Genomic DNA, 72089 nt, shown 5'->3' on the forward strand with positions numbered 1-72089 from the left:
TCTTTGTCTCCCCCTCTTCTTCCACTCACACAGGGATCCCTATACTGTGGTATAAAGGATCTCCATTATTATTATTATTTTTCTGTGCCTTCTTCTTTGTCATATGAGCAGGAGCAAGGATAAGAGCATTCTTGTGGAAGCAGATCCAGAACCTGAGAGGACTCTGAAGAAAAAATTAAGAGAAGCTAAAATACAACAATCCAGAGATAACCTTTCAGAAATTTTCGAACAGGCAGAGGAGATGGCAGCCGAAAATAATAATAATGTAAGGAAGATGCTTGGTGACTTTACTGCACCTAATTCCAATTTACATGGAAGAAGCATCTCCATTCCTGCCATTGGAGCAAACAACTTTGAGCTGAAACCTCAATTAGTTTCTCTGATGCAGCAGAACTGCAAGTTTCATGGACTTCCATCTGAAGATCCTTTTCAGTTCTTAACTGAATTCTTGTAGATATGTGATACTGTTAAGACTAATGGAGTAGATCCTGAAGTCTACAGGCTCATGCTTTTCCCTTTTGCTGTAAGAGACAGAGCTAGATTATGGTTGGATTCTCAACCCAAAGACAGCCTGAACTCTTGGGATAAGCTGGTCACGGCTTTCTTAGCCAAGTACTTTCCTCCTCAAAAGCTGAGCAAGCTTAGAGCTGATGTTCAAACCTTCAGACAGAAAGAAGGTGAATCTCTCTATGAAGCTTGGGAAAGATACAAACAGTTGACCAAAAAGTGTCCTTCTGACATGCTTTCAGAATGGACCATCCTGGATATATTCTATGATGGTTTATCTGAGCTATCAAAGATGTCACTGGACACTTCTGCAGGTGGATCCATTCACCTAAAGAAAACGCCTGCAGAAGCTCAAGAACTCATTGACATGGTTGCTAATAACCAGTTCATGTACACTTCTGAAAGGAATCCTGTGAATAATGGGACGCCTATGAAGAAGGGAGTTCTTGAAGTTGATACTCTGAATGCCATATTGGCTCAGAATAAAATATTGACTCAGCAAGTCAATATGATTTCTCAGAGTCTGCATGGAATGCAAGCTGCATCCAACAGTACTCAAGAGGCATCTTCTGAAGAAGAAGCCTATGATCCTGAGAACCCTGCAATAGCAGAGGTGAATTACTTAGGTGAACCTTATGGAAACACCTATAACTCAACATGGAGAAATCATCCAAATTTCTCATGGAAGGATCAAAAGCCTCAACAAGGCTTTAATAATGGTGGAAGAAACAGGTTTAGCAATAGCAAACCTTTTCCATCATCAACTCAGCAACAGACAGAGAACTCTGAACAAAATGCTTCTAATTTAGCAAATCTAGTCTCTGATCTATCTAAGGCCACTGTAAATTTCATGAATGAAACAAGATCTTCCATTAGAAATCTGGAAGCACAAGTGGGCCAGCTGAGTAAAAGGATCACTGAAATCCCTCCTAGTACTCTCCCAAGCAATACAGAAGAGAACCCAAAAGGAGAGTGCAAGGCCATTGACATAAGCGCCATGGCCGAACCTCTGAGGAGAGGAGAGGACGTGAATCCCAAGGAGGAAGACCTCCAGGGACGTCCAGTGATCAATAAGGAGCTTCCCTCTGGGGAACCAAAGGACTCTGAGGCTCATCTAGAGACCATAGAGATTCCATTGAACCTCCTTATGCCCTTCATGAGCTCTGATGAGTATTCCTCTTCTGAAGAGAATGAGGATGTTACTGAAGAGCAAACTACCAAGTTTCTTGGTGCAATCATGAAGCTGAATGCCAAATTATTTGGCATTGATGCTTGGGAAGTTGAACCTCCCTTGTTCATCAATGAACTAAGTGATCTGGATCAACTGACATTGCCTCAGAAGAGACAGGATCCTGGAAAGTTCATAATCCCTTGTACCATAGGCACCATGATCTTTAAGGCTTTGTGTGACCTTGGTTCAGGGATAAACCTCATGCCCCTCTCTGTAATAGAGAAACTGGGAATCTATGGGGTGCAAGCTACTAAAATCTCACTAGAGATGGCAGACAGCTCAAGAAAACAGGCTTATGGACAAGTAGAAGATGTATTAGTAAAGGTTGAGGGCCTTTACATACCTACTGATTTCATAGTCCTGGATACTGGAAAGGAAGAGGATGAATCCATCATCCTAGGAAGACCTTTCCTGGCCACTGCAAGAGCTGTGATTGATGTTGACAGAGGTGAAATAGTCCTTCAATGGAATGAGGACTCCCTTGTGTTTAAAACTCAAGGATCTCCCTCTGCAACCATGAAGAGGAAGCATGAAAAGCTTCTCTCAAAGCAGAGTCAACCAGAGCCCCCACAGTCAAACTCTAAGTTTGGTCTTGGGAGGCCACAACCAAACTCTAAGTTTGGTGTTGAACTCCCATATCCAAACTCTAAGTTTGGTGTTGGAGAGTCTCAACAAAGCTCTGCACATCTGTGAGGCTCCATGAGAGCCCACTGTCAAGCTATTGACATTAAAGAAGCGCTTGTTGGGAGGCAACCCAATATTTATCTAATTCTTATTTTTATTGTTTTTCATGTTTTCTTAGGTTCATGATCATGTGGAGTCACAAAATAAATATAAAAATTGAAAACGGAATCAAAAACAGCAGAAGAAAAATCACACCCTGGAGGAGCATCTGTCTGGCGTTCAAACGCCAGAACAGAGCATAGTTCTGGCGCTGAACACCCAGAATGGGAGCATCCTGGCGCTGAACGCCCAGAACAATCATGGTTCTGGCGTTCAACGCCAGAAATGGCAGCAAAGGGGCGTTGAACGCCCAAAATGGGCACCAACCTGGCGCTGAACGCCCAGAGTTGTGTGCAAGGGCATTTTACATGCCTAAATTGGTGCAGGGATGTAAATGCCTTGACACCTCAGGATCTGTAGACCCCATAGGATCATCTCAGGATCTGTGGACCCCACAGGATCCCCACCTACCTCATCATCTCTCTTTCCATTCATGATCATCCCTTCTTTTTTTTTCCATTTACCACTCACATCCATACACCACCTATCTTCAAAATTCAACATCTCTTTCCCACCCAATCCCACCCATATGGCCGAATATACACATCCCTCCTTCTCCTCCATATCTTCTTCTTCTTCTATTCTTTCTTCTTTTGCTCGAGGGCGAGCAATATTCTAAGTTTGGTGTGGTAAAAGCATAGCTTTTTTGTTTTTTTCCATAACCATTGATGGCGCCTAAGGCCAGAGAAGCCTCTAGAAAGAGGAAAGGGAAGACAAAAAGCTTCCATCAAGGGTCTATAGCTCAGTGGTAGAACATTTGACTGCAAATCAAGAGATCCCTGAGATACCTCAGGGAATACATTTTCTTCCACACAATTATTGGAAGCAACTAAGGGTGGAACATCAAGAGCACTCCATCATCCTTCATGAAATCAGAGAAGATCTAAAAGCAATGAAGGAGGAGCAGCAAAGACAAGGAAGAGACATAGAAGAGCTCAAGGACATCACTAAGGTGGATTCATTCCTTGTTCTTCTTTCTTCTGTTTTTCGTTTTCTATGTTATGTGCTTATCTATGTTTGTGTCTTCACTACATGATCATTAGTAGTTAGTAACTTTGTCTTAAAGATATGAATGTCCTATGAATCCATCACCTCTCTTAAATGAAAAATGTTTTAATTCAAAAGAACAAGAAGTACATGAGTTTCGAATTTATCCTTGAACTTAGTTTAATTATATTGATGTGGTGACAATGCTTCTTGTTTTCTGAATGTATGCTTGAACAGTGCATATGTCTTTTGAAGTTGTTGTTTAAGAATGTTAAATATGTTGGCTCTTGAAAGAATGATGACTAGGAGACATGTTATTTGATAATCTGAAAAATCATAAAAATGATTCTTGAAGCAAGAAAAAGCAGCAAAGAACAAAGCTTGCAGAAAAAAAAAAAATAGGCGAAAAAAAAAATTATAGAAAGAAAAAGAAAAAGCAAGCAGAAAAAGCCAAAGCTCTTAAAACCAAGAGGCAAGAGCAAAAAGCCAATAACCCTTAAAACCAAAAGGCAAGGGAAATAAAAAGGATCCCAAGGCTTTGAGCATCAGTGGATAGGAGGGCCTAAAGGAATAAAATCCTGGTCTAAGCAGCTAAACCAAGCTGTCCCTAACCATGTGCTTGTGGCGTGTAGGTGTCAAGTGAAAACTTGAGACTGAGCGGTTAAAGTCAAGGTCCAAAGCAAAAAAAGAGTGTGCTTAAGAACCCTGGACACCTCTAATTGGGGACTTTAGCAAAGCTGAGTCACAATCTGAAAGGGTTCACCCAATTATGTGTCTGTGGCATTTATGTATCCGGTGGTAATACTGGAAAACAAAGTGCTTAGGGCCACGGCCAAGACTCATAAAGAAGCTGTGTTCAAGAATCATCATACTGAACTAAGATAGTCAATAACACTATTCGAAATCTAAAGTTCCTATAGATGCCAATCATTCTGAACCTCAATAGATAAAGTGAGATGCCAAAACTATTCAACAGGCAAAAAGCTATAAGTCCCGCTCATATGATTGAAGCTCTGTTTCATTGATAGTTTGGAATTTATAGTATATTCTATTCTTTTTATCCTATTTTGATTTTCAGTTGCTTGGGGACAAGCAACAATTTAAGTTTGGTGTTGTGATGAGCGGATAATTTATACGCTTTTTGACATTGCTTTTAGTATGTTTTTAGTAGGATCTAGTTACTTTTAGGGATGTTTTTAATAGATTTTGTGTTAAATTCACATTTCTGGACTTTACTATGAGTTTGTGTGTTTTTCTGTGATTTCAGGTATTTTCTGGCTGAAATTGAGGGACTTGAGCAGAAATCAGATTCAGAGGTTGAAAAAGGACTGCTGATGCTGTTGGATTCTGACCTCCCTGCACTCAAAGTGGATTTTCTGGAGCTACAAAACTCGAAATGGCGCGCTTCCAATTGCGTTGGAAAGTAGACATCCAGGGCTTTCCAGCAATATATAATAGTCCATACTTTGGCCAAGAATAGACGACGTAAACTGGCGTTCAACGCCAGCTTTCTACCCAAATCTGGCGTCCAGCGCCAGAAAAGGATCCAAAACCAGAGTTGAACGCCCAAACTGGCACAAAAACTGGCGTTCAACTCCACAAATGGCCTCTGCACGTGCAACACTTAAGCTCAGCCCAAACACACACCAAGTGGGCCCCGGAAGTGGATTTATACATCAAATACTTACTCATGTAAACCCTAGTAGCTAGTTTATTATAAATAGGACCTCTTACTATTGTATTAGGCATCTTTGGATTACCTTATGATCCTTTGATCACGTTTTAGGGGGCTGGCCATCTCGGCCATGCCTGGACCGTCACTTATGTATTTTTAACGGTAGAGTTTCTACACTCCATAGATTAAGGTGTGGAGCTCTGCTGTTCCTCAAAGATTAATGCAAAGTACTACTGTTTTCTATTCAATTCTTCTTATTTCTCTTCTAAGATATCCATTCGCACCCAAGAACATGATGAAGGTGATGATTATGTGTGACGCTCATCATCCTTCTCCTTTATGAACGCGTGCCTGATAAACACTTCTGTTCTACACAGGGACGGATATAAGGGGGGCGAGTGGCGGCCTCGGCCCCCCAACTTTTTTTAATAGTAATAAGTTATTATGTATAATTTAATTTTTTTAAAAATATTTAGTATTTAGTCTAATATAAATAAAAGTTCAGTCTAATTTAAATATTAATAATTTTTAATATCTAAAAAATAAGTAACAATATTAAAAAAATCTGAAAAAGATATTATTACTAATATTTTTTAATTAAATAAAAAATTTTAAATCTCATAAAGTGAATTCTTTTTTTTCTTGTGGCTGTTTTTTTTATTCGTTTGGTATTAATTCTCTCTGTTTCAATTGCTATAATTAAGAGATCTTTTTCAACTATGAATATTGTGAAAAATAACTTAGAAACAAAATAAAAGATGAATTTCTTGTTAATTGTTTTTTAATTATAATAAAAAGAAAATTGTTGAAAATTTTGGCACAAATTCTATTATCGATAAATTTTATGATACGAAGAATCGATCACTTCGTTAGTAAAAAGTATACACATATTTTTTTTACTTTAAAATATATTCTCTATCCGTATATTTTTATAATACATCTTATATTATATAATTTTTTTACATAATTTTTAATATTATATGTGTTATTGGCCCCCCCATAATATCATTTCTGGATCCGTCCCTGGTTCTACATGAAATAAGCTAGAATGAGTATCTCTTAGATCTCCTAACCAGAATCTTCGTGGCGTAAGCTAGAACGATGGCGGCATTCAAGAGAATCCGGAAAGTCTAAACCTTGTCTGTGGTATTCCGAGTAGGATTCAATGATTGAATGACTGTGACGAGCTCCGAACTCGCGATTGTAGGGCGTTAGTGACAGACACAAAAGGATAGTAAATCCTATTCCAGCATGATCGAGAACCGACAGATGAATAGCCGTGCCGTGACAGGGTGCGTGAGCATATTATTCACTGAGAGGATAAGATGAAGCCATTGACAAGGGTGATGCCTCCAGACGATTAGCCGTGCCGTGACAGGGCATTGGATCATTTTCCCGTGAGATGACCGAAAGTAGCCATTGACAGTGGTGATGTATCACATAAAGCCAGCCATGGAAAGGAGTAAGACTGATTGGATGAAGATAGTAGGAAAGCAGAGGTTCAGAGGAACGAAAAGCATCTCCATTCGCTTATCTGAAATTCCTACCAATGATTTACATAAGTACCTCTATCCCTATTCTTTTATTTATTATTCGAAAACTCCATAATTATTTTATATCCGCCTGACTGAGATTTACAAGGTGACCATAGCTTGCTTCATACCAACAATCTCCGTGGGATTCGACCCTTACTCACGTAAGGTATTACTTGGACGACCCAGTGCACTTGCTGGTTAGTTGTATCGAAGTTGTGACAATCATGAATTAAGATCAAAGCACCAAGCTTTGAAGCCATTACCAGGATTTGTTCGAGCCTGGAGATCACAATTTCGTGCACCAGGCATCATCATTCGTTCAATGGTTATGGGCATGCCTTGGCCTAACCACATTGGATTCTCCTCTTCCAATGGAACCTTAGCCTTTGCACACAACCTCCAAATGGTACTCGGATAGTACAACCAAGATCCGGCCGAATTCTTTTCAGCCAGTTTTTGAATGTCTTTTGCAAGGATTTCATGAACTCTTATCTCTCCTCCCACAATGATACAATGCAGCATCACGGCTCTCTCCCTGTTAACTTCTGAGGTGTTTACTGTGCCCAGAATTGATCTTTTCATCAACTCATACCATCCTTTTGCTTCCGGAGTGAGGTTACATCTCTTCAGGAACTTGTATCTGTTCTTGTTATCTCCTTCCCACTCTGAGTTCTCAAAACAAATGTCTCTCGCAATCTCCTCATAATCCTGATCCTCATTCAATCTTTGTTGGTATCCCGGTTCATCAAAGCGGATTGACTTTAGTTTCAAGACTTTCTTGATTGCATCCGGGCTAAAGTCTACTTCCACCCCCCGCACATAGCTCTTGTACGTTGGGGGCTCACGCATGTCAAGCCTTGGGACATTTGCATAGAACTCTCTTATGATATTGGCATTGATTCGGGTGGCTGGTGATGCAAGTTCCTCCCACCTCCTCTTCCGGATGTTGTTCTTCATTTCTTGACATCCATCATCCGGCAACAGGAATGGAATTTCAGGATAGATTCTTTTCTCGTTCATCCATTGAATTTTCATTTGATGAAACCAAGACTTGAACCTCCGTTGGTCATATTCATGTGTGTCTTCCTCCACTATGGGATCTTTTCCTTTCCTTCGTTTGGTTCTTGAGGAGGATGCCATGGTCACTTGGTTGGTTGAGAAGGAGTGTGAAGAATGTTGGAGAGTTTGATGTGTGTTTGGAGCAAAAAGAGATTGAGACCGGACTTGCTATGACAAGAAATGATGAAGAGAAGTTTAAGTGGTTGGAGTTTAAAGTAAGAGAAAGGTTGCACAAAGCTTGTTATGTTGAGGAGTGATTCGGTCATGTGCATGGCTTGAAGGTGGTATGCTTTTAAATGAGCAATGAAGGGTTGGGATGCAATTAGACTTATGGAGATCAAAGGTATGCATGTAAGGATGAATGAAGACAAAGTTTGCTCCTTCCCTTGCCTTTGCCGTGATCATTCTCAAGGAGTGGCAGATTTCTTTTTCGAGGCATGTGATGGGATTTTGTCTTCATGCTAAGCTTTCCTTTGTCTTGTCTTTTTCTTTGAAGATTCTTTGACCTCCTAGTCACCACAACAAGACAACATACATTAGTCTTATCCAACCGTAGCAAGAGTGTTTTTTTTATTAATACTATGTGAACCATAAATTCTTATATCATTTGAACCGTGACACTCTCTCTTGAAGACACCAAACTTAATGTTTGGTCATATATAAAGAAAATAAGTATCTTCCTCCAATTAGTGAGATTCAAATGTTAAATGTTCATAAGAATTGTTTTCATCATATTTTCTCTTTTTTTTTTCATGAAGGATCAATTGTATCCCTAAATCGGTGCATCAAGGTTTGATGAACACCAAACTTGTTTCTTGTCAAAGGGTACATCACAATTAATGCCTTCATTACCAGAAAAGAATTTTTTTCATTTATAAGATTTTGAAAAACAACAATTGTATGATTATTGATGCATGAGTTTCTACTTTTCATGAAGCTATGTGGACACCAAACTTAGTGTTCGGCCATATGCTTTGTCAAGATACTCCAAACATGCAAAATGGAATTATTTGTAACATTGGTTTAGTGTGCTTGAAAGCACACCAAACTTAGCATATGTTTCAAAATAGTGCATGCAGTCAATGGACATGTTCATGAAAAGAGAAAAGAATTCATGCTCAATTGATCATAACTTATTGAATTTAAAATGACATGAATCTTAAAGCATGGGTTGCCTCCCATGGAGCGCTCTTTTATTGTCATTAGCTTGACATGGGAGCTTTCTTTTATGGTGGTTGGTGCTTGTAGGGCCTCAATTTGTCTCCTCTGACCGTGATCCTCTTCTTTGTTCTCTGGTGTTCAATTTCAGCATGCTCTAATGATAGTATGTTGCTGACAGTGTAGTAATCCTCGGTTTGTTGATTTGCCCCCAGCTGTTGATATATCAGTTGCACTTTGTCACCTTTGGAAAGCGCCTCTGTTGGGATCTTTCTGTTCTTCCAACCCCTTTTTGCTTTGTTTATGCGTTTCATCTTTCCTTTTGTTGTTCTTTCTTTTCTGGCCGTAGGTTTTCCTTGGGGACCTCTCTTCTCAGTGGCCAATACTCTAATATCCTCTTGGGCTTTTTCATCAGTCTGCACAATCCTTAGCATTGGGATGTTGCTGTGACTTTCCTGGTCATTTTTCATATAGTCTTTCTTCTCCTTGCTAAATTGTGTCTCTGGTAATACCTTCAGAGTGACACTCTGGTCATGCATCCTGAGAGTTAATTCCCCTTCCTCTACGTCTATGATAGCTCTAACAGTGGCCAAGAATGGCCTTCCCAGTATAACAGAGTCACCATCATCATTGTTTGATTCTAGAATCACAAAATCAGCAGGGTATATAAAACTGTCCACCTTGACCAAAAGATTTTCAATTACACCCCTAGGGTATACCATTGACTTGTCTACCAGCTCCAGAGACATTTGTACTGGTTTGACCTCCTCTATATGCAGCTTTTTCACCAAGGAAGATGGTATTAAGTTAATACTTGCTCCGAGATCGCACATTGCTTTAGTGATGGTCAATTCCCCAATGGTGCAAGGCAACAGGAAGCTCCCTGGGTCCTCAAGCTTGGGAGGAAGCCCCTTTTGAATCAAGGCCCTGCATTCCTCAGTAATCATTATGGTTTCTTTCTCATCCCAGCTTCTTTTCTTGTTGACAAGCTCCTTCAAGAATTTGGAGTATAGAGGCATTTGCTCAAGTGCTTCAGCCAAGGGGATATTAATTTCTAGCTTCTTGAAAATCTCAAGGAATTTGTGAAAATGCTGGTCTTTAACCTCTTTGTTAAACCTCTGGGGATATGGCAGTGGAGGTGTGGTGCTCTTTCCTATTTGCTGCTGTCCCTGAGCTATTTCCTTTGAGCTATGTGGCTGGTTGTCCTTCTCTGTAAGTTTCTCAGTGCTTTTGTTTGGCATCACAACTTGCTCCTTGGCCTCATCTGCCTTTGTTTGCTTCTCATCCTCCGTTGGTTCTTTGATGTTCTCTGCTTGCTTCCTTGTAGTGTCATTGTTGCTTATCAATGTTCTCCCACTCCTTAATTGTATTGCCTTGCATTCCTCCTTGGGATTTGGGATTGTGTCACTGGGCAGTGAGTTTGAAGGTCTCTCAACAGATACTTGCTTGGAGAGTTGCCCCATCTGTCTCTCTAGGCTCTTCAGGGAGGCTTCCTGATTCTTGGTTACCATTTCCTGGTGTTTCAACATTTTGTCTATCATGGCCTCCAAGTGAGTGATTCTTTGGGCTTCAGGTGATACTTGAGGTGGGTTATGAGATGTGGGTGGTGGATGGTAGGCATTTTGGTTGGTGGGTTGGTTATTAGATTGGTATTGGTTGAGGTTGGGGTAGTTGTTTTGAGGTTTTCTGTAGGGGTTTTGGCTAGTCTGCTGCTGGTTGTGGTTTTGGTTGCTTCTTGGGTTGTGTTGGTTTGAGTTCCTCTGCCATGGTTGTTGGTTTTGGGTATGGTTATCTCCCCATCTGAGGTTTGGGTGATTCTTCCAGGATGGATTGTACGTATCACCATACACTTCATTTGGTCCTTGGTTGTGCATATACTGTACTTGCTCTTGTTGTTGTTCTTCTTGAGTTTCTTCACTCTGTCCCCATGTGGTTGATGGTTGGCTAGTGTTAACTGCTGCAACTTGGAGACTATCAATCCTCTTGGCCATTTGCTCAAATTGTTGTTGAATTTGCTGCTGCATCATCTTGTTTTGAGCTAGGATTGAATCCACTCCTTCTAGCTCCATTACTCCTCTCCTTTGTGATGGTTGGCGGCCTCTTTGATGAGCAAAGAAATATTGGTTGTTGGACACCATATCAATGAGTTCTTGAGCTTCTTCTGCAGTTTTCATGAGTTGGAACGAACCTCCAGCTGAATGATCCAAAGCTTCCTGGGATTTCAGTGTCAAGCCTTCATAGAAGTTTTGAAGCTTCTCCCACTCATTAAACATGGCAGGGGGACATTTCCTGATCAGAGCCTTGTACCTCTCCCATGCCTCATAGATAGGTTCGGCCTCCATTTGTGTAAATGTTTGAACCTCAGCCTTTAACCTTATAATCCTCTGAGGTGGATAAAATTTTGCAAGGAACTTGGTTACCAAATCATCCCAGTTGTTGATGCTGTCCCTTGGAAAAGATTCCAACCATTGAGTGGCCTTGTCCCTGAGAGAAAATGGGAATAGCATCAGTTTGTAACTGTCAGGGGGCACTCCATTAGTTTTGACAGTGTTGCATATCCTCAAGAAAGTGGATAAATGTTGGTGTGGGTCCTCAAGTGGTCCTCCACCAAAAGAGCAATTGTTCTGAACCAAAGTGATGAGTTGTGGCTTGAGTTCAAAATTGTTAGCATTGACATTTGGAGCCAAGATGCTGCTCCCACAATGTCTAGGATTTGCAAAGGTATAGGAAGCCAAAACTCTCCTCTGGGGTGGGTTGCCATTGTTGTTGTCTTCTCCACCTGGTGGATTGGTTAAATGTTCCTCCATCTCTTGGAATTCTTCGTCTGATTCCTCTTCTCCAACAATATTTTTCCCTCTTTCAGCTCTTCTTAATCTCCTGAGAGTTCTTTCGTCTTGTTCATGAAAATTGGGTATGGTTCTTCTTGTACCTGACATACAAGCAGAGCATGAGAAATGCACAAAACCAGTGACACTTCAATTTACTGCCAGATTGAAGTGTTAGTTAGTTTAAGCAAAAAATCAAACAGTTAGTGGGTTAATCAAAATTAAAGACAAAGTGCTTGATCTAGATCACCACTTCACTTAATCATTGTCAATCTAATCAATCCCCGGCAACGGCGCCAAAAACTTGATGAGATATTTTGGTGGAGAACCGAATCTCTCCCAAAACACCCAAATCTAACCGGCAAGTGCACCGGGTCGCATCAAGTAATAAAAACTCACGGGAGTGAGGTCGATCCCACAGGGATTGAAGAATTGAGCAATTTTAGTTTAATGGTTGATTTAGTCAAGCGAATCAAGATTTGGTTGATTGATTGGTGATTTGCAGAATTTAAATTGCATGGAATTAAAGAGAGCAGGAAATTAAATTACTGAATCTTAAAGAACAAGAAATTAAATGGCAGAAACTTAGAGTGCAAGAAATGTAAATTGCGGAATCTTAAAGTGCAAGGAATGTAAATGACTTGAATTGTAAAGGGGCATGGGACTTGGATTTGCAGAAATTAAACAAGAAAAAATTAAATTGCATTAAACAGAAGAGAAAAAAGGGAATTGGGATTGAATCGGATCCAAAACAGCAAAGTAGATAAACATGGAAAGCAGTAAACAGAGAATTGAAATGGGAAATCAGATCTCAGGACCCAGAGACTAGAAAACCAAGTCTAGATCTCAATGCCTTCCTAGATCCAACAAGAAAAATTGCAAGGAAATTGTAAATTGCAAAGAAATTAGATGAGAAGCAAGTAACAGAAACGGAAATTCAATTAAGCAGTAAATAAACAGAGAGATCCAAGGATGAGATTGAAATAGAATTTCTTCAATTCTCTAACCCAAGATCCAAGACAATTGTAATTAAAATTGAAAGCAATAAAACTGAGAGGAAGAGAAGTGAATTCTCCTTCCCCAAGACAAAGAAATTAAAGTTCACTCAATCCAAAAGCTCTCCGAAAACTATTATGAAAATTCCAAAAGGAAAGCTCCCCGAAGAACTTGAATTCTATCCTATTTATACACTTTCTTCAAATGATCTTCAAGCCTTGAGTTGGACCTTTGCTCTTGGTGGAATTGGGTTGAAAGAGGCCTTGGTTGATTGCTCTTGAAGTTTGGAGAAGAACCAAAGTGAACCAATTGAACCGGGTTGGAGTTTTGCAAAAGTTGGACCAAAAGTTGGAGCAAAAGTTAGGGGGCTAACTTTTGCTCCAACTTTTCATAGCAGCCCACAAAATTTGCTGATATGAACGTTGGTGCCAACGTTAGGGGTCTAACTTTGACCCTAACGTTGGCCTTGCCTTGTGTGCTTGTGGCGCCAACGTTAGCCACCAAGTTAGGGGGCTAACGTTGGCGCAAACTTTTGCTCCTCCTTGTGATTTTCATGTGCCAACGTTAGCCTCAAAGTTAGGGGGCTAACGTTGGCGCAAACTTTTGGTGCCCAAGGAGGATTTCTTCATGCCAACGTTAGCCTCAAAGTTAGGGGGCTAACGTTGGCGCAAACTTTTGGTGCCCAGGGGTAAATTTCATGTGCCAACGTTAGCCTCAAAGTTAGGGGGCTAACGTTGGCGCAAACTTTTAGTACCCAGGGAATGATTTTCAAGTTCCAACGTTAGCCTCCAAGTTAGGGGGCTAACGTTGGGGCTAACTTTTCAACCAAAGGTTTGTGCAAAAGTTTGATGCTAACTTTAGGTCCAGCTTTTTGTTTCCTGGTTCAATTTCACTTATTCCATTGTCTTCTCTTTACTCCTAGCTATTCCTTCTTACTTCAACCTTTCTCCAAGCTTTCTTCACCTATAATTAATCAACCAAACTCATCAAAGCTATGCTCATAATCATGAGATATTCATTCTATCATAATATGCAACAATTTTAGCATAAAACCTCATGAAATGGCATGAATTTATACATGGTTGATTCAATCAAGGGAAACATGAAAATCTACTCAATTAGCTTGCTTATGGTTCAAGAAAGTACATAATTCTAATGAAAACAAAAGAAAAAGACTAGTTAAACTAGGCTAGGATGACTTGTCATCATCTTCTCTCTAGAATTAGGTTAGGATTAGGTTAGAATATTTTAATTTCATGTTTAATTACTTGATCTCATCTTGTTTCTTCCATAATTTCTCATTTCTACACCTTGATCCTCTTAGTTCTTATGCTAGTCTCTCAATTTGCTCTCGTTTGTGATGATGACTCATGTTAGATTTGTTTACATTTAATGCAATTTTGATGTTGATGTTTCTTTAACTGATGAATTGAGTTGTGACCTCACTTTTCTTGCAATTAATAGTGGTAGATTTTAGTATCTTTGTAATTTATGATGTCAACTTTTATTGCACTCTAAGTGTTTGATGAAATGCTCTCTTTAGTTCTTGAGTAGTTTTATCAAATCTTGGTCTAGGCCAAGGGACTTGAGTGATCTTGAGTTTTTGGATACAATGGATTTGGTAATTTGAGAACCCCGTGTGATCAATTTAAAGCTCATTGACGCTAACCCACTACTAAGCCAATTGGTAGGGAGGTTAGGACTTATGGGTGGATGTGATTAGGCCTATTTGACATACTTCCAGTCTAGGAGTAAATGTTACGTATTTAAGGCTTCGAGAAGTAGACTTAATGGGTTGGCCTCTCATAATTGTCAATAATTGGTGTTAACTAGGATTGTGATCTCAAGTACCCAAGTCTTAGCCAAGAGTTCTTTATTTTGCTTTCTTTACTTACTCGCTCAATTTACTTTCTTGCCATCTCATAAACAAAACCCCCTTTTTACCCCATCATAGCCAACACGCATGCACTCCATTGGTTCCTAGGGAGACGATGATAAACCCATATTTCATGAGTTATTTTGTGCTTAGTTTGAGTGATTTATTCAATCCTTCACCCACTTATTCATATTAATTGCATGGTTTTACTTTCCCTCCCTTATTATGTGATGTATGTGAAAAATATGTTTCCTAAGCTTTAAAATTAATTATTTTAATTACCTTTATTTCCATTCGATGCCATGATTAGTGTATTGAGTAGTTTCAGATTTTCTAAGGCAGAATGACTTAAAGGATAGAAAAGGAAACGTACACAAACGGGAGGAAAGTGAGAAATGGAGTTTTGAAGAAATTGGCATCCATGCGATCGCATGGACGACACGATCGCGTGCCAGGAGCGAAGAAGTAGCGATGCGGCCGCATGACTGACGCGGCCGCGCGACTTGAGCATAGCGCATTCGATGCGGATGCGTGACCGACCCAACCGCGCCACAAGGAAAACTCCAGATGACGCGACCGCATGACCCACGCGGACGCGTGACAGAGGCCACGTATCAGAATTTACAGAATACGCCCCAGCGATTTCTGAAGCCCTTTTGGCCCAGATCCAGGTGCAGAACACACAGACTAGAGGCTATAAAATGGGGGAATGCATCCATTCAAAGGGAGCTCGCATTTTTTATTACTTTCCATGATTTAGATTTAGTTTTGAGAGGGAGATTCTCTCCTCTCTCTCTTAGGATTAGGATTTAGGACTTCTCTTAGCTTTTAAGAGTGACTCTCGATCCAGGTTTAGTATTTACTTTAATTTGTGTTCCTATGCTACTTTTACTTTAATGCTTTTATTCGTATCTACAGATGTTGCCCAATTGGCTTATGAATTATTCCATGTTACAAATTGTTATTTGAATTAATGATTATTTGAGGTATTTCAGTTATTGATTGCTTTCTCTTTAATTTGTGTTACCATTGCTTTCCATCTAAGGACATTTTTATTCCAGCAATTTTACTTCTTCCCCTTTTGGTCTTGGTTAAGAAATCGGTAACTCAACATTATCAAATTCAACTTTCATTATTGTTGAGAGAGATAACTAAGTTGGACTTCCGATTTCTCTTACCTTGCCAGAAGTTTACTTTAGAGTATTTATTTATTTTAATTGCCGTCTACTTTACTTGTCATTTAAATCACTTGCTTCTCACCTTCTAAACCTCGATTACAACCTTTATAGCCAATAATAAGAACATACTTCCTTGCAGTTCCTTGAGAAGACAACCCGAGGTTTGAATACTCGGTTAACAATTTTAAAAGGGGTTTGTTACTTGTGACACCCAAAACGTTTGTAAGAAAGGTTGATTGCTTGGTTTAGTAACTATACTTACAACGAGTATTTATTATAACTTCTAAACCATCAATCCTCAGTTCTTCAGACGACCCGGAGTCTAAATACTCCGGTAAATTTTCATTGGGGTCTGTTACTTGTGACAACCTAAATTTTTGTATGAAAGGACTATTGGTTGGTCTAGAACTATACTTAACGACGAGACCTCATTAGATAAATTCTAGACCACACAAAAGTTTGATCATCAAAAATGGCACCGTTGCTGGCGACCCAATGGTGCTATGTTATTGGCTATTGTACATATTGTGAATAGCTTGAACTTTGGTTTGTTTCCCAGTTTTTTACTAGTTAGGATTTTATCTTCTTTATTTCTCATTGCCCTTTGTCTTTATTTTCTATATCATTATGAATTCTCATCCTTTTGGCTATGAGTATAGTTCAAACTATGTTGTAGGAAAGGGAAGCTCCAATGAGGATATGCATCAGGGATTCGGGAATCAAGGATGGGAGGAACCTCAAGCTTATGAACAACCTTCATGGCAACAACCTACTACGAACTCCTATGGGTATAATTCTGATCCTAACGTATGCCAGTCCCATGTGTGTGATGACCCTTGTTGTGGTTGTCAACCACAATCATCATATGCATGTGACCCCATTCCTCAATATAGCCACGCATCATACTCACAAGCCTCACACCACCATTCCACTCTACATGACCATAACTCATACATACCATATCAACCACCATTCGAATCACATATGGAACGACCACCATCCCAATACCAATATCCCCAAAAACCATAATTTCCACATACACCACCTCAAGAACTCCACCAACATGAACCATCTTCCGATTACAATAATCTTCCCTTAACCGAGGAACCCTCTCTTCCACCACCACCTCCCGACGAAGCCTTCATATCAGAACTGAGAGACCTTGAATCTCACATCTTAAGGCGGCAAGAGGAGGATGAAACTAAGTTTAAGGAGCTAAGAGTAAAGATAGCTAGCATGGTAGAAGCCGTGAATCACTTAACATCTCACCTAAGTTCATGCACTTTAGGTATCCCCATTGTTGAATGTGGAGAAACAATTAAGGAGCTTAGTGAGAATATGAACTTGAAGCTCCATGGTGAGGAAGGAGAATTGAAGCAAGAAGGACAACAAGGGGAGAAGATAGAGATTAGCGATCAAAAAGAAGTAGTGGATGGATATTTGGGATACGTTGAGCACAAAAAGGAATCTCGAATTGAAGAACCCTCTTCCAAGAAGCTTGAAGGGGATGTCGAAGAAAAGAGTAATGTTGCAGAAGTAAACAGAGAGTCGAAGGAAATTGATCAAGAAGTAGGTTCCATCACTAGTAATTTTTTACCCATGTTGATCAACCCCCTTGACGATCTTGTTGAACCCTTCCCCAGTGGATTAGAAAGCAAGGTTGAGGAAGACTTGAAACCTCCAAGGCCTACTGAAGATGAAGAACTGGGAGAAGTATTCCAAGCAACAAGCGCTCCTATCTATGATGATTCTGAATCAACATATGATCCATCCGAGTTTGAAGAGTCCTTCCCCAAAATGTCTAGATTCGATGACGAGGTAGATTTTACTTTACCTCCTATCTATGGTGAAAGTGATGGGGAAGAAATAGAAGAAATTGGTGAAGAAGGATGTGAACTTGAGGAAGCTCGGCATGAGGAGGAACTTGAAGAACCTCGCCAAGTGGTGGAAACCTCTAGAAGAGGATGGACGGGAGTAGAGCATACTTTATCAAGATCTTTGGGAACTACCCCACCTAATTCGTCATCCAATCCTCCACTTGAAGGGGTAAAACTTCTAACTCTCAGCTTTACTATCCCACTTGACTATGGTTTGCTTGAAACAGATGGCCAACTTAGGGCGCTTTGTGGAATTAAGCGAAAGAGGAGGATGTTTGGTGGTTGGAGTTCTAAATCTAGGCTCATTATGGTGGGAAGCTCGAAATTGGATTGCATGGGTTGGTGTAATGCTCGATTTATTGGGTCTAGGAGAGTAGTTTGGTGCTTCCATAAGAATTCTGTTTTCTCGTCGCCCGAACAAAGTCAAGGCAATCAACTAGAAGATGGGTGCGAGGACAAGATATGGGATCCTGGATTATCTTACGATAGTCAATCTCGGGAGCTCACGTCTTGGAAAGGACCTCACCAAAGCTTAATGAAGAAGGTCGGAACTTTTGACAACCAATTGAAGGACAAGCACTCTTGGAGGTTCAAAGATGAACACAAGCATAAGCCACCTTGACAAGAAGCCTCCCAATGTCCAACTTAAGGACTTAAACTAAAAGTGCTTTATGGGAGACACCCCACCATGGTAGACTCTTTCCATTCTCTTGTAGATATAAAGAATGAATGAATTGGGTTCCATGGTATATAGTTTCTTTACTTCTTGGTATATTTCCATTTGCTTGCTAAGGTGTTTATACATTCTATGCTTTAATAAGGGATAATTCTTTGAATTGAGTTTTTGCTTGAATTGCAAGTTTTCTCAAGTTATTTGAAGAATCCCCTATGTTTCAAAATACACTTAATCTTGCATCTTAGCTAGTTTAGAGTTTTCAGAGAAGAATGGAAAGGTTATGAGCTCTTTTTGACGCTCATTAAAAAAAAAAACCACCCTACGCGCAAGCGCAAAGCGCGCGCGCGCATAGGCTGCCCATTTCAACTATCTGGGCCAAGGACCAGAGAGTTGTGCCACTTTTGGGCCAACTCTGTCTCTCAATCCACGCGGACGCACGCTGTATGCGTCCGCGCCACCCCTGTTTCTTCATACACGCGTTGGCGTACTTCGCGCCTCCGCGCCCATTCCATAAGCTCATACCATCCACGTGAACGCGCATGGTGCGCGCGCGCGTCGATGTGTTTTAGCAACACCCAGGCTAAAGGACCCGAGAGTTGTGCTAACTCTGGGCCTCTTTTGTGCCTCTGGCCCATCATACCCGCGCGGACGCGCACTGTACGCGTCCACGCCAACCCTTAACTCGCCCATATACGCGTAGGCGCGTATGGCGCCTTCGCGCCATCTCCCTATTTCTATCACCCACGCGGACGCGCACGGTGCGCGCTCGCGTGGATTTAAAAATCCCATTTAACCAGAGACGCAAAGCCCTAGCTCATTCGCGCAAAACCCCCTTTTTACCCCATGATAGCCAATACGCATGCACTCCATTGGTTCCTAGGGAGACGACCTGGAGTCCAAATACTACGGTAAATTTTCATTGGGGTCTGTTACTTGTGACAACCTAAATTTTTGTATGAAAGGACTATTGTTTGGTCTAGAACTATACTTAACGACGAGACCTCATTAGATAAATTCTATACCACACAAAAGTTCGATCATCACATGGCGACTTTTCCTTCGTGCTATTTTACCGTACTTGATCAACCACTACCAGCTTAGGGTAATCATTTTAATGTGTTAAATCGGTGCCTAATACCGTACTTGTTTCGACAATGAAGCAATTGCCATTTGGTTATTATGTTAACTGGACTCGTGATTATGGAATTTTACCATTGTGCGGCGTCCTACAAAGTGAAATGAAATTGGAAATGGAAATGGCTCGTGTGAATATGCTTGCATGCTTTTACTAGTTCATTCTTGCCACAATTTCATGTTTTACTGGGATATTCTAAATTTCTATGTTATTCAATTACTTTGTGATTTATGTGATAATATTTTATTTTCTTGCTCTTTAATTTTTCTTGAGATATTATGATTGCAAGATATTATAAATTGATGGCAGTGTAGTTTTCCAAGTTCATCTTGGACTAAGATCTTGAGAATAATAAAGGTTTCATATGATATACGAGTGTTGCATTGTCTTTATTGTTGTTTTGGTTACCAATTTTGTTCTTTATTACTTCTCTTGCAATTATTCTTAGCTGCTCAAGAATGTTTAGCCAATTCTTGAATTAACAATTTATTTTGATGTTACTGTTTGAAGTATCTTTTAGAAATGGGAAAGCTTGTGATCCATACAAATCACAAGCTTAACTTTTTGTCATTTCTTCTATCACCTCAATTAGATCCTCATTTCTCATTTCTTATTATAGATGATGCTGATGTTTCATTTTAAAAGGAACATTCTTAATTTTTTTTTCAGGGAGTTTTCCCCTTTTGATCAAAGATTTGATAGCTAATGATTAGTATATGCAGTGATTTATCCAATGGATAGTCATTTCCTTTTTCAGCATTAGTTTATAAAAACTGGTTTCAGCATTATCATTATGCATTTGAGTTATTTATGCTGATATTTGTGTAACTTTTAGGTTTTGCAATTAGCAACTCTCTCTGCTTTTAGTTTTAGCATCCGCTTCCTCTACGCCAATTACAAAATGAGTGAGCACTTTAAGCAAGCCTTTATCTTATATTGGTTTTGGTCAAAATTAATTTCTTTGCTTTAATTTTTTTCAGTTGCATAATCCAGTTTGGTCTTGGTCAATAAAAAATGGCTCCCGCATCTACAGAGTCTATAAAGGCCAGAGGTCAGCCTCTATTTAACTTATATATTGATTGATTGGTAAAGGTTCAAGTCTTCAAAGCAGCTAATGGTGACGCCAAGGATTTGTAGGATGGAATCAGAGAGTGCTCAAGTGTATCCTGAGTCTTCTCCCATTCCTCTTTCAAAAGTTGCAGATCCAAGGCCTGAACCAATTAAATCTTCTCAGGATTCTAGACCTGGTCCCAGTACATACCAACACCTACATATTGTAAGCCTGATTTATTTTACCTTTTAAATGGAATTGTTCAAAGCACATCATGGACTCTCTTGATCATTCATTGTGACTTGTTCTTATGTGTGATTTGTTTGGTTCTTGAACCGGGTAATAAATTATTATAAGTTAATTTTACTCTGTGTTACAGCCTATGAAAATGATGGAAGATTTTTTAAGACTAGCTTCCGAAAACACACAGAAAAACTTAGAGACATGTGGTGTTCTTGTAGGCTTCCTGGTGAAAGAAGTCATAATTTTGTTTACTTCTGGGTTCTAGAAATATTTTGGTTGCTAATTTTAATTTATTTTTGTGCTTGCAATCTCATGTCTACAGAAAAACTGGATTTTTCATATCACTACAGTTATTATCCCAAAGCAGGAGTCAACTTCAGACTCGGTATGATAATGGTTATGTCTACTCTTGTGGTTCAGTTTGTTGTTTTTAAATGATTATATAGACTGTTTCTTCATTTTCTCTATTTCCAATTTTATCCTGTCAGACAAAGTGAGACTTCTACTGATCTGAGGTTGTGATGCATGGAGTTTATGAGTGTTGCATACTTTGTTCTTATTGTTATCTGAGATTATTTATCTACATTTGTTGTGAAAGTGCTACTAAACCTCTATTGGTACTGTAAATCATATGATAGGATTTTTTTAATTACTTTTAAAGGAAACTGGTTCTTAAGCCAATTCTCTTGGGATTATTGTTGGGGAATAAAATGATTCTCAAATGAAATAATGCAAAACATATATGAATAGAGCTAAATACCGTATTCCTTAGAATTAGGAGACTCAAGATTGTAATTCTCTCATGATTCATTAATGATTTTTTTAATTGTTTGTTGTAATTTTAATTATTTTCAGTTGAGAAATGTATGTCTAATTTAATTTCTTGTTCAGTGTTCAACATTGAACGAAGAAGAAATATTTGAAGTTCAGGATAGCTTATCACTCTTTCCTTTAGGCTGGATACATGTAAGCTCCATTATCCTTGACTGTCACTTATTCATTCTTAGCTCTGACGGTGGGTTGAACCATCAATGTTTTCCCCAATAATAGATAGTTAGATACAACTAAAGATAGAAACCCTTTTCATACATAGCAGAACTTATTTGCATCCTTCTTTAGTGATCCTTTGGCGTGTTTGTGAGTTGAAGTTTTGCAGGGAAAGAGAAAGAAGGGATATATTTGAAGAGTAAAATGAACTCATAATTACTCTTCAAACTCTTCCCTGCGCTCCCTTCTCCCGAACATACTCTTATTGTACTAGCTTTAAATGTCCAGTTTATCATATTTCTATATTTGATTTCAGACACACCCATCACAAACTTGTTTTGTGTCATCCGTGGACCTGCACACCCATTACTCATACCAGGTAATATGGCATTATTATTATTATTCGAATTCTGTGACTATTCACATTGTAGATTTTGCTGGAGCAGTCTGTACATCCCTCCTGTTAAGGTTATGGAAGAGAAAAAGAAATAGTTGCAATAATGCTAGATAATAGATTCTTAGTTGTGGTTTGTAATAGTTCAGATAAAGAAGATAAAAGAGCAAATATCATGAATATTAATAGAGAACTGGTATGTTGTGTGAATTCATTGATTATGAAGATGCATGAATCGGACTAGGCACTTAAAAATAAACCCAATATAATAAAAATTGAAAACAAATATGTATTTGGTATCAGCGAACATGATAAGGTCAGGGTGTGTTTTCATACCGACTATCATTTAACTTTTTATTATATTGGGCATGCATTTTTCAGCATATAAATAATTTCATCTATTTTCCTTTTAATGATAAGTCAAATGCTAATGCATAATCCTCCTACATCTATTTCAGCACTAGTCACATGTAAATGCAACTGATTTATGATCTGAAGCCCTTGAAAATGAGTTCGAACAACATTCATCTTTGAGGTTAGTACTTGTACCCTTTTAAAGTATTTCTTTTGTTTAAATATGTAATATTTTAATTTTCTTTTACATTTTTAATGTCTTGCTTAAGTATTTCTAACATCCATATTAATATTTTGAAGAATAATATTGACAGGTTTGTGGAGGTTTGAAACCCCATAGAATAGCTGCTCTTTTTAAAATGGGAAATTTCTTTTGTGGGGATTTTGAACCGCCACAAACATTAACCAAGAACTGTCACAAAATGCTAGCACAGAACCCCCACAAAGGGATAGAAAACCGCCACTAAATGACATTGTAGGGGTTGTGAAAAACTACCACAAAGGAGCTCGTGGCACCTCAAATTTTGGAGGTTTTTGAAACTGTCACATGATAAATCCCGTTTTTAGGGTTTATTATGTATAGGTTTTAAGGGTTTTATCAATGACCTTCCACACTTATTCATATAAAACTGCATGATTTTGTGTTCCTTTCCCAAGTTTGCTTCATAGATGAAAATATGCTTCTTTTGCATCAAAATTAATATATTGTAATCCTCCTCTATTGCCATTCGATGTCGTGATCCGTTTGTTAAGTGGTTTCAGAAGTTATAGGGCAAAAATGGCTAAAAGGAGTGAAGGTAGCATGCATGAATGGAAGGAGCATGAAACAAAGTAGAACTTTGGAATTTGGTCATGTGCGCGCACGCGCACCATACGCGGAAGCGCGGATGTGCACCTCCAGAGCTGGCTAGATGGAGTCGAAGCGAGAACCCAGTGCGCCTATACGGCTGGGCCATAATTCCTTTGATGCGCACGCACTGCACGCCTGCGCGTAGGTCGCAAAAAATTCCAGGTGCGTGTATGCGTACTGTGCGCGTACACGCCGATGTGCGCACATGATTTTTTAAAGGGAAAACATGACCAGCAATTTCAGGCAGTTCCAGGCCCTGTTTTGGGGCAGAATTTTGGAGGGAAAAGCATAAGAGAACCAAGGATTAGGGGGGATTAGGACAATTACTGATAATTCTAGATATTTTGGGTAGTTAGTTACATTTTGCTTTTAGAGAGAGAAACTCCAACTTCTCTCTTGGATTTCACTTTCTCCATTGCAATTCTCTTTTGATTTCTTGGTGAGATCCATTGCCAATTGACTTTTACTTTGATGCAAGTTGTAGATCTACTCTTCTTCTACTCTCAATTAGTGTTCTTTTAATTCTATCTCTTGAATCTAGATTTGTGACTTTGTTACTTTGAATTTTGATTAATGAATTGAGAAGTTTTATTCAATTGCTTGATTGTTGATGATTATTTGGATTAGATAGATTTAATTCAATTCTTTTCTCTCAGTTACATCATGTCTTCTATGATTGCCTACCAATTGTTTGTGATAATGACAACCCTAGCTATGGAGTAGATTTCTCTCACTTGGCTTAGGGGTTGAGTTATTGGAGACACTTGAGTAGTGGATATCAATTGTTGATTTGGAATTGAGAGTTGCTAATTGATTTGGAGTGTGATGAGCGGATAATTTATACGCTTTTTGTCATTATTTTTTGGTAGTTTTTAGTATAATTTAATTAGTTTTTACTATGTTTTTATTAGTTTTTATGCAAAATTCACATTTCTGGACTTTACTATGAGTTTGTGTGTTTTTCTGTGATTTTAGGTATTTTCTGGCTGAAATTGAGGGACCTGAGCAAAAATCTAATTTAAAGGCTGAAAAAGGACTGCAGATGCTGTTGGATTCTGACCTCCCTACACTCGAAGTGGATTTTCTAGAGTTACAGAAGCCCAATTGACGCAATCTCAATTGCGTTGGAAAGTAGACATCCTGGGCTTTCTAGCAATATATAATAGTCCATACTATGCCCAAGTTTTGACGACACAAACTGGCGTTTAAACGCCAACTTCCTGCTCTATTCTAGCGTTAAACGCCAGAACTGAGTTACAAGCTGGAGTTAAACGCCCAAACTGGCACCAAAGCCGGCGTTTAACTCCAAAAAAAGCCTCTACATATGAAAGCTTCAATGCTCAGCCCAAGCAAACACCAGGTGGGCCCTGAAAGTGGATTTCTGCACTATCTGCACTTAGTTACTCATTTTCTGTAACCCTAGGTTACTAGTTTTGTATAAAAACTACTTTTAGAGATTTATTTTAAAAAGTTTTTGAATCTTTGGACGTTTAGTCCTTAGAATTTTATGCTTTTGTACACGTTTGGAGGCTGGCCATTCGTCCATGCCTAGACCTTCTGTTCTTATGTATTTTCAACGGTGGAGTTTCTACATCCCGTAGATTAAGGTGTGGAGCTCTGCTGTTCTTCATGAATTAATACAAAGTACTATTGTTTTTCTATTCAACTCAAGCTTATTCTTATTCTAAGATATTCACTCGCACTTCAGCCTATTGAATGTGATGATCCCTGACACTCATCATCATTTTCACCTATGAACGCGTGCCTGATAACCACTTCCGTTCTATCTGCAATAGCTTGAGTGTGTATCTCTTAGCCTCCTGGTTCATGATCAAAGTCTTCATGGTATAGGCTAGAATTATTGGCAGCCATTCCTGGATCCGAAAAGTCTAAACCTTGTCTGTGGTATTCCGAGTAGGATCTGGGAAGGGATGACTGTGACGAGCTTCAAACTCACGAGTGTTGGGTGTAGTGACAGACGCAAAAGGATCAATGGGTCCTATTCTAACATGATAGAGAATCGACAGATGATTAGCCGTGCGGTGACAGCACATTTGGACCATTTTCACTGAGAGGACAGACGGTAGCCATTGACAACGGTGATCCTCCAACATACAGCTTGCCATGGAAAGGAGTACGATTGATTGAATAAAGACAGTAGGAAAGCAGAGGTTCAGAAGGAACAAAGCATCTTCATACGCTTATCTGAAATCCCACCAATGAATCACATAAGTATTTCTATCTTATTTTATATATTATTTATCTTCTAATTATCAAAATCCCATAACCATTTGAATCTGCCTGACTGATATTTACAAGGATGACCATAGCTTGCTTTAAGCCGACAATCTCCGTGGGATCGACCTTACTCACGTAAGGTTTATTACTTGGACGACCCAGTGCACTTGCTGGTTAGTTGTGCGAAGTTGCGAAAAGGAGTTGAGATTACAATCGTACGTACCAAGTTTTTGGCGCCGTTGAGATCACAATTTCGTGCACCAGAGTGCACTAAAGTTAGACTTCCCTAGGGTGAGACTAGGACTTGTGACTCAAGTTAGTTATTTTCACTTGACTTTCCTCCATTATTAGGGGGTTAACTAAGTGAAGCAACAATCAATTCTTATCTCAATTGAAGGAAATTATAATGATGGAAATTCCAATGCTTACGCCTAGCCAAGGCTTTAATTTCAATTAATTGCTTGTCTACTTTTGTTAGCTTGAATTCTCGCACCAACTCTCAAAACCACAAAAGTCTTCCTAATCAATGATGCGCATTTCAAGGCAAATCCTAGGGAGAACGACCCGGGAACAATACTCTCGATCATAGATTTTAGAATTGTTTGATGCGATATTTGTGTGTTAGTTGGACTATACTCACGATTGAATTTATTGCTAATTTCTAACTGGCATAAGAATATTACGCTCATCAAAATGGCGTCGTTGCCAGGGATTTGCTTATGTGTGCCATTCTATTGGTTAGTGTGAATATATTAATTTGTGGATATTTGCATTTTTCTCTTGATTGTTTGTTTGTTTGATTGTAGTTAGAATTAGTCTTTGCTTAAATATCACTTGATGTCATGAGCTTCTTATCTCCTTCATTGTATGACGCGTTCACTACCAAATCCGAGCTTAGCACCATTTGATTCAGAAATTGAAAGAACTTTGCTCCATATTAGGCAAGCTCGGAGGCGGTTAGACTTTGAGGAAGGTGAAAAGGTTTTTACCAATTCACCAACTATCTCACCGTCATCCAACGAAGGCACTAATTAGTCTTCCGTTGATACTACTAATAGTTCTTCTTTTGATCTAGGTGTTGACGAAATGGCCGCTCCAAGGAGAGTTACTCTCAAGGAAGCGGGTGCACCGGACTTTGTTCTCCAACCTCTTGGTAGCAAAAATTGTTGTCGGTAAGGAACTTCTCTTATAGAAAGAAGAATTTCGTTGTAAGCATAGCTCCAAACCAACAAACAACTCTCACATCAAATTAAATTTGGTTGTCACAAATAACAAACCCCAAATGAAAATTAACCGAAGTATTTAGACTCCGGGTCGTCTCACAAGGAATTGCAATGAAGTGAATGATTATTGGCAATGAAGGGGTAAAGGGGGGTTTGGTTGATAAGAGGGCAAGAAAATAAATGGCAAGAAAAATTAAATGACAAGAAGAGTAAATTAAGCAAGTAACTAAAGAAAGCAAGTAATAAAGAGAGACATTCATGGCAAGTGTTGAGATCACAGGCTTTCTATCCTAGTCATGCAATGATTAATTCATCTTATTTAGTCAACTCCAACAAATAGGGAGAAATTCAAACAAGACTAATCAATCATACCACAATAATAACAAGAATTTATCTTATTACGTCATCTCCAACATTGGAAGAAGGTATCATATTATCTTCCATAAGAGAAAGTCTAATAAGACTAGCTAATCTCAATCCAAAAGTCCTAATCAACTTACTAATTAAATTAGCAAAAGATTAGCGTCACTGGAAACAATATTAGCTAACAACTCTAGATCACCAACATAAGTTGGGTTTTCATGACTCAAGATTGCCCAATTACTCTTTTCAAGCCAAGAATGCTCAAAATCTACTCTAAAGCCCAACCAAGCATTTTGTCAAACACTTGGTGGGTACAAAGGGAAAGAATGGTAAATGTGCAAGAATAATAAAATCTACCAACTACCAATTGCAAGAAAAGTAAATCAACAACTCAAATCATCAATAAAAGAACATCAAACATTAAATTTCATTAAAGAAAAGATCCAAATCCAACAAAGGGCTCATGAACATAAAAAGAGACATAAAAGCAAAATTGACAAGAGAACTAAGAAGAATAGAATAGTAGCAACAAGAAATTAAAAGGAGAAACTAAATTAAAACAAGAATTAAAAGTTGGATTTAAGAAAATTAAACCTAAACTACCCTAAAATCTAGAGAGAGGAGAGTGCCTCTTTCTCTAGAATTCTACCCTAAAACATGATGAAAACTAAACTATGACTACATGGTTCATTCCCCCCTCAATCCTTGGGTTCAATAGCATCAGAAATGAGTTGGATTGGGCCCAAAATGCTTCAGAAATCGCTGGGGGCGATTTCACTAAAGTGGGCCATGGACAGCATCGGCGCACACGCGTATATGGCGCGTGCGCGCCCCTGAACGCGAAGTAACATATGGCAAATTTTATATCATTTCGAAGCTCCGAATGTTAGCTTTCCAACGCAACTAGAACCGCCTTATTTGAACCTCCGTAGCTCAAGTTATGATCGTTTGAGTGCGAAGAGGTCAGGCTTGACAGCTTTACGGTTCCTTCATTTCTTCATGAGTTCTCCCACTTTGCATGCTTTTCTCCTCACTTCTTCCATCCAATACGTGCCTTATGAACCTAAAATTACTCAACAAACATATCAAGGTATCGAATGGAATTAAAGTGAATTAAAATCACCAATTTTATGGCCTAAAAAGCATGTTTTCACATTTAAGCACAAATCTAGGGAGAATTACAAAACCATGCTATTTCATTGAATAAATGTGGGAAAAGGTGATAAAATTCCCCAAAATAAGCACAAGATAAACCACAAAATCGGGGTTTATCAAATCTCCCGACACTTAAACCAAGCATGTCCTCATGCTAAGAATAAAGAAGGACAAGAAAAGGGGTATGAACATTTATTCAATGCAAAGAAACTATATAAACCTATCTCCATGCATGCAACTAAACGCAAAATGCTTCTACCTACTTAATTAAAAGTAAATCATTCCCCAAGAACACATATGAACAAGTAGGGCTAAGTAGTATGATGATTCATGAATCCTACCAATTTGAATATAAAAATAAAGTACAAATAGACTTGCAAGAAGAACGTTTATGAAAGCCGGGAACAAGGAATTGGGCATCGAACCCTCACCAGATGTGTATTCGCTCTAGTCGCTCTAGTGTATAGGGTCGATCACTCAATTCTCTTCTACTCATGCTTTCCATGATTTGTTTTTCATCTAATAATCAATAATTATTCAATGCATGCATACATTCATCATGAGGACTTTATTCATAGGTTGAAATGGGGCTAGGGTAGAGGTAGGGATGCATATGGTCAAGTGAGCTTGAAATTTGCATCTTTGATTAGCCTAAGCTCTCACCAAACACATATAACAACCTATACAATTCTAATACACAACCTAACTACCCATGATTCCCACTTTTTTTTTCTACATACTCATGCATTCTCTTTAATTAACATTCCATATGCATTGATTTTTTATTGAACTTTACTTTGGGGTATTTTTGTCCCCTTTTATTTCTTTTTCTATTTTTTTCTTTTTCTATATATATATATATATATTTTTTCTTTTTTTTACATTTTTTTTCATATATTTTTTTTCAAGCTAAAATATATACAAGGATGTCAATGCATATGGTTTACACTTTTAATGCGTGAGTATGTACCCAATTCCCAAAATTTTCAACAAAAATATAAAATGCACTTTTTCCTCAACCAATGTCCCAAGTTTTTCATACCCAAATGATACACACCCTCACTAGCCTAAGCTAATCAAAGATCCAAATTAAGGGACATTTATTGTTTTTCACTTAGGGGTAGTGATGTGCTAAAATTAAGAACAAAATAGATTAAATAGGCTCAAAATTGGTTAACAATGGTTGTTGAAAGGTAGGATATTTGGGTAAGTGAGCTAAATAAAATGATGGCCTCAATCATATAAATGCATGTATACATGGAATAATGGACATAAAGAATCAAATAAATCAAAGATTACAATCATAGAGAGAGAATAATACACACAAGAATGAAAATAAGTGGTTATAAGATGTAACCACACCATTGGCTCAAAACTCACATGCTTGTATTCTTAGCTCAAAAACCATGTTCCAAAATACATTCTTCAAGTAAGTTCAACACAAATTTTTTTTTTCAAATTGGTAGGGTGCCCTAAAACAATTTTTTTCTTGGAAAAAAAATCATCACCCTAACCAAGTAGTCCTAACATAAAAAGAAATGATAGAATATATACAAATTATAACTAACATGCAACCTATCATGCAATGCAACAACTAACTGACAAAGACAAAATTTGAAAAATTGGTTTTGGAAAAGAAAATAGTTACCCATGGAGATCGGTCGGATGACCTCCCCACACTTAGAAATTTGCACCGTCCTCGGTGCATGCAAAGAATAGCAAGGTGGATGGGTTGCTACAATTGATGAGCTCCTTTAAAAGGTTGTGCGGGTGAACTTGTTTGTTGCCCCATTTAGAAGCTTTTCCATCCCTTTCCTTCTTGGTGGCCAACCTCAAAGGAGAGAAAAAGAAATAAAATTAAGCCTACAACAAAGATATGAAAGCAATTAGAACATAGGCGGGAGCTAATGCCAAATAAAAGTATGGTTCTCAAATACATGGTAGCTACAACATGTGAGTGAGAAAACAACATAAGCTAAGGCATATTAACTAACACTTGATGCAAGAGTAAAGTCAAGGTATGAAGAGCACTCAAAAGCATCAAGTTCTACTAGAAAGAGTGGGTCATGAAAGACAAGCAAGTTCATATCAATGCACAAAGAATATAAGAGTCATACAAAATTAAGCATTGAATTAAAAGTTTCATCACCCAACAATATCAAACAAGTCAAGAAGCACCAAGATTAACCAAAAAAATTCTCAACAATTGAGTAAGAGCATTCAACACCATTATTAAAATAAGAAACTTAGAAAGGAAAATAAGAACAAGCTATAAAAACAAAATTAAAATGCAATAAATGAAAAAAAGCAAATGCAATAAAGGAAAATGGAAGAAAAGAAAATTTGTGTGTGTGTGTGTGTGTTTTTTTTTTTTTAACCGACGCGGACGCATCATGCACGCTTCCGCGCCGATGCGCAGTTTGGCCAAAGGACGCGTACGCGCCAGGTGCACGCACGCGAGGGTTGCAGGCACAGAATAGGCACAAACTGGGCATAACTCTCTGGAACATGTACCAGGAGGGCAGATGGCGGTATTGGCGCGCACGCGCACAGCGTGCATGCGCGCGCATTGCGCAATTAGCTTGAAGGGCGCGTACGCGCCAGGTGCGTGCACGCGCGGGTGGTTTTGTGCCTCAAGCATGGTGCTGGCGCTGTGTAGGCGCAACTCTCGGGGTCAATGTATGGATGGGTGAGATTTTTGCATCCACGCATCCGCATACATGGCGCATCCCCGTGAATGGTCGAAAATGCTTGAGGCGCGCATACGCGCCAGGTGCGCGCACGCGCGGGTTGGTGCTCTGTTTTTCAAAATTTTTCCAAGTTCTTACACCAAACCAAGCATTCCAAACCTCCAAACAGCTACCCAAACACCTTAAAACCTTATTTAACATATTATACTACCAAATAAACTCAACAAACAAAACAAAACATGAAATCAAACCTATTCTACCAATATTTACAAAAGAAAAAAATGAAAAGAGTTTACCATGGTGGGGTGTCTCCCACCTAGCACTTTTGTTTATTGTCCTTAAGTTGGACTTATGGGGAGCTCTTCTCAAGGTGGCTTGTGCTTGAAGCTATCCTTGAATATCCACCAATGCTTGAGTCTCCAATAAGCTCCATTCTTCAATTTTAATATCTTCAAGCTTTGATGGAGTTCTTCACAAACCATGAGCTCCCAAAGTTGATTTTCCTTGTGCGATCCGGGATCTCACACTTTGTTTTGACACCCATCTTCAAATTGATCATCATGATTCTAATTGGGTGGTTTAGCCTTGGAATTCTCAAAGAAGCCTCCAAACAACTTCCTAGACCCATACAATTTAGCTCCACACCAAACCTTGCAATCAAACTTTGAGCAAGCAACCATCATGAACTTAGAGTGATGCTTCCAACCACTACACAACTCTCTCTTACTCTTAACTCCACAAAGAGCTCTAAGTTGACCATCATTTTCAATCAAACCATATTCAAGTGGGAAAGTGAAGCTTAGGGATAGAAATTTTACCCACTTGAATGTTGTATTGGATGGTGACTTAGGAAGGGATGTCTCCAATAGTCTTGCAAGTTCCACTCCCTTGTGCTCTTCTTTGATTATTTCCACCTCTTCACAAGCTTTTTCAATTTCAACCTCTTCCTCTTGGTAGCTTCCTTCCAATTCAATCTCTTCTTCATTGCTTACCAAGGGCATGAGAGGTAAGGTATCTTCTTCCTTACCCTCTATGTCAAACTCAATTGGAGAGGATTCAATATACATAAGAATTCTTCAATGATTGAATCCATTTCTTGGTCAACCTCTTCAAAGGCTTCACCCACTTCTTCCGGCTCAATTGTCTTAACTTCCTCCTCTTGTTGCACTCCTTGCTTCAACTCTTCTTCTTCACCTTGAAGCTCTAAACTCACTCCCTCACTATGCTCCTTAATTGCCTCTCCACATTCGTCAATGGGAGTGTCTTGGTTGCTTAGGCTTAGTTGGGAGGAGGCCATATTGCTAACAGCTTCCACTAGGATAGCCATCTTGGCTCCTAGCTCTTTAAACTTCTTTTCATCCTCCTCTTGTCACCTTAAGATATGAGATTCAAGATCTCTCAATTCATGCATGGGGGCTTCATTGGGAGGTGATGGTGGAAGAGAAGGTTCATTATTTGGGAGGAAGGTATCATGTTTGGAAGTTGGTTCATCTTGGTAAGGGTATGGAGTTGGTGTATATGGAGGTGGTTTTTGAGAGTAGTTGTGTTGGGATTGTGGTGGTTCTATGTATGGTTCATATGGTTCATAAGGTGGTTGATATGGTGGATAAGGATTAGGGTCATATGGGGGTGTTTGGTGGTATGGGGCTTGTGAGTAAGGTGGTTCAAAGTCATGTTGAGGGGGTAGTTCATAGGCATATGGTGGTGGTTGTTGACAATCACAATAAGGGTCACCACATCCATTAGATTGATATGCATTAGGATGAGAATTATACCCATAAGAAACCGGAGGGGGTTGTTGCCAATAAGGTTGATCAATACCTTGAGGCTCCTCCCATCTTTGATTGTTCCATCCTTGATGCACATCCTCATTGTAGCTTCCATTCCCTACAACATAATTTGAGCCAAACTCATAGCCAAAGTGGTGAGAATTCATAATAGCAAATAAAAACAAAAGCTAACAAAAATAAGCAACAAAGTCCTAAAGCTAACAAAAACTAACAAATAAGTAAAAAGCAAACATATTCACAATATTCACAATAGCCAACAATATAATACCATTGCAACTCCCCGGCAACAGCGCCATTAATTTGGTAGCAAAAATTGTTGTCGGTAAGGAATTTCTCTTATAGAAAGAAGAATTTCGTTGTAAGCATAGCTCCAAACCAACAAACAACTCTCACATCAAATTAAATTTGGTTGTCACAAATAACAAACCCCAAATGAAAATTAACCGAAGTATTTAGACTCCGGGTCGTCTCACAAGGAATTGCAATGAAGTGAATGATTATTGGCAATGAAGGGGTAAAGGGGGGTTTGGTTGATAAGAGGGCAAGAAAATAAATGGCAAGAAAAATTAAATGACAAGAAGAGTAAATTAAGCAAGTAACTAAAGAAAGCAAGTAATAAAGAGAGACATTCATGGCAAGTGTTGAGATCACAGGCTTTCTATCCTAGTCATGCAATGATTAATTCATCTTATTTAGTCAACTCCAACAAATAGGGAGAAATTCAAACAAGACTAATCAATCATACCACAATAATAACAAGAATTTATCTTATTACGTCATCTCCAACATTGGAAGAAGGTATCATATTATCTTCCATAAGAGAAAGTCTAATAAGACTAGCTAATCTCAATCCAAAAGTCCTAATCAACTTACTAATTAAATTAGCAAAAGATTAGCGTCAATGGAAACAATATTAGCTAACAACTCTAGATCACCAACATAAGTTGGGTTTTCATGACTCAAGATTGCCCAATTACTCTTTTCAAGCCAAGAATGCTCAAAATCTACTCTAAAGCCCAACCAAGCATTTTGTCAAACACTTGGTGGGTACAAAGGGAAAGAATGGTAAATGTGCAAGAATAATAAAATCTACCAACTACCAATTGCAAGAAAAGTAAATCAACAACTCAAATCATCAATAAAAGAACATCAAACATTAAATTTCATTAAAGAAAAGATCCAAATCCAACAAAGGGCTCATGAACATAAAAAGAGACATAAAAGCAAAATTGACAAGAGAACTAAGAAGAATAGAATAGTAGCAACAAGAAATTAAAAGGAGAAACTAAATTAAAACAAGAATTAAAAGTTGGATTTAAGAAAATTAAACCTAAACTACCCTAAAATCTAGAGAGAGGAGAGAGCCTCTCTCTCTCTAGAATTCTACCCTAAAACATGATGAAAACTAAACTATGACTACATGATTCATTCCCCCCTCAATCCTTGGGTTCAATAGCATCAGAAATGAGTTGGATTGGGCCCAAAATGCTTCAGAAATCGCTGGGGGCGATTTCACTAAAGTGGGCCACGGACAGCATCGGCGCGCACGTGTACATGGCACGTGCGCACCCCTGAACGCGAAGTAACATATGGAACATTTTATATCGTTTCGAAGCTCTGAATGTTAGCTTTCCAATGCAACTAGAACGGCCTCATTTAGACCTCTGTAGCTCAAGTTATGGTCATTTGAGTGTGAAGAGGTCAGGCTTGACAGCTTTATGGTTCCTTCATTTATTCATGAGTTCTCCCACTTTGCATGCTTTTCTCCTCACTTCTTCCATCCAATACATGCCTTATAAACCTAAAATCACTCAACAAACATATCAAGGCATCGAATGGAATTAAAGTGAATTAAAATCACTAATTTTAGGGCCTAAAAAGCATGTTTTCACATTTAAGCAAAAATCTAGGGAGAATTACAAAACCATGCTATTTCATTGAATAAATGTGGGAAAAGGTGATAAAATCCCCCAAAATAAGCACAAGATAAACCACAAAATCGGGGTTTATCACCTCTCCATGTACTTCATCCAAACTTGAATGCAAACTTTGAACTCAAGACCGCTCTCATCAATCTTTTACCAAAGTTTCATGGACTTCCCGCACAAGATCCAATTAGACACCTCAAAGACTTTCATGGTGTATGCTCAACTACTAGGTGGGAAGGATCCGATGAAGTTGCCATATGGTTGTTTGCCTTCCCTTTCTCTCTTGAGGGAAGAGCCAAGGAGTAGTTTTATACCTTACCTAGTGATGTTGTCTCCGATTAGGACTTGCTTAGGAGAGAATTTCTTAATAAATTCATGCCCGAAGAAATGACGGACAAGCTAAGGAAGGAGATCTCTTGTATTGTACAAGGTGAAATGGAAACTCTATATGAATATTAGGAACGAAGTCCCCAACGAAGCCGTGGATTAGTCGTCTAAAAGATGTATAATCAAGCTGGTGGTTCATCATTGTCCGATGAAAGAGTCACTCTGAACCCATGTAGAATGAGATAACCTTGTGCCAGTTCAACGCATTCATATTGATGAAGAACGGAGATACATCTTAGAATAGAGAATCAAAGGCGAATTGAAATAGAACAGTAGTACTTTATTAATCCATAAAACTCAGCAGAGCTACTCCCCTCAACCTAGGAGGTTTAGAAACTCATACTGATAGAAAATATACTCATAAAAGAAAGTATGACAGGTCCTCCCTCCTAGAATCCGTAAAAGTTCTCAAATAAATACTAAGCTAATGACTAAGGATTACATAGGAAGGGTAAAACAGTCTTTTAATGCCAAAATCCACTTCTGAGGCCCGCTTGGTGAGTGTTTGGGCTGAGCTTGATTGAGATCCACGTGCTAGGAGGCCTCTAGGACATTGAACGCTGGCTAAGGGGTCCTTCTTGGGTGTTGGAACGCTGGCTACTACCTTGTCGGCGTTGGACGCCAGAACAGGACAGGAGGCTGGCGTTGAATGCCAGTTTTGGGCTTTCAATTCTGAAGCAAAGTATGGACTATTATAAATTTCTAGAAAGCCCAGAATGTTAGATTTCCATATCCGTTGAGAACGCTCCAATTAGACTTCTGTAGCTCTAGAAAAGCTATTTCGAGTGCAAGGAGGTCAGATCCGAACAGCATTTGCAGTGCTTTCTCTGCCTCAGAATCAGACTTTTGCTCCAGCTCCTCAATTTCAGCCATAAAGTACTTGAAATTGCCTAAAAACACATAAACTCAAAGTAGAATCCAAAAATGTGAATTTTACACTAAAACCTATAAAAACTTAATAAAACTTAAACAAAACATACTAAAAACTATATGAAAATGATGCCAAAAAACGTATAAAATATCCACTCATCAGAACACCAAACTTAAAATATTGCTTGTCTCCAGGCAAATAAAAACAAAGTAGGATAAAAAGAAGAGAAAGATACAATAAATCTCAGAGTTTTCAATGAAGCTCAGTTTCAATTAGATGAGCAGGACTTAGTAGCTTTTTGCTTCTGAATAGTTTTGGCATCTCACTATCCACTGAAACTCAGAAATATTGGCCTCTTTAAAAACTTAGAATCTAGATGATATTATTGACTCTCCTAGTTTAGTTCTTTCTTATTCTTGAACACAACTTTTTAGAGTATTGGCCGTGGCCCTAAGCACTTTGTTTTCCAGTATTACCATTGGATACATAAATGCCATAGACACTTAAATGGGTGAACCCTTTCGGATTATGATTTAAATTTGCTAGAATCCCCAGATAGAGGTGTCCAGAGTTCTTAAGCACACTCTTTTTGCTTTGATCACAACTTTAATTGCTCAGTCTCAAGCTTTTTACTTGACACCTTCACACCACAAGCACATGGTTAGAGACAGCTTGTTTGAGCCGCTTAGGCCAAGATTTTATTCTTTTAGGCCCTCCTAACCATTGATGCTCAAAGCCTTGGATCATTTTACCCTTGCCTTTTGGTTTAAAGGGTTATTGGATTTTTGCTCTTGCCTTTTGGTTTAAAGAGCTGTTGGCTTTTTCTGCTTTTTATTTTTTATTTTTTCTCTCTTGCAACATGCTTTTTTTCTTTTCATTTTGCTGCTTTTTCTTGCTTCAAGAATCAATTTATTTGGATTTTTCAGATTATCAACAATACTTTTCCTTTTTCATCATTCTTTCAAGAACTAACATTCTTAATTCCAATTTCAAATATGCACTGTTTATTCATATATTCAGAAAACAAAAGTAATGCCACCACATCAAAATAATTGAACTATTCTTATTATATAACTTGAAATTCATGTATCTCTCAATTCTTTTCAAATAAAATTTTCTTTTAAGTAATAGTGAGAGACTTATGGACCATTTTATAACTTTAAGACATAGATAGAAATGATCATGCAATAAGAACAAGAGAACAGACAATAAAAACATAACAAAAAATAGAAAAATAACATAAGAAAAGGGGATTAAGAGAACGAATTCACCTAAGTGATGGCGGCAACTACTCCTTCTTGAGGATCTAATGTAGTGCTTGATCTCTTCAATGTCACGCCTTTGTCTCTATTGTTCTTCCCTCATAGCCATTTGATCTTCTCTAATTTCATTGAGAATGGTAGAATGCTCTTGATGCTCCATCCTCAGCTGATTTATGTCATAGCTTAATTCTCCCACAGAAGTATGCCATTGATCCCAATAGCTTTGAGGAGGAAAATATATCCCTTGAGGCATCTCAGGGATCTCATGTTGAGGCGGCTGCATAGGCTCATGTGCATGCTCTCTAGTTTGCTCCATCTTCTTCTTAGTGATGGGCTTGTCCTCCTGAATGAAGATGTCTCCTTCTATGACAATTCCCTCTGAATTGCAAAGATGACAAATGAGGTGAGGGAATGCCAACCTTGCTTTGGTGGATGGCTTTTCAGCTATCTTGTATAATTCTTGAGGTATCACCTCATGTACTTCCAGCTCACTCCCAATCATGATGCAATGGATCTTGATGGCTCTGGCAATGGTCACTTCTGACCAATTTCTAGTAGGGATGATAGAGCGTTGAATGAATTCCAACCATCCTCTAGCTACAGGCTTGAGGTCAAGCCTTCTTAGTTGAGTAAACTTGCCTTGGAAATCCCTTTTCCATTGTGCTCCTTCCATACAGATGTCTGAAAGCACTTGATCCAGTATCTGATCAAAGTTGACTCTTCTAGTGTAAGGATGTGGGTCTTCTTGCATCAAGGGCAAGTTGAACGGCAACCTTACACTTTTCAGACTGAAGTCCAAAATTCTCCCTTATACCATGGTGATCCAATTCTTGGGATTTGGGTTCACACTAATGTCATGGTTTTTCGTGACCCATGCATTAGCATAGAACTCTTGCACCATTAAGATCCCAACCTCTTAGATGGGATTGGTTAGGACTTCCCAACCTCTTCTCCAGATCTTTCTTCGGATTTTCGGATACTCATTCTTCTTAAGCCTGAAAGGAACCTCATGGATCACTTTCTTCTCTGCCACTACTTCATAGAAGTGGTCTTGGTAGGCTTTGGTGATGAATCTCTCCATATCCTAAGATTTGGAGGTGGTGGCTATGGCCTTTCCTTTTCTCTTTCTAGAGGGTTCTCCAACCTTAGGTGCCATAAGTGTAATGGAAAGCAAAAAGCAAAACTTTTCCCATACCAAACTTAAAAGCTTTGCTCATCTTCGAGCAAAAATAAATAAAGGAGAAGAATGGAGTAGAAGAAGAAGAAAATAGAAGAAGAAGGGTGTAGAAGGCAATTCGGCCAAGGGGCTTTAGGGTTAGAATGAGGGATATTTATAGCAGTGGGCTATGGTTGGGTTCGGTCATGGGTGGGGTAAATAAGAGGGAAATTTTATTTTGAAGTGGGTAGGGGGTTAGTGGGATTTATGATGGTTTTGGGTAAGTGATATAGATGTGATTGGGCTAGGATTTATAGTGAAGAGTGTATGGGGAAGTGTGAAAAGAAGAGTGAAGAAGTGGGGTAGGTAAAGATGTTGTGGGACCCATTGGTCCTGAGAGGCTAGGGAATTTAGATTCCTTGCCCTCTGGATGTGCGTTTGAACGCCCAAGGCTATGCCCATAGCTGGAATTCAACACCAGCTTTGCTACCATTTGGGGCATTGAACGCCAAGCCAGTGCTCCCTGGCTGGCGTTCAATGCCAGCAAGACACTCCATCCAGAGTGGTCTGTTTTCATTGTTAAACCTTTCTATCTCTGTTCTAACTACTGCACATGATGATGAACCTAAAGAAATAACTGAAAGAAAAACAAAATTAAGGAATTAAAAAAAATAGAAATAATTAATTAGGGTTGAGTTACCACCCAGCAAGCGCTTCTTTAACGTCACTAGCTTGATGGTTGGCTCCTTACAAAGAATGATATGGGCTCAGAATTTTGCCCCTTACAGTTAACTTTCTTCTTGTCTTCTCATGAATGAGCTCCACATGCTCTAGAGACAGGACACGACTCACTGTATGTGGTATGAATGGCTTCTTGGTGAAGACAACTCTCATGTCAGGTGAGAGGCCTTCAGTGGGGACTTTCTTTTCCCTCTAGCCTTTAGGTACTTTCTTCTTAGTACCTCTGTTCTCAGTACTTGTTGATGGCTGCCCAACACCAAACTTAGAATTGATGTTTGGGGATTTAGTAAAGTTTTGCACTGAAAGAGATGGTTGGAACACTAAGTATTGCACAGTTATCTCTGTTTTTTCAGAGGGAGAGTTGGGGTGAGGCATCTTGAACAAGATATGATCCTCCCCTAGTTGTAGAATTAGTTCTCCCTTAGCTACATCAATGATAGCATTGGCAGTGGATAGAAAAGGTCTTCCAAGGATGATGGGTTCATCCTTATCTTCCCTAGTATCTAAGATTATAAAGTTTGTAGGGATGTAAAGGTCTTTAAATTTTACCAATACATCCTCTACTAAGCCATATGCTTTCTTCATTGATTTGTCTACCATCTCTAGTGAGATGTTTGCAGCTTGTACCTCAAAGATTCTCAACTTCTCTATTACAGAGAGTGGCATGAGGTTTATACTTGACCCTAGGTCACACAAAGCCTTCTCAAAGGTCATGGTGCCTATAGTACAAGGAATTAGGAAGCGTTCGGGATCTGGAAGCTTCTGAGGTAGCTTCTGCTGAACCAAAGCATCATGTTCTTTGGTAAGCACTGGAGGGTCTTCCTCCAAAGGCTTTGTACCAAATTGCTTGGCATTCAGCTTCATGAGAGCTCCTAGGTACCGAGCAACTTGCTCTTCCCTAGTTTTTTCATTCTCATCAGAGGATGAGTATTCATCAGAACACGTGCACTACAGAAGTGCATACAAAGGAATCTCTATGGTCTCTATATGAGCCTTGGCTTCCTATAATTCTTGCATAGGGATTTTCTAGGTGGGTGTTGAGCACTCAGAGCGTGTTCCATTACTGGCGTTCAATGCCAGTTTCCTTACCATTTTGGGCATTGAACGCCCAACAGGGCTGTCTTTGCTGGCATTTAATGCCAGAGTCCCTTCTAGTTTGGGCACTGAATGCCCAGTGAGGGCTTCCTCACTGGCGTTTAGCGCCAGACTCTTGGCAAGTTTGGGTGTTGAACGCCCGGTGAGGTCTTCCTCACTAGCGTTCAATGCCATCCCATTCTCTCCAGATTTGGCCTCTACCTCTATGCTGATAGCCCTAGACTCTTCTCTTTGGTTTACTTCAGTGTTACTAGGAAGAGTGTTAGGAGGAGTTGATGAGCGGATATTTTATACGCTTTTTGGGGTTAATTTCATATAGTTTTTAGTGTGTTTTAGTTAGTTTTTAGTTTATTTTCAGTAGTTTCTAGGCAAAATTCATATTTCTGGACTTTACTATGAATTTGTGTATTTTTCTGTGATTTCAGGTATTTTCTGGCTGAAATTGAGGGAGCTGAGCAAAAATCTGATTCAGGCTGAAAAAGGACTGCTGATGCTGTTGGATTCTGACCTCCCTGCACTCAAAATGGATTTTCTAGAGCTACAGAACTCCAAATGGCGCGCTTCTAATTGCGTTGGAAAGTAGACATCCAGGGCTTTCCAGAAATATATAATAGTTCATACTTTGCTCAAGGATAGACGATGTAAACTGGCGTTCAACGCAAGTTCCATGTTGCTATCTGGCGTCCAGCGCCAGAAACAAGTTACAAGTTGGAGTTCAACACCAGAAAAGGATCCAAAGCTGGCGTTGAACACCCAAAACAGCCCTATGCACGTGATTAGCTTAAGTCTCAGCCCCAGCACACACCAAGTGGGCCCCAAAAGTGGATTTCTGCACCATCTATCATAGTTTGTTCATTTTCTATAAACCTAGGTTACTAGTTTAGTATTTAAACAACTTTTAGAGGTTTATTTGGTATCTCATGACATTTTAGATCTGAAATTTGTACTCTTTGACGGCATGAGTCTCTAAACTCCATTGTTGGGGGTGAGGAGCTCTGCTGTGTTTCGATGAATTAATGCAACTATTTCTATTTTCTATTCAAACACGCTTGTTTCTATCTAAGATGTTCATTCGCACTTCAATATGATGGATGTGATGATCCGTGACAGCCATCATCATTCTCAACCTATGAACGCGTGCCTGACAACCACCTCCATTCTACTTTCGATTGAATGAATATCTCTTGGATTCCTTAATCAGAATCTTCGTGGTATAAGCTAGAATCCATTGGCAGCATTCTTGAGAATCCAGAAAGTCTAAACCTTGTCTGTGGTATTCCGAGTAGGATTCAGGGAATGAATGACTGTGACGAGCTTTAAACTCGCGAGTGTTGGGCGTAGTGACAGACGTAAAAGGATCAATGGATCCTATTCTGACATGATCGAGAACCGACAGATGATTAGCCGTGCGGTGACAGCGCACCTGGACCTTTTTCACTGAGAGGATGGATGGTAGCCATTGACAACGGTGATCCACCAACACACAGCTTGCCATAGGAGGAACCTTGCGTGCGTGAAGAAGAAGACAGGAAGAAAGCAGAGATTCAGAAGACAAAGCATCTCTAAAACTCCAACATATTCTCCATTATTGCATACCAAGTATTTATTTTATGTTCCCTTGTTCATTTGCAAGTCAACTGATAATTATAATTGACCTCCTAACTGAGATTTACAAGATAACCAGAGCTTGCTTCAAACCAACAATCTCCGTGGGATTCGACCCTTACTCATGTAAGGTATTACTTGGACGACCCAGTGCACTTGCTGGTTAGTGGTACAAATTGTGAAAAGTGTGATTCACAATTCGTTCACCAAGTTTTTGGCACCATTGCCGGGGATTGTTCGTGTTTGGACAACTGACGGTTTATTTTGTTGCTTAGATTAGGAAAAACTTTTCTTTTTGGTTTAGAGTATCTTATTATTGTTTCTGGTTAAAATTTTAGAATCCTTATTTTCTCTTTCAAAAAAATTTTTCGAAAATTATTTTTTTTATTGACTTTTTCTTGTTTTTCTTATGCCTTTTTAAAACATTAGTTTTCAAAAAAAATATTTTTTTTATTCTTAGTTATTCAAAAATACTTCTTCAAAACAAGTGTTATATTTACTGTCCAATTGGCTGGAGTGTTGGTCTAAGTTCGTGGCAATTTGGTATACTCTTTTCAAAATCTTCTTTTTTAAAAATAATTTTTCTATTAAATCTCGTACCAAACTTTAAGTTTGGTGTTTTCTTGTTGATTTCACTTTGTTTTTCGAAAATTTTAGTTTGGTTTTCAAAAAATTTTAAGTTTGGTGTTCTTTCTTCATGTTCTTGTGTTCTTGTGAGTCTTCAAAGTGTTCTTGAGTTTCCTTGTGTCTTGATCTTAAAATTTTTAAGTTTGGTGTTCCTTGGTGTTTTCCCTCCAAAATTTTCGAAAATAAAGAGCATTAGATCTAAAAATTTTAAATCTTGTACTATCTTATTATTTTTCTCTCTCCTCTTTAAATCCAAAAATATCTTTTCTCTCTATTTTAAAGCAAATTTTCGAAATTTACCTTTAAAATTCAGATTTTTATTTCAAAATTTAAAACCTTTTTAAAAAATCATCACATCCTTTTCAAAACTTCCTAACCACTTTCTCTCTCCTCATTTTTTTCGAAAATCTTCACCTATTTTTATTTATTTTATTTTAATTTATTTTATTTTCGAAATAATTAAATAAATAAATAAATAAATAAAAATAAATTTTTTTTATTTTACATCATCTCCCTTTCTCCATCATGGATCTAAGTGGAAATGAACAGTCCAGGAGGACTCTGGGGTCATATGCTAACCCCTCTACTGCTTCATATGGGAGTAGTATCTGCATACCCTCCATTGGAGTCAGTAGCTTTGAGTTGAATCCTCAGCTCATTATCATGGTGCAGCAAAGCTGCCAGTATTCCGGTCTTCCACAGGAAGAACCTACAGAGTTTCTGGCACAGTTTTTACAAATTGCTGACACAGTACATGATAAGGAAGTAGATCAAGATGTCTACAGATTATTACTGTTTCCATTTGCTGTAAAAGACCAAGCCAAGAGGTGGTTAAATAACCAACCTAAGGCTAGCATAAGGACATGGAAACAGCTGACAGAAAAATTCCTGAATCAATACTTTCCTCCAAAACGGATGACACAGCTAAGGCTGGACATCCAAGGCTTTAAAAAAGGAGATAATGAATCTCTTTATGATGCCTGGGAGAGATACAGAGAGATGCTACGAAAATGCCCCTCTGAAATATTTTCAGAGTGGGTTCAGTTAGACATCTTCTATTATGGGCTTACAGAAAGAGCTCAGATCTCTTTAGATTGCTCAGCTGGTGGATCTATCCACATGAGAAAGACAATTGAAGAAGCTCAAGAGCTCATTGATACAGTTGCCAGAAATCAGCATCTGTACCTAAGCAGTGACTCTTCCATGAAAGAAGAGGCTAAAACAGTAACTGCTGAACTCAGTCCTGCAGAGCAAGCTGCTGAATTCAATCAGCAATTGGATTTTCTAACAAAGCAGTTAGCTGAATTCAAGGATAAACTACAAGAGACAAGGATGGCTAATATAAACATGGAAGTACAATTAAAGCAAACAAAGCAGCAGCTGTCAAAACAAATAACAGAAGAATGCCAAGCAGTTCAATTAAGAAGTGGAAAGACATTAAATACCCCACCTCAAGGCAGCAAGAAGCCAAGAAATGAGTAAACCACCCAAAATCCACCTGAGGACAGTAAGAGCCCAGGAAAAAATAATTCTGGCGCTAAAACGCCAGAAATTGGGTGGAAGGCTGGCGCTGAACGCCCAGACCATGCTCAGGACTGGCATTCAACGCCAGAAACAAGCAAGGATCTGGCGTTGAACGCCCAAAAGAAGCACAGTTCTGGCGTTCAGATGCCAGGAACAGATGAGGAGCTGGCGTCTAACGTCACTCCAGCTTCTAACTCTGGCACTCAATTGCCAGTGAGGGATCAGACACACACAAGTGCTGATGACAACCCATCTAAAAAGGCCTCTTCAACAACTTTTGTAGGAAATAAACCTACAGCAACTAAGGTTGAGGAATATGAAGCCAAGATACCTTATCCTCAAAAACTCCGCCAAGAGGAGCAGGATAAGCAATTTGCTCGCTTTGTAGATTATCTCAGGACTCTTGAAATAAAGATTCTATTTGCAGAGGCACTTGAGCAAATACCTTCTTATGCCAAGTTCATGAAAGAGATCTTGAGTCATAAGAAGGATTGGAGAGAAACTGAAAGAGTTCTCCTCACTGAAGAATGCAGTGCAGTCATTCTAAAAAGCTTTCCTGAAAAGCTTAAAGACCCTGGGAGTTTTCTGATACCATGCACATTAGAAGGTAATTGCACCAAGACAGCTTTATGTGATCTTGGGGCAAGTATTAACCTAATACCGGCATCCACTATCAGAAAGCTTGGTTTAACTGAAGAAGTTAAACCAACCCGGATATGTCTCCAACTTGCTGATGGCTCCATTAAATACCCATCAGGCGTGATTGAAGACATGATTGTCAGAGTTGGGCCATTCGCCTTTCCCACTGACTTTGTAGTGCTGGAAATGGAGGAGCACAAGAGTGCTACTCTCATTCTAGGAAGACCCTTCCTAGCAACTGGACGAACTTTCATTGATGTCCAATAGGGGAAAATAACCCTGAGAGTCAATGATGATGAGTTTAAGTTGAATGCTGTCAAAGCCATGCAGCATCCAGACACATCAAAAGACTGCATGAAAGTTGATCTTATTGACTCTTTGGTAGAAGAGATCAACATGGTTGTGAGTCTCGAATCAGAGTTGGAAGACATCTTTAAAGATGTTCAGCCTGATTTGGAGGATTCAGAGGAAATGAAAGAGCCTCTGAAATTTCCTCTGGAAGAGGAAAAACCTCCTAAACCCGAGCTCAAACCATTACCACCATCCCTGAAATATGCATTTCTGTGAGAAGGTGACACTTTTCCAGTGATCATAAGCTCTGCTTTAAATCCACAGGAAGAGGAAGCACTTATTCAAGTGCTAAGGACACACAAGACAGCTCTTGGGTGGCCCATAGGTGACCTTAAGGGCATAAGCCCAGCTAGATGCATGCACAAAATCTTATTGGAGGATAATACTAAACCAGTGGTTCAACCACAGAGGCGGCTAAATCCAGCCATGAAGGAAGTAGTGTAGAAAGAGGTCACCAAACTACTAGAGGCTGGGATTATTTATCCTATTTCTGATAGCCCCTGGGTGAGCCCTGTTCAAGTTGTCCCCAAAAAGGGAGGCATGACAGTGGTTCATAATGAAAAGAATGAACTGGTTCCTACAAGAACAGTTACAGGGTGGCGCATTTGTATTGACTACAGAAGGCTCAATACAGCCACCAGAAATGATCATTTTCCTTTACCATTCATAGACCAGATGCTAAAAAGATTGGCAGGTCATGATTATTACTGCTTTTTGGATGGCTACTCAGGCTATAACCAGATTACAGTAGATCCCCAGGATCAAGAGAAAACAGCATTCACATGTCCATCTGGAGTGTTTGCTTATAGAAGGATGCCATTTGGGCTGTGTAATGCGCCTGCAACCTTCCCGAGATGCATGCTCTCTATTTTCTCTGATATGGTGGAAAAATTTCTAGAAGTCTTCATGGATGACTTCTCAGTATATGGAGACTTATTCAGCTCCTGTCTTGATCACCTAAAACTAGTTCTGAAAAGATGCCAAGAGACCAACCTGGTTTTAAACTGGGAAAAATGTCACTTTATGGTGACTGAAGGGATTGTCCTTGGGCATAAAATTTCAAACAAGGGAATAGAGGTGGATCAAGAAAAAATAGAGGTAATTGAAAAATTACCACCACCTGCCAATGTTAAGGCAATCAGAAGCTTTCTGGGGCATGCAGGATTCTATAGGAGGTTTATAAAGGATTTTTCAAAAATCGCAAAACCTCTGAGCAATCTGCTAGCTGCTGACACACCATTTGTGTTTGACACAGAGTGTCTGCAGGCGTTTGAAATGCTGAAAGCCAAGCTGGTCACAGCACCAGTTATTTCTGCACCAGACTGGACATTACCATTTGAGCTAATGTGTGATGCCAGTGATCACGCCATTGGTGCAGTACTGGGGCAGAGGCATGACAAGCTTCTGCATGTCATTTATTATGCTAGCCGTGTTTTGAATGATGCCATAAAAATTACACAACCACAGAAAAAGAATTGCTTGCAGTGGTTTATGCCATTGACAAGTTTAGATCATACTTAGTAGGATCAAAAGTGATTGTGTACACAGATCATGCTGCTCTTAAATATCTACTCACAAAGTAGGATTCAAAACCCAGACTCATAAGATGGGTGTTGCTTCTGCAAGAGTTTGATATAGAAATAAGAGACAGAAAAGGGACAGAGAACCAAGTGGCTGACCATCTGTCCCGGATAGATCCAATAGAAGGGACGTCATTCCCCTCTCTTGAAATCTCTGAGACCTTTCCTGATGAGCATTTGTTTGCCATTCAGGAAACACCATGGTTTGTAGACATTGTAAACTACAAAGTTGCAAGGTTCATTCCCAAGGAATACAGCAGGCAACAAAAGAAAAAATTAATTACTGATGCAAAGTACTACTTGTGGGATGAACCCTATCTCTTTAAGAGATGTGCAAATGGCATAATCCGTAGGTGTGTACCTAAAGAAGAAGCACAAAGGATCTTATGGCATTGCCATGGGTCACAATATGGAGGTCATTTCGGAGGTGAGCGAACAGCCACCAAGGTCCTCCAATGTGGCTTTTACTGGCCTACACTCTACAGAGATTCCCGAGAGTTTGTACGTAACTGTGATAGTTGCCCGAGAGCTGGTAATTTGCCTCATAGTTACGCCATGCCTCAACAAGGAATCTTGGAGATTGAGTTGTTTGATGTATGGGGTATTGATTTCATGGGGCCTTTCCCACCATCATACTCAAACACTTATATTCTGTTGGTAGTTGACTATGTATCAAAATGGGTTGAGGCCATTGCCACACCCACCAATGATACTAAAATAGTGCTAAAATTCCTCCAGAAACATATATTCAGCAGGTTTGGTGTCCCCAGGGTACTAATCAGTGATGGGGCACTCACTTCTGCAACAAACAGCTCTACTCTGCCATGGTCCGGTATGGGATTCGCCACAAGGTGGCGACTCCATATCATCCACAGACAAATGGGCAAGCTGAAGTCTCTAACAGATAACTAAAAAGAATCCTGGAACGGACTGTAAGTACTCGTAGAAAGGATTGGGCACGAAGCTTGGATGATGCTCTGTGGGCTTACAGAACAGCATTCAAGACTCCTATAGGGACCTCTCCATACCAACTTGTGTATGGTAAGGCATGCCACCTGCCCGTGGAACTGGAACATAAAGCCTACTGGACAACCAGATTCCTAAACTTTGATGCCAAATTAGCTGGAGAAAAAAGATTGCTCCAGCTAAATGAGCTAGAGGAATTCAGATTCACTGCTTTCGAAAATGCCAAGCTTTATAAAGAAAAATAAAAAAAGTGGCATGACAGAAAGCTGTCATCTAGAATCTTTGAACCAGGACAAAAGGTTCTGTTGTTTAACTCTAGGCTCAGGCTATTCCCCGGGAAACTGAAGTCCCGGTGGAGAGGACCATATGTGATTACAAGTGTATCACCATATGGTTATGTGGAGCTTCAAGATATTGATTCTGACAAGAAGTTCATTGTTAATGGACAGAGAATCAAGCACTATCTTGAAGGTAATGTTGAGCAAGAATGCTCAAGGCTGAAGCTAGATTAAAAGCTCAGCAAGGTCCAGCTAAAGACAATAAAGAAGCACTTGCTGGGAGGCAACCCAGCCATGGGGAATCACTTCCTCTAAGCATTTTTCCCTATTCTTCATTTTATTTGTTTATATAAAGTTCACTGATACTAAGGTAAAGAGTCAATTGTATAAATTCACAGGGTTACAGAAGGATTCTGCACACAAAACAGAGGAAAAGAGCTCACTGGCAAGAAAACGCCAGTAAGAGTCTGTTTTGGGCGTTCAACGCCCAAAAGAAGCATCCACTGGGCGTTGAACGCCAGTAAGGATAGCCATCTGGGCGTTAAACGCCAGACAGAAGCATCTTCTGGGCGTTGAACGCCAAAAAGAAGCTCCTTCTGGGCGTTTAACGCCAGATTTACAGCATCCTGAGCGTTCAGAAAAACGCCTAGTGACAAAGGAGTTCCTGGCATTCAACGCCAGAAAGAAGCAACAGCTGGGCATTGAACGCCCAGGAAAGGCAGCATTTGGGCGTTGAACGCCCAAAACATGCAGCGTTTGGGCGTTCAGACGCCAGGATGGTGGGGAGGAGGTGAATTCGTTTTTACTTCATGTTTTTCATTCTAAATTTAATTTTCATGTTTCAATTCATGATTTCTTGCATAAACATGTTAAGAACCCTGATTTCTAAAATCCCTAATTTCTAAAAACCCTATTTTAAAAATATCAAATATATCTTAATCCATAAGCACAAATCCTCTTGTTTTTATCCAATTCAACCCTTTTTCGAAATTTTCAAAACAAATCCATCTCTTTTCATTCAAAAATCTTTTCAACTAATCAATATCTTTTTCAAATTTCCATACTATCTTTTTCAAAAATCCAAATCTATCTTTTTCAAATATCTTTCATATCTTTTCAATCTTAAATCATATCTTCTATCTTATCTTTCTTTGTATTTTCGAAATAACCCACCCCCTCTCCCTTTAAATATGGATTCGGCCTCCCTCCCTTCTCATCCACCATCCTACACTAGCTCTCCTTCTATCCCTCTCCTTTCTTTTCCTTTACTTGAGGACAAGCAAACCTCTATGTTTGGTGTGTGTATCCGTGATCACTAAACCATACCCACTAAGATCATGGCTCCTAAAGGAAAACAACCCACTCCAAGAGGCAAGAAAGAGAGTGTTCCAAAACCACTTTGGAACCAAGGGAAGTTCTTAACTAAAGAACATTCAGACCATTATTACAAAATAATGGGTCTAAGATCAGTGATCCCGGAAGTTAGATTCGATCTGAAAGAAGACGAATATCCGGAGATCCAGGAGCAAATCCGAATCAGGAACTAGGAGATCCTAGCCAATCCTGAAACGAAAGTGGGAAGGAATATGGTCCAGGAGTTCTATGCTAATATGTGGCATACAGATAGGCAAACACTATCTGGATCTGCTATCTATGACTATCGGACCTTGGTCAGAGGAAAGATTGTTCATACCCACCCTGACAAGATCAGGGAGATCTTAAAGCTACCTCAGCTGAAAGATGATCCAGACTCCTTCAATAGGAGAATGATGAGAACAGACAAGGGCCTGGATAAGATTCTAGAGGATATATGCATCCCTGGAGCCAGGTGGACTACCAGCACGAAGGGTGTCCCAAATCAACTCAAAAGAGAAGATCTCAAACCAGTCGCCAGAGGATGGCTGGACTTCATTGGGCATTCTCTGCTGCCCACTAGCAACCGTTCTGAAGTCACTATTAGAAGAGCAGTGATGATCCATTGCATCATGATGGGAAAAGAAGTGGAAGTTCATCAACTGATTTCAACTGAATTCTACAAAATTGCAAACAAAAATTCCAAATATGCCAGGTTGGCTTATCCAAGATTGATTTCTATGCTCTGCAAGGACGCGGGAGTAAGGATGGGAATAACTGAGTATATCTCAGTTGAGCGGCCAATCACCAAAGCATCAATGGAAAAACAACAATCACAGGATGACCCCATCAAGAAGAGAACATAGGAAATTCTCCCAGAAATCCCTCAATCTGAATACTGGAAGTATCTTGAAGCATCTATTACCAAGATGCAAGAAGCTATGGAACAAATACAGAAAGAACAGAAGGAACAAAGTAGCATTCTTTGCTATTTGCTTAAAGAACAGGAGGAGCAAGGGCGTGATTTAAGGGAATTGAAGCGCCAGAAATTATCTCTTGAAGGACCAAGCACCCCGCAGATTAGAGGAACATCCACTTCCCAGAACAAAGGTTGTTAAATTCCAATCTTAGCCTAAACTCTGTGATAACTGTTTTTATTTTAATTTTACCTTAGGAGTCATATAGTAGTAATTAGTATCTATATTTTTGATTTTATCCCCAATTAAGCTATAATTTAATTTTATCATCATCATTAAACATGAATAAAATAGAAGAATTTCTTTAGAATAAGAGGCAATATTTTTTTCGAGTTTTTAATAAGATAAATTCTAATTATTTATATGTGGTGGCAATGCTTTCTGTCTTCTGAATGAATGCTTGAACAGTGCATATGTCTTTTGAATTTGATGTTTAAGACTGTTAAATATGTTGGCTCTTGAAAGAATGATGAACATGAGACATGTTATTGATAATCTGAAAAATCATAAAAATGATTCTTGAAGCAAGAAAAAGAAGTGAATACAAAAGCTTGCAGAAAAAAAAAGAGAAAGAAAAAGAAAAAGTAAGCAGAAAAAGCCAAAGCTCTTAAAACCAAAAGGCAAGAGCAAAAAGCCAATAGCCCTTAAAACCAAAAGGCAAGGGTAATAAAAAGGACCCCAAGGCTTTGAGCATCAGTGGATAGGAGGGCCTAAAGGAATAAAATCCCGGCCTAAGCGGCTAAACCAAGCTGTCCCTAACCATGTGCTTGTGGCGTGAAGGTGTCAAGTGAAAACTTGAGACTGAGCGGTTAAAGTCAAGGTCCAAAGCAAAAAGAAGAGTGTGCTTAAGAACCCTGGACACCTCTAATTGGGGACTTTAGCAAAGCTGAGTCACAATCTGAAAAGGTTCACCCAATTATGTGTCTGTGGCATTTATGTATCCGGTGGTAATACTGGAAAACAAAGTGCTTAGGGCCACGGCCAAGACTCATAAAGTAGCTGTGTTCAAGAATCAACATACTGAACTAGGAGAATCAATATCACTATCTGAATTCTGAGTTCCTATAGATGCCAATCACTTTGAGCTTCAATGGATAAAGTGAGATGCCAAAACTGTTCAGAAGCAAAAAGCTACTAGTCCCGCTCATCTAATTAGAATCTGAGCTTCACTCAAAAACTCTGAGATATTATTGCTTCTTAAAATTATTTGTATTCTATTTTATTTATCTAGTTGCTTGAGGACAAGCAACAGTTTAAGTTTGGTGTTGTGATGAGCGGATATTTTATACGCTTTTTGGGGTTAATTTCATATAGTTTTTAGTGTGTTTTAGTTAGTTTTTAGTTTATTTTCAGTAGTTTCTAGGCAAAATTCATATTTCTGGACTTTACTATGAGTTTGTGTGTTTTTCTGTGATTTCAGGTATTTTCTGGCTGAAATTGAGGGAGCTGAGCAAAAATCTGATTCAGGCTGAAAAAGGACTGCTGATGCTGTTGGATTCTGACCTCCCTGCACTCAAAGTGGATTTTCTGGAGCTACAGAACTCCGAATGGCACGCTTCCAATTGCGTTAGAAAGTAGACATCCAGGGCTTTCCAGAAATATATAATAGTTTATACTTTGCTCAAGGATAGACGACGTAAAATGGCGTTCAACGCTAGTTCTATGTTGCTGTCTGGCGTCCAGTGCCAAAAACAAGTTACAAGTTGGAGTTCAACGCCAGAAAAGGATCCAAAGCTGGCGTTGAACGCCTAAAACAGCCCTATGCACGTGATTAGCTTAAGTCTCAGCCCCAGCACACACCAAGGGAGCCCCAGAAGTGGATTTCTGCACCATCTATCATAGTTTGATCATTTTCTGTAAACCTAGGTTACTAGTTTAGTATTTAAACAACTTTTAGAGGTTTATTTGGCACCTCATGACATTTTAGATCTGAACTTTGTACTCTTTGATGGCATGAGTCTCTAAACTCCATTGTTGGGGGTGAGGAGCTCTGCTGTGTTTCGATGAATTAATGCAACTATTTCTGTTTTCTATTCAAACACGCTTGTTTCTATCTAAGATGTTCATTCGCACTTCAATATGATGGATGTGATGATCCGTGACAGCCATCACCATTCTCAACCTATGAACGCGTGCCTGACAACCCCCTCCATTCTACTTTCGATTGAATGAATATCTCTTGGATTCCTTAATCAGAATCTTCGTGGTATAAGCTAGAATCCATTGGCAGCATTCTTGAGAATCTGGAAAGTCTAAACCTTGTCTGTGGTATTCCGAGTAGGATTCAGGGAATGAATGACTGTGACAAGCTTTAAACTCGCGAGTGTTGGGCGTAGTGACAGACGCAAAAGGATCAATGGATCCTATTCTGACATGATCGAGAACCGACAGATGATTAGCCGTGCGGTGACAGCGCACCTGGACCTTTTTCACTGAGAGGACGGATGGTAGCCATTGACAACGGTGATCCACCAACACATAGCTTGCCATAGGAGGAACCTTGCATGCGTGAAGAAGAAGACAGGGAGAAAACAGAGATTCAGAAGACAAAGCATCTCCAAAACTCCAACATATTCTCCATTACTGCATACCAAGTATTTATTTTATGTTCCCTTGTTCATTTACAAGTCAACTGATAATTATAATTAACCTCCTAACTGAGATTTAGAAGATAATCAAAGATTGCTTCAAACCAACAATCTCCGTGGGATTCGACCCTTACTCACGTAAGGTATTACTTGGACGACCTAGTGCACTTGCTGGTTAGTGGTACGAATTGTGAAAAGTGTGATTCACAATTCGTGCACCAGGAGTCTTAGGGATTCTCTTGCTCGGTTGACCAATTTATACCTCCAAATTTCTAATGGAGGATCTTGTTTTAGTTATGAAACTATGAGTGGTCTTAGAGAGGCTAGAGACTAGAATGGATAAGTTAGAAAGGCTCTGCTTAGGAGTCTCCATATTCCTTTGAGAAGATGGGAATGGTGGCCTGTTGTTGAACCTATTATGGGTTCTTCCACCTTGATTATTACTGAAGCCTTACTGAGGCTTCTGTTGATCCTTCCATGAAAGGTTAGGATAATTCCTCCATGAGGGATTGTAGGTGTTTCCATAGGGTTCTCCCATGTAATTCACCTCCTCCATGGTGGGTTGATCTGGATCATAAGCTTCTACTTCAGAGGATTCTTCCTGAGTGCTGCCAGCTGCAGCTTGCATTCCAGTCAAATGCTAAGAGATCATATTGGCTTGCTGGGTCAAGATTTTGTTCTGAGCCAATATAGCATTCAGAGTGTCAACTTCAAAAACTCCTTTTTTTATGAAGGACCCCATTATTCACAGGATTTCTCTCAAACGTGTACGTGAATTGGTTGTTTGCAACCATCTCAATGAGTTCTCTTGCCTCTTCAGGCATTTTCTTCAGGTGGAGTGATCCACCAGCAGAACTGTCCAATAATATTTTGGACATCTCAGACAGACCATCATAAAAGATACCTAGGATAGACCATTCTAGAGCATGTCAAGAGGACACCTCCTAATCAGTTGCTTGTATCTTTCCCAAGCTTCATAGAGGGATTCACCTTTTTTTTTTGTCTGAAGGTTTGAACTTCTCCTCTGATTTTGCCCATCCTATGAGGAGGGAAGAATTTGGCAAAGAAAGCATTGACCAGCTTCTCCCAAGAGTCTAAGCTTTCTTTAGGTTGAGAATCCAACCATATTTTAGCTCTGTCTCTAACAACAAAGGGAAAGAGCATAAGTCTGTAGACCTCAGGATCCACTTCATTGGCCTTAACACTGTCACAAATTTGCAAGAATTCGACAGGAATTGGTGTGGATCTTCCAGTGGAAGTCCATGGAACTTGCAACTCTGTTGTAGAAGAGAGACTAATTGAGGCTTAAGCTCAAAGTTGTTAGCTTCAATGGCAGGTACAGAGATGCTTCTGTCATAGAAATCAGAGGTAGGCATGGTAAAGTCACCAAGAACCTTTCTTGCCTCCCCTTCATGATTAGGTTCGACTGCCATGTGTTCTGCTTCTAGTTCAAATTTTCTGAGAGGTTTCTTCCAGAATGTTATCCTTTAGCTTGTTGTAAACACCTCTTTAGAGTCCTCTCAGGTTTAGGATCTGGATTAAAAAGAGGTTCTCTGTTGCTATTCCTAGTCATAAACAAGAAAACACAGATACAACAAGAAAGGAAGCTTCTATACCAGAGGATAGAGAACTCCCAGTGAGATGTGAGGGATAAAAGAAAGAAGAATGAAAATAGGAGAAGAGAGAGAAGAATTCGAATAAAGAGAGAAGAAAAATTCGAAAGTTAGAAGTAAAAAGAGAAACAAGAATTAAAATATTTTTGTTTTTATTTTATTTATTTATTTAATTCAAAAATAAGGGTTAATTAATTAAAAAGAATTGAAAATTGATTGTTAATTTTCAAAAAAGAAGAGAGAGAAATAAAGAATATATTTTCAAAAATAGAAGAAAGAGGAGTTAGTTAGGAAGTTTTGAAAAAGAAGAAAGAGAAAACAAGTAACTAATTAAGAGAGATTTGAAAATAAGATAAGATAAAAGATTAGAAAAGATTTGATTTTGAAAATATTTGAAAAAATCAACAAGATAAGATAAGAATTGAAAAGATTTGAAAAAGATTTAATTTTAAATTTTAAAAGAAGATAAGATAGAAAAGATTTTAAACTAAAAATAAGATAAGTTAGATAAGATAAGGAAGTTGAGAAAAGATAAGTTTTAAATTAAAAAGATTTGAAATCAAAATCAAAAAGTTAGTTTCTAATTTGAAAAGATTTGAAATTTAAATTTTAAAAGAAAGATAAGATAAGAAAGAATCAAATTTTAAAAGAAAATATTTGAAAAGAAGTTGAAGAAGATAAGATCTGAAATTTGATTTTTGAAAAAGATTTGAAATTTGAAATTTTAAATTTTAAATTTTAAATTTTAAATTTTAAATTTTGAAATTGAATTTTAAATTTTGAATTTGAAATAAGATAAGATTTTGAAATTTGAATTTTAAATTTTTGAATTTGAAACAAGATAAGATAAAGATTTGAAAAAGATATAATTTTTGAAAAAATTTGATTTTGAAATTTGAAATTAAGATAAGATAAGATAATAATTTGAAATTAAAATCTGAATTTTTTTTAAATTTTCAAAAATTAATTAAAATAAAGATAGAAAAGATATTTTTTATTTTTGAATTTAATGAAAAAAGAGAAAAACAACAAAAAGACACCAAACTTAAAATTTTTAGATCTAAGACACCTAATATGGGAAAACTGCAAAGAAAAACACAAAGAGATACCAAACTTAAAAATTTTAAGATCAAAACAAGAACGCTTTCAAGATCAAGAAGAACACCAAGAACAAAACTCAAAGAATTCAAAGAAAACAAGAACATATAAAAGACACCAAACTTAAAAATTTTAAAATCCAAAGACACAATTCTCGAAAATTTTAAAGAAAAGACACAAGAAGACACCAAACTTAAAGATTGACACAAGACCCAAACAAAGAACACTATTTTTGAAAATTTTTAGAAAAAGACTCAAAGAAATTCGAACAAGAACAAAAACAAGAACAACAAACTCAAACAAAAAACAAAGATTAAATAAAGAAAAGAAAAGGTTTTTGAAAAATTTTCGAAAAGAAAATAAAAGACTCAGATAAAATAAAACTAAACCTATAAAGAAAAGGAAATTTACCTAATTTATGCAACAAGATAATCCATCTGTTGTCCAAACTCGAATAATCTCCAACAATGACGCTAAAAACTTGGTTTAAGTTATTATATATTAAGATGTTACTTCAAAATTCTAATCACTGTAAGTATGTTTGGGCATACTCCATTATCTGGTATTCTATTATTATTTTGTAGATATTATGGCTGCAATGATTGCATGAACCATAAGCTTGAACATTCCAATCAATACAGAGTAAGAAGTATCTTCCTAAACAGAAAAAAAAAAAGAGTAGTTTTCAGACAAAGGAAATAAAATTTAGTATGCATACCATTTATGTTTTCCATGATAACATAACATCATGACAGAGGATCTTTGATATTTTATAGATGTAGACTATTTTAAGGTGAGGATTGTACACAGTTACCAGTCAAATTCTTTTCCACGGCAAGTCAGTTACAAAAGTAAGCAAGGTTTGCATATTTAGCCATGAAGCACGCATATACAAAGGTACAGTTAAGAGTTTTTAAATAAAATATCAATAATTTTGCTCACCTTGAATTGAAGAGCAATTTTTTTATCTAGCCTTTTGATGAGCGGATATTTTATATGCTTTTTGGCAATGTTTTCATATAGTTTTTAGTATGTTTTGTTTAATTTTTATTAAGTTTTCATAGCTTTTAGTGAAAAAATCACATTTTTGGATTCTACTTTGAGTTTGTGTGTTTTTATGCAATATCAGGTATTTTCTTACTGAAATTGAGGAGCTGGAGCAAAAGTTAGCAAAAATCTGATTCAGAGACAGAGAAAGCACTGCAGATGCTATCTGGATCTGACCTCCTGGCACTCGAAAGAGCTTTTCTGGAGCTACAAAAGTCCAAATGGAGCATTCTCAATGGCTATGGAAAGCTGACTTCTAGAGCTTTCCAGCAACATATAATAGTTTATACTTTGCTTTAGAATAGAAGGCCCAAAACTGGCGTCCAACGCCCAAGGAGAAGAGACCAGTGTCCAAATGCCCAAAGAGGACCCCCTAGCACGTGGATCTCATCAAAGCTCAGCCCAAACACTCACTAAGCGGCCCCAGAAGTGGGTTTTAGCACTAAAAGACTATTTTACCCTTTCTTATGTAATCCTTAGTTATTAGTTTAGTATTTAAAGAACTTTTACACCTCTCATTAGGGGGGATGCAAACGACTACACCATATTTTTCATTCATGCATGTATTTCCTATCAGTATGAGTTTCTAAACCTCCTAGGTTGAGGGGAGGAGCCCTGCAGAGTTCTATGAATTAATAAAAATATTACTGTTTCTCTTCAATCCGTGTTTGATTCAATTCTAAGATGAATATTCGTTCTTCAACATGATGAATGGGATAACCCGTGACAATCATCTTTGTTCTTCATACTAAGACTGCGTGCCTGACAACCACCCGTGTTCTTCTTGGGTTCGTGTGAATACTTGAATGGAAAGCATTAAACCGCCAGCTTGATTATACATCTCTTAGACGGCTAATGCATGACTTTGTTGGGGACTTCTCGAGACACCAGTTCAGCCGAGGTATGGGGAGATTAGGGTCTCTGTGGTAGAGGCTAGAACCCAAAGGCACAGCATTCTCTGATCTGGAAGATTCGACCTTGTCTGTGGCGTTTTGAGTAGGATCATTAAGGGGAATGAACTGTAGGAACTTCACCCTCAATTAGAATGGATCCACACTAACCCTGGGGTTCAGATCTGGAGGAATATTGGCGGCTGCTCAAACCAATGTCAATCACATACAGCCTGCCAGAGAAGAAATCATTCACAATTGGATAAGATAGTAATACTAGAGTTAATTCAGAAGGACAAAGCAACTCCAAGCCTTAACCACCTTCTTATCCCTTATTATAACTCAATTCACAAAGTATTTTATACACTTTTCTTTATTCCTTTTATGCAATCAACCAGTCAAACTAATTCTTCTATCTGCCTGACTAAGATCTGCAAGATAACCATAGCTTGCTTCAAGCCACAATCTTCGGGGGATCGACCCTGACTCGCTCAGGTATTACTTGGACGACCCAGGGCAGTTGCTAGTTCAGCTGTACGAAGCGTAGGAATTCCTGTACCAAGTTTTTGGCGCCGTTGCCGGGGATTGTTCGAGTTTGGACAACTAACAGATTATCTTGTTGCTTAGATTAGGTAAATTTCTTTTTCTTTACAGGTTTAATTTTATTTTATCTGAGTCTTTTGATTTTGTTCTTGTTCTTGCTTAAAGTTTGAATTTTTTTATTTTCTTTCAAAAAAATTTTTTCAAAACCTTTTCTATTTTTGGCTATGTATTTTCTTTTGATTTTTCTTACTTTAAGACTTACCTATTTCTTGTTTTATTTTTCAAAATTTCTTCAAAAATCTTTTCTTTTCTTTATTAATCTTTATCTTTTTTTTTTTAGTCTTTTGGTTTTGTTCTTGTTGAAATTTTTGAATTCTTTGAGTCTTTCTTTGAAAAAAATTTCAAAAATAGTTTCTTTTGTTTGAATCTTGTGTTAATCTTTAAGTTTGGTGTCTTCTTGTGTGTTTTCTTAAATTTTTCGAAAATAGTGTTCTTGGTTTTCAAAAATTTTAAGTTTGGTGTCTTTTGCATGTTCTTGTGTTCCTTGAATTCTTTGAGTTTTGTTCTTGGTGTTCTTCTTGATCTTCAAAGTGTTCTTGTTTTCATTTTTGTTTTGATCTTAAAATTTTGAAGTTTGATGTCCCTTTGTATTTTTCCTTCTAATTTTCGCATAGTAGGTGTCCTTAGATCTAAAAATTTTAAGTTTGGTGTCTTTTTGTTGTTTTTCTCTTTCTTCATTAATTCAAAAAATAAAAAAATATCTTTTCTACCTTTATTTTACAATTATTTTCGAAAATTTCACTTAAAATTTCAAAATTTAATTTCAAAATTTTTATCTTATCTTATCTTGGTTTTAAATTTCAAAATTCAAATCTTTTCAAAATCAAATCTTTTCAAAAATCTTATCTTTTTCAAAATCTTATCTTATCTTTTTATCTTTTTTTAAAATTCAAAAATTCAAAAATCTTATCTTATCTTATTTCAAATTTCAAATTTTAAATTCAAATCTTTCTCAAATCTTTATCTTATCTTGTTTGAAATTCAAAAATTCAAAATTTAAAATTTCAAAATTTAAAATTTCAAATTCAAATTTTAAAATTCAAAATTCAAAATTCAAAATTCAAAATTCAAAATTTAATTTTCAAATTTCAAATTTTAAATTCAAACAATTTTAAAATTTATATTTTCTTAACTTCCTTATCTTATCTTTCTTACCTAATTTATCTTATCTTCTCTATCTTATCTTCTTTTAATTTTTAAAATTAAATCTTTTTCAAATATTTTTAATTCTTATCTTATCTTGTTGATTTTTCAAATATTTTTAAATTCAAAACTTTTCTAATCTTCTATCTTATCTTATTTTCAATTCTTTTCTTAATTAGTTACTTGTTCTCTCTCTTCTTTTTCAAAACTTCCTAACTAATTCTTATCTCTTCTAATATTTGAAATCTCTTCTTCTATTTCTCTCTCTTCTTTTTCGAAATTCATTAATTAATTTTCAATTCTTTTTAATTAATTAGCTTTTATTTTTGAAATAAATAAATAAATAAAATAAAAACAAAAATACTTTAATTACAATTTACACCGTTATCTTTTATTCTTTCTCTTCTTCTACCTTTCTTCATCATGAAGCCAAATGGGAATGCAGAGTTCAGAAGAATTCTGTGGTCCTATACAAATCCCACTACTGACTTCTATGGAAGAAGTATTAGCATATCCCATATCAGAGAAAGTAGCTTTGAACTAAACACTCAACTCATTACTTTAGTGCAGCAAAACTGCCAGTATTTTGGACTTTTACAAGAAGAACCTACAGAGTTCCTGGCAGATTTTTTAAAGATTGTTGACATAGTACACAATGAGGGGGTAGACCAAGATGTCTACAGACTATTACTCTTTCCTTTTGCTGTAAAGGACCAAGCAAAGAGGTGGTTAAATAACCAGCCCAGATCTAGCTTGAAAAGTTGGAAATAGTTAGTAGACAACTTTTTAAATTAATACTTTCCTCCAAGAAAGATGACCAGTTGAGACTGGACATCCAAGGCTTCAAACAAGGAGATAATGAATCTCTTTATGATGCTTGGGAGAGGTATAGAAGGATGCTAAGAAAATGTCCCACTGAAATGTTTTTAGAATGGGTACAATTAGACTTCTTCTAATATAGACTTTCAGACATGGCTAAAATGTCTCTGGACCACTCTGCTGGTGGTTCCATACATATGAAAAAGACCATTGAAGATGCTCACGAGCTTATTGAGATAGTTGCCACCAATCAACATCTGTACTCATCTGCTGAGACTTCTATAAAAGGAGAGGTTAAGGCAATATCTACTAAACCTAACCCTCCAGAACAGGATAGCCCACTGACTCAGCAACTTCACGCCCTTGCCTAGCAACTGCTGGAATTGCAAGAGGCTTTGCGAGAAACTCAAGCTTCTAACAGGAATGTAGAAGCCCAGCTGAGTCAAACGAGGCAGTAGTTATCTAAGCAGATAATAGAGAAATGCTAGGCTATTCAATTGAGGAGTGGGAAATTTTTAAACACCCAACCTCTGTACAACAAGAAAGAAAAGCTAACAAAAGAACACCAGACTGATGTCCAAGACGTCTCTGAGGGCATTGAATGCCCAAAGAAGAATGTCATTGGCATTCAATGCCAAGAAGGGGTGTCCATCCCTGGCGTTGAACGCCCCATTGGGGACACCAACAAGGGCGTTGAACGCGCGAAAGGAAATAATATTTCTGGCATTGAACGCCAAAAAGGGGGTAGCCCAAGCATTGAATGCCAGCCCAAGGGAGACCAGACATGTGCAACTGCTGGGAATACCTCTCCTAAGCAGGTTGCTGACCCTTCTCTAGGCACTATGGACATGCATCCTGCACCACTCATGGCCCTTGAGTACAAGGCCAAGTTACCATACCCTCAAAGACTCAAGAAAGTGGAAAAGGATAGGCAATTTACCAAATTCTTAGAAGCTTTTAGAAGATGGAGATCAAAATTTCCTTTGCAAAGGCTCTTGAACAAATACCTTCATATGCTAAGTTCATGAAGGAAATACTGAACAATAAGAGGGATTGGGAGGAAGTAGAGACAGTAGCTCTTACTAAGGAGTGAAATGCAGTCATTCAGAGGAACCTTCCTCAGAAACTGCAGAGACACCCTAACACTCTTCTCAGAGACACAGAAGTGAATCCAAGAGAAGAGTGTCTGGCCCTCATTAGTACCAAGGAGGCTGAGCCTCAGATGGTACACACTATTGAGGAACTAAATGAAGAAGGGACTCAAGAAGAGGCTGGGAGCACATTGTTGCACGCCCCTCTTATGGGAAGAAAGCCTGAAGTACCACACCCTCTGATGCCCCAAAAGGAGATCAAGGATGGGCAATGCTCACAGTCCTTGGAAGGCTCTGAAAAGATGCAAATCAATGTTCCTTTTGTTGAGGTTGTGGAACAATGGTCTCTATCTACTAGAAGAAACCTCTTTGATTCTGAGAGAGGAAAATTAGTGATAAGGTTACAAAAGGATTACATGGTTATCAAGGTCCTTCAACCTCCACTACCCCCTGACAAAGGAGGTACTTCCATACAGAGTACAATACTGAAGCCTCCTCCCTTGGTGAAAACTCATACAGTTTCCCCAGACATCAAACTTAAGTTTGATATTGGGCAATCATCACCCACCAAGGAGGAAGGTCCCAAGAGGAAAATGCATAGTGGATGGAGAAACAATACAAGCCCTACCCTAACAAGTAAGGAGAATCAAGCTCATCACACTAAAATAAAGCTTGTGTTTAATTGTGTGGTTTTATCAATTTTTTACCCATTTATTCATATGATAAGCATGTATTTACGATTCCTTCCCAAAATCACTCCATGGTTGAAAACTTCCTTCCCAAAGACTTTTAATTATGTATTTTAATTCTCCTTTATTCCATTCGATGCCGTGATCCGTGTGTTAAGTGTTTCAGGCTTCATAGGGCATGAATGGCTTGGAAATTGGAGAGGAGGCTTGCAAAAATGGAAGGAACACAAGAAACTAAAGAGATGACCAGCGAGCAATAACGCGAGCGCATGGCCCACGCGAACGCGCGAAGTGAAGAATTCGCAGCGACGCGGACGGATGCCTGACGCAAACGCATGGATTGGAGTCTGCACGAGTGACGCGAACGCGTGACAAGGAAAATCGCTGACTGACGCGAACGCCTAGACGATGTGTACACGTGACCTGCGCGATCTGCAAAAATAACAGAATACGCTGGAGGTGATTTCAGGCCACTTTTTGACCCAGTTTTTAGCCCAGAAATACAGACTAAACCTAGGGAACATGCAGAGACTCAGGAGGCATCCACACACATTGAGATTCATCACATTAGGATTACACTTAGTTTCAGATCTGAGTTTTTAGAGTTGCATTACATTGATAGTTTATGCTTTTGCTTAGATTTTTGGATGTTGAAAGTCATTACCTCCGTTGAAGACATTACTTTAGTTTGTTTTCTTGTTCCTTTATTTTTAATTATTTACTCATTAACTCTATTCAATTAAGTATGTTACATTTTGAATTTATTAATATATGAAGTTATTTTTATTTTAATTAATTTTAATTCTCTATTTTATTTTAATTAATTATGTCTTCTCATATTTTTATGATTATTAATTTCATGTCAATGGAGTAGAATTTCTACTTGACATGGGGGTTGATTAAGAGGTGATACTTGAGTTGAAATGCTCAAGTGCTTGGTTAAACTGGACGTTGTTAGCTAATTCCATACCTACTAACACTAGACCTCCCCAAGAGAGAGGGCTAGGATCTGAGGGTGAGAGTTAGTTCAATCACCATACCTTTCCTTATTTAGTAAGGAAAAATCGAGTGAGAACAACAACCTTTTTACACCACACTTGAGAAGATCCCAACAAGGATAGAAGTTCCACTTAGTTATTCCCCCAGTCAAGGCCTTTTATTCAGAGTATCAATAATTATTCTTAGTTTATTTTTATTGCCTTAATTCACAATTATTTTAATTGCTCATTATCAAACTCAACTTTCTGGGAATTTTTTGATTAATAAATTAGCACTCTTTCCTGCAACTCGTTGGGAGATGACCTAGGACTCATACTCCCAGTATTTTATTTCTAAAATTTGTGACAATCCTTTTTAAATTAGTGAGGCAAATCTTAGCTGGTTAAGAGCTATACGTGCAACGCTGTCTCTTAATTGAAATCTCTAAATTGGTTAACTTCTGCCACGCATCAAGGTCCTACAGAATCTCCACTACACCACCCTCTTCTACTCTATTCTTCTCCATTGTTCATATTTGCTCGAGGACGAGCAAAACTCTTAAGTTTAGTGTTGCAAAAGCTTTGCTTTTTGACTTCTACCACTCTTAAGTATGGCACCAAAGACTGGTGAAACCTCAAGGAAGAGGAAGGGAAAGGCACTTGCCTTCACTTCCCTTACCTCATTTGTCACCTATGCAATTCAGCTGCAATTGTCATAGAAGAGGACAAGTCCATCACTAAAAGAAGGATGGAGCATGTTAGAGAGCCGGCACATGGACCACAGCAAGAGCATGTGGAGCCACCACAATAGAAATCCCTGATATGCCTCAAGGGATGTATTTTCCTCCCCAAAATTTTTTGGGATCAACTGATTACCTCTCTGGGAGAGTGGAGCTTCAACATAGATCAATTGAGGAAAGAACAACAAAGGCAAAAGAGTGACATTGAAGAGATCAAGCACTATACATTGGATCCTCAAGGAGGAGCACTAACCGCCACCATTAAAGGTGGATTCGTTCTCTTAATCACCTCTCCTTATGTTATTTTTCTGTTTTCTATTATGTTTTATTGTCTGTTCTCTTGTTCTTATTGCATGATCATTTCCATTTATGTCTTAAAGTTGTAAAATGTTCCATATATCTCTAACCTTGCTTAAAAAAAATTTATTTAAAAAGAATTGAGAGATACATGAATTTCAAGTTTATCATAAGAATAGTTCAATTATTTTGATGTGGTGGTATTGCTTTTGTTTTCTGAATATATGAATGAACAGTGCATATTTGAAATTGAAATTAAGAATGTTGGCTCTTGAAAGAATGATGATAAAAGAAAAGTATTATTGGTAATCTGAAAAATCCAAAAATTGATTCTTGAAGCAAGAAAAAGCAAAAAAAGAAAAAGAAAAAGCATGTTGCAATAAAAGGGGAAAAAATAATATATGCATGCGAAAAAAAATTTGGCGAAAAAATAAATAAAAAAAAAAGCCAATAACCCTTTAAACCAAAAGGCAAGGGTAAAAGGATACAAGGTTTTTAGCATCAATGGTTAGGAGTGTAAGAACCGCAGCTAATCAACTGGTTAATTAAGTAATTAATATTGTCCAAATTAGAATCCGAAAAGTTAGAATGAGAATTTGAGGATTTAAATGTGATTTTTGGACTCAGTAGGTTTTTTTGAGTCAGAAAATATATTTTCTACGAAAACCGTGAAAAACTGTGAACCAACAGTTAAACCGGTTGAACCGGTTCAAGTCTGTCCGGTACTATGCGAGAAAAAAATAAAAACCGTCAAAAACCTTAGAAAAATATTAGAAGTCAAAAACCGGGTGTTGGTTTTAAAGGTTTGGCCCAAAGTTGGGCCAAACGGGCTAAAAATGCTAATGGGTTGGACCCAAGCCCAACATATATAAAGGTTCATTTAATGAACCCTTCACCTCATTAACACACACTTAGCAAAAAAGAAGAAGAGGGAAAGGAGAAGAGAGAAACACTATTTACTCTTCACTTCAATCCACGATATCTCGAGCTACAGTGCTCCGATTCGCGTGTCGTTAGTGGCTACGTGAAGTTCTCACCGAGCCCGTCACATCTATCTAAGCCTTGTGGTAAATTTTTCGAGTTTCCTTGCCCATTTTTCGTGTTCTTGAGAAATTCGAGTTTTAGGGTTTGGTTTTGAGTGAAATCTTGTGTTTTGGGTGTTTAGGTACACTCTAGCACTTGATTACTTGTGGTTTTGGCTTCCAAAACTGTTGGGTAAGGTGAGTTACTCTTGAATCCTTGTGAAATTTCAATTTTTATGAGCCCTAGGTTGATTTGTGATGGTTTATGCATATATAGCTTGATTGTTGTGAGTTTGGTGCTTGTTGGAGTTACATTGGAAGCTTGGATTGTGTTGGAAAGCTTGTTGGTGATTATTCTGGGCTCAATTTTAGATTAAAGACATATTGAAAATCGGCCAAGGTATGTGTTCCGTGGGTTACCTGAAACTGGAGGTCGATCTGGGATGAGATCCTTGGTACTGGTCAGAGATGACGTGTCTGGCTGGTTGGTGGCGGCCGGAGCTGTTGTGTCCGACTTGTTGGACTTGCTGCACTGCTGATCCTAGGCCACCGGAGGGTGGGGGGTACCTGCAAGAGACTCCGATGCTTAAGTTAGCATGGGTATTAAGCAGGTTTTATGTAGAATCAGAGTATTAGTTATACCTGGGTGCTCCAGTGTATTTATAGTAGTGTGGGCTGACCTTTCTGATAAGATAAGTTAGTTATCTTATCTTATCTTATCCTGTTTGGGATGAAGTCAGCTTATCTTCAAGGGAACCGCCTTTATCTCTATAGGCTGGGATTGCCTTTGGATTTGGGTCGTGTTCCTCTATTTGGGCCCTTTATTGGGCTTTCTTGTCGATATGGCCAAGTTCTTTGTAACAAAGTCGGTCCACTTGACTTTAACAGGTCGGTCATTGCATCGTTGATCATCCCAGGTCGGATAGCTCGACCCAGGGTATGAACAGTGCCCCTGCTTGAGCTCGGTCTTCTTTGTCGAGGTCGAGTCCTTGACTTCGGTCCTTCTCGTAGCGAAGCCGAACTCAAGCATTTTGTCGACTTCTTTTGTAGCAGCTTTTGAATGTAGAACGTTTTCCTCTACAAGCGCGCGCTTTTATATCGGTGCTTTGGGAACGTGCGAGGGTTTAATGCCTTTTAATTTTAGCATTAATTGCCCCGTTTCCTTTTGGCTCTTTATTTTAATTTTGAAAACCCAGAAACGGTTTCTCTTCTTTCGCCCTTTTCGTAACTTCTTCACATTTTTTCCTTCATTCTCTCGCTTTCAACTTTTCTTTGTGTTGCGGCGTTTGTTTGATTTTTCTGAAGCCTCTGCCTGGAGTTCGTGGTTTCGCGTTTCTGCCCAGCGACGTTTTCTTTTGCCCGTGTCTTTTCTTTTACTTTGAGGTAGTGATTCCAGATTTCGCCGTCCCTCTTCACCTTCCCTGAAGTCTTGCTGCCTTTTCAGGTTGGAACTAACTTTCTTGCTTCTTTCACAGCTCCATCTTTAGTTTTTTGGTGAAGCTTTTGCTTTTGCATGTTTTGAAAGTTTGAACCTTTTTGTGATTTTGCATCTGTTTGTCGCTGTAAATGCGTTTTTCTTGGCTTTCTTTGTGTGTTCCTCTGGCATTTCCGTCGAGGCTTTATATGGTTTTTGTTTCTTGCTTCTGATTTTTTACTATCTGATAGAACTCTGCATCCGTTCCTTGCTTTGATTGATTGCTTTTTGTCTGATTTCTCAAAAGTTCGTACCTTTGATGATTTCCATTTGACGCGTTTTGATGTTTTGGGAATGCTTTTTTGCTTGGTTGACTGTGATGACTTATGCTTCTAGAAGTGCTTGCTTGTTTGAAGTCTTTTTCTTGTTTGTAAGATGCTGGGGTGAGAGCTGTAGATTTTCCTGGAAACCTTGCTTTGTTACTGCCTCCAAAGGATGCCCCAAGATTTTGGTTTGAGTCTTGGGGTTTTCCTTTTCTGTGTGATCACCTGCATCGTATTGAGTTATTTTCTCCCTTGTCCGGGATGTTTTTAGTAATCCCCTCTTCTTTTCTTACTTGTAGGATTAGTTGGCCTCATGTCTTCTCACAATAACATTGTATAGATGTCTTCCAGAGTTCTCGAGGGGATGTCCGATTGGCTGGACTCCCTTGTTTCGTTGTGTGTTTCTATTGTGGATGCTGAATTTTGCACAGAGCTGAGGAAGCGCCATAGGATTTATGCTAACAGTGCCTGCGAGGGTGATTATGAGCTTGTTGCTCCTGATTCCGATGAGAGAGTTTGTTTTCCGACTTCCGTCGAGGGGGAGCGTCCCTCTTTCTATGCTTATGAATACTTCTTCAGCCAATTGAACGTTACTTTCCCTTTTACTGCTTTTGAAACTGACTTGTTGTGGTCCTGCAATATTGCTCCGTCCCAGCTTCATCCAAACTCTTGGGGTTTTATCAAAATATTTCAACTTCTTTGTCAGGAGTTGGACATAACACCTTCTGAAACTCTTTTCCTTTATCTTTTTGTCTCGGCCAAACCTGGAGGTTCCTCCAAAAAGAAAGCTTCCTGGGTCTCTTTCAGGTCGGCCCAGGGGCATAAAGTTTTTGCCATGTATGATGAGTCGTTTAAAGATTTTAAGAACTATTTCTTCCGAGTCCGTGCCGTTGAGGGGGTTCGCCCGTTTTTTCTTGATGAAAATGATGAGCCTGCTTTTCCTCTGGAGTGGCAAAAGAATGTAAGAGTGCCACGTTACACATGGGAAATGCTTAGTGAGGTTGAGCGGGCCTTTGTAGTTGTTCTTGAAGATTTATGGGGGAAGCCACCCCACCTGGACACAAAGAGATTTTTGAGTGATCCATCTTTGGTTCGGGCTGCTTTGGGTACTGCCTGATTTGTTTTTATACTTGCTCCCGAGCTTTGTTTCTCCTGTGTTGTAACTTGTCTTTGTTTTTTGTGTTTTTTAGAGATGTCGAAGAATAATGATTCTATGAGAGCCTATAAGAAGGCGAAGAAGGCGACCGCTGCTTTAAACATCTCGGCCAAGGCGGCCGGAGAGGGGTCTTCTCAGCCTCTAGTTAAACCTCCTATACCGAGTTCTCCCGGGCCGAGGAGAGCAATTCCTACTCCTCGGGTCCGTCTGGTCGATCCTCCACAATCTTCCGTTGCAGCTTCCGGTGCCCCTCCTAGTAAAAAGCAAAGAACAACTGAGCCTTTCAACCTTGATGCTCCTGACTTTGATGCGGTTGAGTTTGTAGATCAACAAATCGGCCCTTATGGTGTTCTTCCTATGGACGACGTGTCGATTCTTCATCATTTTGATTATATCACCCGGAGTGGTATCAAGTTGGCACATATGGGGGCGGCCCTATATCGAACTGCTCAAAGTCTTCTTCTCCATGCCACTAAAGCTTTTATGGAGGAGGCCAAACAGGAGTTTGATCGGATGAAGGACTTGAAGGGGGAGCTTGAAGTAAGGGTGGCCAGGTTGGAGAAAGACTTGGAAAATGAAAAGGCTATTTCTACTTCCCTGGCTGGTTCTCTGAAACTGGCCGAGGACACGGCTATGCAGCATAAGGATAGTTATTTGACGTCTTACCGGGAGGTGTTGCGTCTGAAAGAAGAGTTGGAGAATGCCCGGGAGAATTATTCCGAACTCCAAGGTCATCTTGTTGGCAGTGTAACTGCTGCCTATGAGAACCTGAAGGAACAAGTTCGGGTTATTGCTCCCGAGGCTGACCTGACCCTTTTTAGCTTGGAGAACGTTGTCAGGGATGGCAAGGTTGTCCCTGATGACGAGGATGAGGATGATGTCGATCTTTCCCCTGTAACCTCTACCAAGGTGTCGACTTCTGCTGCCCCTGCCGAGGTTGGTCCTCCCGCTTCTGATCCCGACTGCCAGATCTTGAACCGGGATGACGGTACTGTAGATGCCATTCCTCTCCAGACTCGGCCTCCGTCTCCTCGGCCTGATGCTGCTAAAAAATCTTCTGACCCTTAGCTTTATCTTTATTCTGGATATGTAGTTGGCCCGGCTTGTGGGCTTTTTTAAACTCTTTATGTTTTGTTAGTTTGCTGACACTTTCCCGTTGCTTGCCTAGAAACTTTTGTTTTTTATGAAAAACAAATGGTAGCATGCTTTAGCTTTTTTGAGATAGGTTTTGGTGGCCTCTGAGGCTGTTATAACCTTGTGGATGATATTGCGCTTTTTGTGCTTGACTTTGGTATCTCTTTTTCTGCGAATATTGGAACCTTGCGGATTAACCTTTTTTGGATTGCTTTGTACTTTGTATCTTGAATCCTTTGTGGTTGTGACTAGGTAGGTCTAACTTGCTTTTTGGTTTGTTCTCGCTCCGGCTTGCATTTCTGACGATTTGTAGCCAATTTCTTCAAGTTAGTCCTCCGAGTTGTTTTCGCAGTCCTTTTTTTTTAAGTTATTTTTGTAATCCTCTTTCTTGGATCTTTGTCTGATCTCTTTCAGGGATTACTTTTATAACTTTTTAGTTGTAGGAGTCCGACTTAGTTATATCGGTCTCCTTTAAGTTATTTGTAGTCCTCTTTCTTGGATCTTTGTCAGATCTCTTTCAGGGACTACTTTGATAACTTTTAAGTAGTAGGAGTCCGACTTGGTTATATCGGTCTCCTTTAAGTTATTTGTAGTCCTCTTTCTTGGATCTTTGTCAGATCTCTTTCAGGGACTACTTTGATAATTTTTAAGTAGTAGGAGTCCGACTTGGTTATATCGGTCTCCTTTAAGTTATTTGTAGTCCCCTTTCTTGGATCTTTGTCAGATCTCTTTCAGGGACTACTTTGATAACTTTTAAGTAGTAGGAGTCCGACTTGGTTATATCAGTCTCCTTTAAGTTATTTGTAGTCCTCTTTCTTGGATCTTTGTCAGATCTCTTTCAGGGACTACTTTGATAACTTCTCATTTTGGGCCGACTTTGTCAGGTCGAGCCCTTCTAAGTTAAAGTAATCCTCTTTAATAGGGTTGGCCAGACCTCTTTCCAGGGTTTACTTATAACTTGGGTTGACTTGGTCCGACCTCTCAATGTCGGCCAGTCTTTAAGTTATTATTTTAGCAATCCGTAAGACCTCGTCAGGTTCTTTTTTTGGATCGCTTTCGATAACTTCTTACATTATTCTGTGTTCATCTTTGCCAATCTGTAGAAAGTGGTTGTCATTTCTAGATCGTCTTTTGGGTGAATCGCGTTTTCACCTTTATCGGACGTTTGTCTTTATCGTGATCGTGTAGTGAAATTATTTTTCACTTTCTGCCGATCTGTTGCTTTATAATCGGACGATGAATACTTCAGATTAATGCGTCTTGAAATCTTTGTAGAATATATTTTATTTAAAGGAAAAGTGCAAATATATACATATGGGATTGTCTGAGTCTCAACTTGGTGCCTCATTAAAAAACCTTTTCAGGAAAAAGAGTGCATCCTATGATGAGATCTTTTATCTTTTCTAACTGTAGTACCTTCTGAGGTTGCAGGCGTGCCATGACTTGGGAAGCTCTCGTCCGTCGAGTTCAGACAGTCTGTAGTAGCCCTTTCCCAGTACTTCTACAATTCGGTAGGGTCCTTTCCAGTTTGCTGCCAGCTTTCCCTCTCCTGGTCGAGTTGTTCCGATATCATTTCGGATTAGGATGAGATCATTTTCTGTGAAATTTCTCGGCACTACCTTTTGATTATATCTGGAAGCCATTCGGCGTTTTAGAGCTTCTTCCCTGATTCGAGCTCTTTCTTGGATTTTGGGTAACAAGTCGAGCTCTTCTCTCTGAAGTTGGAAGTTTGCGTCCTCATTGTAGTGAACTACTCTGGGCGACCTTTCCTCGATCTCTATTGGAATCATTGCCTCTGTTCCGTATGCTAATCGAAAGGGAGATTCCTTCGTGGTAGAATGTGGCGTTGTTCGATATGCCCACAGGACCTGTGGGAGCTCTTCTGCCCAGGCTCCCTTTGCGTCTTGTAATCTCCGTTTTAATCCAGCCAATATGACTTTGTTGGCAGCTTCGGCCTGCCCATTGGCTTGTGGATGTTCGACGGAGGTGTACTGGTGGTTTATATTCAAGTCGGCTACCAGTTTTTTGAAGCCTGCATCTGTGAATTGGGTGCCATTGTCTGTGGTTATTGAATATGGAACCCCGAACCTTGTGACAATGTTTCGATATAAGAACTTCCGGCTTCTTTGAGCGGTGGCATTGGCTAGGGGTTCTGCCTCGATCCACTTTGTAAAGTAATCTACTCCCACTATGAGAAATTTTACTTGTCCTGATCCCTGTGGGAAAGGGCCGAGAAGATCGAGTCCCCATTTTGCAAACGGCCAAGGCGAAGTCACGCTGATAAGCTCTTCTGGCGGGGCGATGTGAAAGTTGGCATGTTTTTGACATGGTGGACATGTCTTTACAAATTCTGTGGCTTCTTTCTGTAGAGTTGGCCAATAAAATCCCGCCCGAAGTACTTTTTTGGCGAGAGCTCGTGCTCCGAGATGATTGCCACAAATGCCGCCGTGTATTTCTTCTAGCACTTCCTTTGTGTTGGAGGTCAGCACTCATTTTAGTAAGGGTATTGAGATTCCTCTTTTGTACAGGATGTTGTTTATGATGGTGTAGTACTGTGCCTCCCTTTTTAACTTCTTTGCCTCCTTTTCTTCTGCAGGGAGTGTTCCTTCTTTGAGGTAGTTGATTATAGGGGTCATCCATCCTTGGTCCTGACTTGTTATGGCCAGGACTTTTTCCTCTTCCGAGATTGACAGGTTTTGTAACATTTCCTGGATGAGGCTTCTATTGTTGCCCCCTGGTTTGGTACTGGCTAGTTTTGAGAGTGCATCAGCTCGGGCAATTTGTTCGCGGGGTATGTGGCAGATCCTATATTCCCCGATTTGTCCAAGTAGTTCCTTGGTTTTATCCAAATATTTTTTCATGGTGGGGTCTTTGGCTTGATAGCTCCCTGTTATTTGTGATGTGACCACTTGTGAATCGCTGTAAATGTTGAGTTTTTTAGTTCCGACCTCTTTAGCCAGCTTCAAACCAGCTAATAATGCTTCATATTCCGCTTGGTTATTGGAGGCCGGGAACCCGAACTTGAGGGAGAGCTCAACTTGGGTTCCTTGGTTGCTTTCTATTATCACGCCTGCGCCGCTTCCAGTTTTATTTGAGGAACCGTCCACGTATAGATTCTATTCTGTAGGGGTTTCCAGGGTATCTGTGAATTCTGCGATGAAGTCGGCCAGATACTGTGATTTGATGGCCATCCGAGCTTCATATTGGAGGTCAAATTCTGACAACTCGACTGCCCATTGTAGAATTCTGCCTGCTAAATCTGTTTTCTG

At 38.8% G+C, this 72089-nt stretch overlaps 1 protein-coding gene and 1 non-coding gene across 2 annotated transcripts; one reads left to right on the forward strand and one right to left on the reverse strand.

Moving 5' to 3' along the window:
• Window positions 1-637: 637 nt before the first annotated feature.
• On the reverse strand, window positions 638-745 carry LOC148574646 (small nucleolar RNA R71). The gene has a single exon (XR_015906364.1). It is a non-coding gene; the product is annotated as a small nucleolar RNA R71 (small nucleolar RNA).
• An 18772-nt stretch (window positions 746-19517) lies between these two features.
• Window positions 19518-22994, forward strand: LOC107627335 (AMSH-like ubiquitin thioesterase 3). The gene is made up of 8 exons (XM_088505927.1): window positions 19518-19628; window positions 20479-20549; window positions 20591-20774; window positions 20929-21018; window positions 21115-21177; window positions 21684-21758; window positions 22096-22158; window positions 22842-22994. Exons 1-8 carry the CDS (start codon window positions 19518-19520, stop codon window positions 22992-22994), a joined length of 810 nt encoding a protein of 269 aa, XP_088362053.1.
• The last annotated feature ends 49095 nt before the right edge of the window (window positions 22995-72089 follow it).

This window comes from Arachis ipaensis, chromosome B2, assembly GCF_059453495.1.
Source record: "Arachis ipaensis isolate K30076 ecotype BB chromosome B2, ASM5945349v1, whole genome shotgun sequence".
Taxonomy (NCBI): domain Eukaryota; kingdom Viridiplantae; phylum Streptophyta; class Magnoliopsida; order Fabales; family Fabaceae; genus Arachis; species Arachis ipaensis.

Excerpts from the sequence above, each read along its gene's own strand:
- LOC107627335 (XM_088505927.1), top strand. The coding sequence starts at position 19,518 with ATGAAGCAATTGCCATTTGGTTATTATGTTAACTGGACTCGTGATTAT. Across the intron at positions 19,629-20,478 it reads TGGAAATGGAAATGGCTCGT|TTGCATAATCCAGTTTGGTC; the intron begins GTGAATATGCTT and ends AATTTTTTTCAG. Across the intron at positions 21,019-21,114 it reads GTGTTCTTGTAGGCTTCCTG|AAAAACTGGATTTTTCATAT; the intron begins GTGAAAGAAGTC and ends TCATGTCTACAG.